The following is a 72,089-nucleotide window of genomic DNA, read 5'->3' as shown; positions in this document are numbered from 1 at the left end:
AAAGCTATCACTCCAACCATGAAGAAGGACCCTCTTGAGGAGCCTTTTAAAACCATCACTTTACCCTACATTGCGGGGATCACAAAAAATATATCCAAAATCTTGAATAAACACAAGATCCAGGTCCGATTCAACACATTACATAAAATCCGTGGTCTGGTTCCGTCTGTAAAAGATGTGATTCCGGACATACAGTACCCTGGCGTCTACAAACTAAGTTGCCTCTGTGGTAGTAGTTACATTGGAGAAACCAAACGACATGTCTCGGACCACATTCGTGAACACAAAGCAGACCTGAAAAACGGTAGGACCAACACCTCGGCTGTGGCAGATCACTGTTATAATTCAGTAGGTTCACATGACATTGACTTTTCCAAGACAGAGGTTCTTTGCAAGCCATCTGGCTACCATGAGAGATTTGTTCATGAGGCTATCCACATATACATACACAGAGACAATTTCAACCGAGAAGATGGATGCTGGCTTTGCAATCATTGGAAGGATTTGATAAACCATTTCGGGTCTTAATTGATTGACCGCATCCATTATTTTTCGTCTCCCCCTCCTCTTTTCCGAACATAGATGGACTCGTCCATCTGAACAAACTGTCAAATCGCTATCAGTGGTGCTAACGTTAAAAAACCGCCACTTTTTTCAAATGTTTTTGTTGTGGTTTTCACACCTGATGTTGATTGCTTGTGTTGCAGTCGAAACGTCGTGATATTTTTTTTGGTTTTATATTTTTATTATTTTATTGTTTCCCTTCTACGTGACTTTACCGAAAGAACCAAGAATAAGGATCGCATGTATAACCTACAGATATCTGGGAAAAGTGCTGTAAGCGAGCACTCCTCAGTAGTTAGCACTACACTGCTATTAAGTTAATGAAGCATTACACACAACATCTGACCACATTGGTCTCTCAAATACTGATGTTTACGCATTGCATCTGGCACCGACTCAACACTGAGGTGACCTACGGGAGGCCCAGAACAGTTCATCATACTATTTTGCTACTGGTGTTTCTCCATGCCTGGGGATTTAACCCAGGTCACCAGCATCGTAGCGCAGTGTGCAAAGCAAAAAAAACGACTCCCACACAAATATCTGTCAAAACCATGCATTAAATATATAGTTTAGACGAGTGCTGTTAGCGAGCACATATGAAGGCTGAAACGGCACACGAGGGGGTGATGTAGCCAGAACCATGCCCCGTAACCTTTGTTTCCTCATTGTTGATGTTAACACACCACATCAGGTATACTTATTTACGGTTGAGTCGACCTAGGAGAGGCCTGGGACTGGTTTAGATATTTGCCACGGATGTTAGCCATAGCCAGGAATTCAACTTAGTTCATTGGGTTCATAGTGCAGGATGGTAATCACTACACCGCCACTCCACCCCACGCACCCAGACCTACACACAAAGATCCCCCGTGTAGCCTTAACAGACTGTTGGGCCGAGTGCTGGTAGCGAGTAGCACCTATGAAGGCCGGCACGGCACATGAGGGGGTGGGTGGCCAGCACCACGTCCGGTCGCCTTTGTCTCCCCAGAGATGATGAGTCGACCTAGGGGATGCCCAGGACCGGTTCAGATAATCGCTATCACTTGTGTTGGTGGTGGCCGTGAGTGGGACTCGAACTCGGTTTGTAGCGCAGCGCACTAACCACTGTGCCACTGCTCCCCTCAGACCTGTACAAAGACACCTACACCCAGAGCTAGCACGCCAACGTTGGTTATTGCAACAACAAAATAGCCCCAAGGCAATCTCCAATCCATAGGAAATCGAGATTAAATTGGTTATGGTTCTCTTCAAAGTGTCTGCGATACGTTGCTCTTAATTACCCTTATGCCCAATAATGATTCTCTATACTCTCTGATCGACCTTTTGACCCGTATATTCATAAAATATATTTATAATAAATTACAACACGTTCATTCTGTTGGCTTTCGAGCACTATCAAGCAGTTGCAATGTTGACATATGTCATTGCCATTACGTGAGTAAAAGCAATGAACTCTTTAGGCAAAAGAGACTTTATCGCTCTACGTTGGTGTGCTATGGAAAATGTTCCGACACGTCTCCGCAATATGTTACAGACAGAGCGTCGTACAGCTATATCATAATGCGCCCATAAACCACCGCACATTTCATTGAACATGAATGTCACGTGTTGACAAAGGGCAGGTTGAAAAATATCATTTTTACACAGGCCAAAGTTTGCATTAATGCCTAGCACATTACACTCCATGACACGGTTCAAAACATGCACGCTGTCGTTGAAGCTGCATCAATATTTCTTGGAAACTGTTACATTTTCTCAGCATGGCTGGGTTTTTTTTATTGTACTTATGAAATGAGAAGGAAAAAAAACCCAACTCAGTGCCCATGTTGAAGTGTCTAAAGGGGCTTAAGGAGTTGCTCAGTGCATTAGGCACTTGCCTACACGTGGCCGTGACCCGTTGGGATCAGGCTTGATTCATGCCACGTGAGTGGCGGTATTGACTCTCAGCCTTATGCCTAGTGGTGGAGTTTTCTAGGAGGGGGGGGGGGTGTCTGGGCATTCTACCGTCTCTTCTCGTCAGAGTGTCACCATCGTCATACTTTTCATCATCAGCACAATCATCGCCAGCCACGGTCTATCCAATGCAGGATAAAAGCCTTCCCATGCCATGTCATCATAGTGCTTATTCTGAATATTAAGGGGAACGATAGGATGATAATTATAATGGTGGAGGTGTTTAAAACTTGACCACATCGGTTCAATTCCGACAAAGTTACTACAATCGTCAACATTTATTAACGTGCAGACAAGCAAGTTGAACGACCATCAACTCAACTAGCTTCCGAATCAGTCGCACAGCCATCGAGTGTGCAGGCGGTGCAACTGCAACGGGGCCCACAGACCGAAGGGGCCCAGGTACCGGCTACTAAGAGAGAGAGAAGAGGGGACGGGGTGTAATTGGACAGAGGGTCCCATTTCATTCCTTGCACGAGGGCTCCATGCCAACCACACTACTACACATGCCACTGGTGTTCACAGCCGAGCCTTCAGAGGACCATTCCTGCGCCGAGCTGCGCGAGCGTATAAATACGAATTCTGCAGCGTGTTTTCAAGATTTCGTTCACAGCTCTGCGTGGTCCAAAGTGTCCAGGCGTTTCGCGACCGTTTATACAAATTGCCGCTTATGCTAAGGGTTAAACTGCGGCGTCCAAGATGCCCCCAGTTTTGGGTCCAGGATGCGCATTGTTGTGAAAGCAACCGACCCCCCCCCCCCCAACCTGGATTAGGTGGCCTCTCTCTCTCTCCATCTCTCTCTCTCTCCCTCCATCTCTCTCTCGATCTCCCTCTCCGTAGTGCGCTTCGCTTTGGTGCATACACTGGACAGGGCCTGCAGGCCAATGACGGCTTTATTTCTTAATCTTTTTGAAAGAAAAAAAAGTGTGTGATCCCTGCTGAGGATGGGGCCCGAACTGATCGCGATCACGGGCAGCGGGGGAACGCAGTGGCGGCGGGTGCGGCGTTGGGAGGGGTGGTGGGTGGGTGGTGGGTGGGTGGGTGGGTGGTGGGTGGGTGGGTGGGGGGCACCGGGACCTGTTGCCAAAACAGCGATGCCTTTTGAGAGCCTGCCCCACCACCTCACGTGCGTTCCAGAGAGCCTCACATCCGCCTCGGGTTTCTGTTTGGCGACAATTAGCCTCCCTAACGGGGCTAATGACCGTCTTGGCAGCAGCTGCACTTACCCCCGTAATACAAACGCCGTTCCATTGCTTGAGTGTTATCAGCGAAAGAGCAAGTGTCTAAACCCTCGACAATGTCACATTGGATGATGGGGATTGGGTTTTTTTTCTTTTCTTCTTTTTTTGCGATCGACAAATAGGGGAGGGTTATTTTATTTAGAGGATCATAAAATGTGACAAAATTCACTCGATCTCGATGGATCTCAGGAACCAAGTAGAATTGAGTCCCGGATCATGCTTGGATGGGCGGCCGTTCGGGTGTGCCAGGTGTTGTAGGCGTGTGGGTGGAAGGTGCGACCAGGAAATGGCAGTGATGAGTGACACCCTCTAGTATCAGTGGTGGATTTTCTCCGTGTTGTATAGTTTTCTTCTGATAATCAAGCCAAACACTCACGAATGGCTTCTGCTAAGCATTGCAATGCAGGTCCCTTGTTTAAAAAAAAACAAGTTATTCATCTTAAGAATATAAAAATCATTGGCATTATGATATTTTTAATATATGTTAATATTTTATACACGCGGTGGTACATTGCACTATTGACCCAGCTGCCCGAGTTTCGGATTTTTTCCTTATATATTCTCGAGGAATCCAAAAAGCTATAAAGCTATTTTTCAAAAGATGTCCAGTCGGGTCGAGTCAGAACACTATAACAACAAACAATGCTAAAAAACACGAACTGAGTGAAAATTATAGCCGTTGGTTTTCACACCTGATGATGACTGTTTGTGTTACAGTCGAAGCGTCGTGAGAATTTTATTGTTTTATATATTTTATTATTTTATTGTTTCCCTTCAACGTGACTTTACCGAAAGAACCAAGAATATAAACAAATAACTTTAAGCAATAAAGAAAAAAAACCTAAACTCTAAGCATCTTAGCAGGTAAAGCCCACTGAGCGAGATTGCTGGCCCGTGATCCTCGGCCCGTTGTTCCACCCTTCACCAACCCGCACTCAGCAGCATGATGAAGGTTCCTCAACACCCTTGAGCGTCGTGCCACAGGGTGGCCTTTAAACAATTGTTACAAATTGGCACGTTGTGTTCACGTGACGAACCTTACTAATTGGCTGTGTCAGGTGGAGGTGGGTTTACGGCACATTTGTGCCATCTAAACCCCCACCCCCCACCCCCTCCAAAAAATATTATAATTTATAATATTGGAAGCGAAAATCTACTTGATAAATAAAACAAACCTAACTGCGGAGTGCACAGTAATCCTTTATACATATAAAAGATACAGAACCTTTGAGTGTGCATTGGCAAGACCCGGTAATTACGGGCAATTACCCCCCCCCCATCACCGCCCCCCGAGAAGAAACAATCGGTGTGCTATCAGGTAGAGAACCCCACACCCACCCAAACATTATTTGATTGGCTGATCTTCAGGGGCCGGCAGAACAAATGAAAGAGCCCTACTCACCTGGTCCCCATTGATGTAAGATTAAGCAGTCGCAGGCGCGCGCACACTCTTGTGCGCGTGCGTCGTCGCTAACAGTTTCATTGCGACACTTAAGCCTCTCTTAATGCACGTAGGGCCTGCGAGAATCATTCATTGTAGGGAAACATTTATATTTTTTTGTTATTATTTTATAAAGACAAAAATTCCCCAAGCACCCCCCCCCCCACCCTTGCTATTTTAATCTAGAAAGGCTATTGGGGGCAAATTATGTTTGCGTGCACCTATTAAAGGTATATTGAAGCACATTGACTGTTAAGAAAAGTTTAGTTGTTTTTTGGCAGGCCACGTCGCCAGAAGGGATGATGGCCAGTGGTCGAGACGCGTGGTGGAATGGCAGCCAATGAATCGAACGTGTCCGAAAGAGGTTGTCCACCGCAGAGATGGAGTGATGAAATCAGCTGGTGCAAGGTTCCGGGTTGGATTCTCATTATGCAGCTCAATTGCTAACGGGATCATCAACGGGATATTTCTTCTAAAAGCCTCGCTCAGAATGGCAGCTCAAGGAGAGAACATGCCCAAGAGGACATCCACACTGCATCGATGGCAGGATGACGTCAACTCATGTACACGAACTAGATGGATTGTTTAATTGCAAGACAACGAAATATGGTGATGGTTTGGGGGAAGGGGGGGGGGCTCATCCAGCAGTGGATGGACCATGGCTGATGATATGATGTTGATTGACACCAGCCTGGCACAAAGATGGGTGGTGAGATCAGCCCGATCACCATTCGTTTCCAGCCACTTTCGTCTCCCGATTGCTGATGTTGACTCTGCACCGGGTAATTATTTTAGGCCGAATCTACTTAAGAGAGGCTAAAGTCTATCCAGGAATTGAACTTTGTTTAAAGGGATCGCCGCACCCATAGTCCATTAAGACTCACTCGCTAACGCACGCACGCACGGTACGAACTCACATTTACAAACATTAATTTCCAATATATTCATAATTGTAAAATAAACAGCCACGTTATTGTAATAAAAAAAATCATGTAATTAAACATCGGTGAGGTTGAATAAATGAAGAGAGAGGGGGGGTGGAGGGGGAATGGGACAATTTAAACGGCGAGCATCGAGGTAATTGCTTTCGCAATGGTGTTTTGCAGCTGATTAACAATGAATACAAACGGAGTGTATTTATTAATTATGTTTAATGTCGCTCTCCCCACCTCCTCCTCGTTTTCCACACGAGAGGATGCACCTGGGGGCCCCCTCTGTGCCACCGCGGACGCCGCCGTCGCGGCGCTTGCCACGACGCACCACTGGACGGGTCGTCACTGCCGACGGGAACGCTCGCAAGCAGCGCAGCTCTCACTCCGCCCAACGCTCCACGGGTTGCTTTGGAAACCCCCTGCTAAGTGCTCCTCTCTTCCAAAGAGGAATATATATATGTGTGTGTGTGTGTGCGCATATATATTATTCTTCAGATTATAAGACGTTCTAGGAAGTAAGAGGCACTCCAAAACGTGTGCTCGGTGTCAATTAATTTACCCACATACCTTGTCAGATTATTCGCTGTGAAAGCCCCTCCAAGTACTCCGTCTCTTTTCCAAATGGGAATACCGTATATAAATATTACATATACCGTATTCTCCAGATTATACGATTTTCCAGAAGGTAAGAGTCACACAAAGCCTTGTTCCCAGTATCAATAAAGTTATGCAGATCTGGTCACACACAACCTCCCGACTTTTGCTTCCAGGGTGGAAAGTGCATCTACTATTTCTTGAGGACATGGTATATATAACAGTGAATCCTATATGCCAGTGGGGGCAGGGCTATACTCTTGGGCATTAGATGTATAACTCACCCCCGTAATTGTCATGACACTGCCGGTCATATAAACTAACTGACTGCTAGTCAGACAAACATCGTCTGATATAACAGTTCACAGATGTCCTCTTGCTACTCTTTTTTTTGTAATTTAATTTCAATCGATTTGTGTTCTCGGAGTATTATTACCACCACGAGATGAAGCAGTGCACCACCCAGTGTCAGAGAACGCCCCATGCAAGGTGACAGCGCAAGTGATCACGTGGCCACACATGGGGCGGTGCAGAGACATTCATCGCATGGCAGTCAGACGACCGTGGAATCGTTTACATTTCTCAGAGCTTGATCGTCGTCTAATTGAATTAATGTGAACACATTTATTGTGATCTTTTTCTTGGGCACAAACATTGGTGACTAGGCTGGAACCATCAAGTGCACTCGGCTTGAGATCTTGCTTTCATGACGGGGTGGCTGAAACTCAGATTTAAACCCAGAATCTCAGTGGTGCTGGCTCAGTGCTCCTTACCTCCTTCGAGTCACCCATCCACTCATGGCCACCGGATGTCGGGTGCTGCAATTTGATTTGTTGACATATTTAAGGATTAGGCTGCTGACAATTTTTTGGCCATACATCGTCGGGGCCGATGACCATATATTTCGTTTTCAGGGACCTTTGTTCAACAAAAAATAAAGGATGATGATCCTGATGATGGTCAGTGGTCGACAATAGCAACAGAGAGGCAGCCAAAAGAGGAAAACGCGTCCTTGCGTTGTCACCGCAGATATGAAATCAGCGCGGTTTCAGGCGGTAGGAAGATCTTTATATACAGGGACCGTGAGGGATTGGTAAGGCCTTCATCCAGCAGTGACTTAATCGTGGTTGCTGATGATGAGAGTGATGACATATACAACAACTTTGAACACGAAAACAGTTTTTCGCTTTTGCTGATTAGACAGAGCGTGGAAATGCATTGTTTTCATGAAGAGAGACGGAGCTCGGTTTTTTATTTACATTTTGCTCCGATGCCAGGTGTAGTTAATTGAAGAGTAGTTTTGCATTTAATCCAATTAAATACACACACACACATACGGGCATGCGTATCTGCTGTAATTAACGTTGACTGCGACTACACAAGCACTAACAAAGCCCGATCGACCCAAAAAAAACATTTTTAAAATGTAATTGCACATCTAATCACGACTTGTTCATCAGTATTCCACAATTCCAAAACAACGCGTGTGCAGGTGCGAGGTGGATTATTAAAGCGTAGGATCATGAGAGATAGATATGGATTTGGGAGGTATTAATCCAGCAGTGGATTGATAATTGAGAATGAGGATTATTCAATTATATTTGGTATAGAAGAGGCGATACTCCAGTTTGTAAGTCAAGTATCAAGTTTAATTTTTTAGGTATAGCCCTGTGAGCCATGCTGCTCTTGAGTCGGGTGCAACCGCAACAAACAAAATATGAACAGAGAAACATCTTAAAGCGGCGACGCGCAACAGAAACATCCTGGATAAACCAGCAAATCTTTAAAAAAAGTCGAAGCATCCTCGAATCAAATGCAATTTTTAGTATACATTTAACGATACATCCATTCGTCAATCCAGAGTTCGAAATATACACATCGAGTAGTGTGTGTGAATCGCTAATTACAGATTCATACATTTATACTAATATCATTATTATTTTTTGCATTCGAGATAAAAAATAAAAGCAATACAAACGAGACCAAAAAAAAATACGAAAAAAAAGGATTCTTGAATCAGGAGAAATAAATTCACTTTTCGAGGTAAATCATCACATACCACCATAATTTCAATATGATTTATTTAACAAATTTAATCAAAGTTCATAAAGCTTACAGCAATTGGCAAATATGTAAATCGTGGGTAAGATGAACTTTGGGTTGGTTCATCATTTCAGTATTTTAAATGTTAAATTTGATTGTTATTTATTTCTCGAAACATTTTTATTCTGTAAATACAAGTTTTAATTCTGCATTAGGCATTCTTCCCCAAAGCAGGCAACCGTTAACTGCGCCTCTGTGTACTGACACTCACTGCTGAATCGGAAGTCGCACGGAGGCGGTGGCGTTTCGATGCCCTATGATTTATTTGTTTCTGCGCTGCTTAAGCGTGCCATATAAACTTTAGTGGCCCACGCAGACTGTTTTGCTTGGCCTGCCAGCCCCCTTGTCTGCAATGTCCGCCTGATACGATCTCTACCCCCCCCTCCTCCTCCTCCTCACTCACTCCTCCCCCCCAGCAGGTCTTACCCATTCCCTGCTGAGTCATGGGCGTCTGCTGGCTGGCCGGCCATGGAAAAGAGAATAGAAGCCTCATTTGTTAGCGAAGACTTTCTGTCAAACAGAGCCCTCCCTTTCTGTCAGCACCACGGACAGACAAGCAGCGGCGGCGGCGGCGGTGGCAGCACACGTATGGCAGACAGGGCTGATGGTGAGCCCTGAGATAGCGCTGTGACCCAGCGGGTGGAGGAGGACAAGGAGGCGGAGGAGTGGTGGCGGCTGGGTATGGGAGTGTGAGGAAGGGAAGGGAAGTGATATGGCAGCAGAGAAATAAATAATTAAAATCGCCACTCAAAATTGAAGTGAATCGTTTATTTGTTGCTCTTTTGTGTTTGTTTGTGACACCGGCCCGTGTGTAAAAATGTAAAGATCTGGCCCCTGTAAACAGACGCACAGAGCTTAACTTCCGCACAGCCGCGATTGATTCGCAAAGGTCCTCTTACGATTTTGCTGTTCAGCTGCTCGGAGCACTAAAAGTAATCAATGAGATTTTTTTTCTTCTTAAAGAGAAAGGCAAAAAAATTTGAATAGATTCATTACAGTTCTTTTTTGTACGATTTCAATAATGCACAAGCAAGACGGTGAAAAAAATGAAATAGCCCTTTAAGCCAAATGGAATTCATAGGCAAGTCAGCTCCTAAACAGGTGAAAAACGGCAGGTGTGATCCAATATTTACACATGCCTCGGCACCAGTATAACTCAATTTTAGTACAGAATTGCTCCATTACCATGAGGCAGCTCATAAGCTAAGGTTTTCTGCAGTGCCTTTGGTGCATAACAGGATACGATACCTTACTGAACACGGTTTGTGTATCTTACCTTGTTCGTTGTTTTAAAGAATAAATAAAAGCATTTCAACCAAAATAAATTCCAGCGATTCCAGTCGTAAAATTGCATGCCCGCCATTCTCAATCCAACAGTTTATGAAGGCCTCCCCATACCATGTCGGTCATGGGGTTCTTTTGACCATACTTCACCACGCAGGTCAGTGCAGGTTGGTGCAGGTTGGGAGGCACCCAGGACTGTTGTACCACTGATGTCAAAGCCATGGAATTAAACTCAGGTTTCTGGGTTCATAGCGCAGTGTGCGAACGACTGCGCCACTGCTCGTCCTATACCAAATCATGTAACAATTCACTACCCCTTCAGGCACTTCGTGAATTGTCATGATTCAGGATCACGAATCAATTCATGAACAATATTTCGTTTGTTTTTGTTGTATGTTAGCTATTATCCCATTTATATGAAATTAATTGCTTACATTTTCCCATCGTGTGTAACATCAGCATAACATTTGCACAGTAATTTGAACAAGTCATACGGAATCTATTCTCACATGAAAATTATTTGATGCAGGACACGACGCTAGAAGGGATGACAGCTGATGGTCAAGAATAATGAGGGAGCTTCAGCCAAGAGATGGAATGCGTCCGAAAGGATATCTGCCGTGGAGGGGGAGCATCCAACAGTGGATCGATCATGGCTAACGATGATGAATCGATACCTCTTTATATTCCCAATGTACAGCATATTGCTTTTAACTGCACACAGAAAGCTCAAATGTATGCTCCCAAAGGCAGAAAGGAAACCTTTACGGCATGACAATAAGTGCATATAAATATGTGATATTAGCATTCACAAATCTGGAAACACCATTCCTTGCAGTCCACAGAGAAGCTTTATGGATTCCTTTTTCTTGATCAGCTGAATGAAGAAAGCCAAGTCAGTGAACCAGCAGTCTGAAGCCAGTATCTGCCCCAAGGATCTCTGCAGCATTATCATATCAAACTGTCTGGCGTCTCTTATGAGGCCTGTCTGACAGATCTGTAATTACTGCCAAATAATGGGCTGATAACAAACAGCGGGACAAGCAGCGGTCAAAAAGGGCTCATTATTAACCGTTTCCACACAACGGCCTGCCTGAATGCGGCAAGCAGTGGCATTGTTTGACTTAGACAAAGGCACCTATTTATTCTCCCTCATTGGGCCAAATAAAGCATTTCTGTGTCTTCTGAAAAATAAGCCACTCTCATACCAGCATCAACTGATTATTGATGCAAGATGTAAATTAATGTGCCGCAGGAATGTATGCGTCGTACAACGCGTGCTGCGGGTTCCATATCTGAGCGCGTAATTTGTCACCCGAGGTGGAATGTTACATCGCAGAACTGTGGGCAGGGCTTAATTTCTCACTTCATATTTTCCGGAATGTAGTTAGGCTGGCTTGGAGGTGGGATTATCAGTGTTAAGGCACTGCCATCGGCGTACAAGGTATACTAATCCATGGTCATCCTATATGATTGTACCCTGCATTCCGATGTTCCTATGGGGGTAGCACAAGTGTCATGAGGACAACATGGATGTGGCGCGCCAACATAATTCCCGGAACAGCATCCCCGACTGTTTTGGCTGAAATGGACCGCTGACTGCGAGGGGCGGCGACTGCGTGAGGAGGAGGAGAAGGCCTACACCCAAGAGGCCGTTGGTCACAGCTGATTACAACGATATGATCATGATGAAATGGTCAGTCACATGCATTTTTTCCATTTGCAAGTATGTATGCTGAATTTCTTTCGCACCGTACACCGACAACCGTGCTAATCGAAGGTGCGGGGGGAAAGACAACACATTATTGGCTGTTATGTAAGTTCATTATACCTTCTACCGCTCTTCATTGAGATTGTTGAAATGAAGGAGGTTGTGTGGCGGACAAATTTCTCTTTACGCCCGAATGCATTCGGACCCGATGGCGGTCGTGAAGCGACGCGTGGCTCTGGGACAAACCGCAGCTGCTCGCGAGAGTGCAGGTAACACGGACATGGGAATTTTTGTTTTTATGTGTACGAAGAAATTAATCTCAGTTCCATATGGAATACCCATTGAGATGAATTACTGTACTTTACTCTGTTTAAGAAGGTATCTACGAGAACATCCACACCTCCCACCCTCCTTCCAAACTTCGGCATTGAAGGAAAAGCAAATGACGAGCCCCCCTCCCCCCGCCCTCAATATCTTAAACAGGCCCCCAGAGCCTCTCAATGTGCGCCCCCATGGAATCTCTCCCCCACCTCCAGTGCGTACAACAGTGCGTGTGTTTTGTGTCTGGGCCGGATATATGTCTAGAATTTGTGGGTTTACATTTAAATAATTTGAAAACCTTTATTTTTTTAAATAATAATTTTATCTGCTGTGCATCCTGTGATAAATGTACCATTTCGCGTTGATCATTTTATCATAAATGACGGGCTGAATTGTGCCTCGCATAAATGTGCAAGCACGATTTTTTTTTTACCTGGAAAAGATAATGACATTTAACTCCCAAACTCACGGGCCATGGGAGCCAGGCAACCATGGTATAAAAGGCGAGCCTACCTTTCAATTTCAGAATCTATTCTAAACCTTCCTTTGACAGTCTGACTGCCTATCTGCTGTTTAAAATTGATGTGTACCATTTACCATCTGAAACAGGTGTATAGACCCCCCCCTCTCGGTTTTACAAACCTCACATAATGACATAACAAGGACAATTTGTATAGTTTATTGTGATTACAGGCCGGCTGGCTTGAAATTATTACATTAAGTGAGCCCAGTTACAACAATGGCCCTATGAATGTGCCCCCAAAGTGTGGAGGAGTTTCTTCAATATCCTGAATATTATTCAGTCATTTAGTTAAATGTTGTTTCTAATTTTCTGGTAATGCTCAGTAATTATACATAATGGGGCAATCTTTCTCCTTTTGAAGGCAGTTTGGCGTAATATGCCGTGGCGGTTTTTGGGCTGTAATTGCTGCTGTTTTGCGCGAGAGCTCAGGCGTGATTCATGGAAGATGGCAAATTGCTATATTTTTTGTCCTTTTTGCTGCCAAGCTAAATTATATTATCATCTGCAGGCCCCTTTAATGCCTGATGATAGCTATTGTGAGGATGGAAGCTGCGCAGTCATATTCATTGGGTGGGGCAATTTAAAATTTTGGTTCTTAGGAAACACAAAAATGGTCTACTTACACAAATTAGTTATTTCTTTTGGAGTTCATCAGATTACTTCTTATAATATATATTTTTTTCTCTGTGGGTTGCAATCTTCTATGTATCATAGTTGCCAAAGGTGCTGTAAAATAAATAATCTTGTTTTTTATTTAGACTTCCAAAGATTGAGCGGAACAAAGACGCAAAAAATATATTTGTCAAACTTAAATTGGTAGCAAAATTCAAGCTCATAAAAATGGAATGAAAAGTCCAACAGATGTAAAACACTTCGGGAGAGAACAAGACAATATCGTCAAGATATAAGAACTGTGCACAGGCGTTTCGGAATAGAATGTAATCCTTGTACCATCTTTGACACATTATATATTTTTTTTGATGGGCAATAATAAGAAGAAATAGTGTAAACCAGCATCCGTGAATTTTATTTCCAGCTGCGATAGTCACATGCAAACAGGAAGGCAGCGAGACATGGCTATCGCAAGGCAGGCAGACTCGTGTAACACTAACAGTTCATGTGGAGAGGAGGAGGAGGAGTGGTGTGGGTGGAGGAGGTGGGCGGTGGAATGGGGTAGTGGGGGGGTGAGAGGACGTTAATTAGCTGACGCCCGACAGTGCAGAGAAGCAATGGATTTTTTTTGTACATAACCCTCCTGGGCTTCCAGGCAGTGGCGTAATTTCCAGCAGCCGATGATCTCAAACGTGCGGACCCTCTCCCATTCCACGGTGCGTCCTCTAAAAGCACCGATAGTTTTTCACCGTTACCCGAGTGTTGTCTGCTGGCGAGACAGTCTGTCTCGTGCCAGGAGGTAAACTGGGGATCGGGGAACCTGACGAAGCTTCTCAGCGGCCGGTGATAGATGGACATCCAGACCACAAAATGGTTTTGTGTTTATGGTGAATGCGCTGCCTGACCTTCAAAGCAATCTATTTGGTTTTACAGAATCATTGGGGGCCCTTGAGGACTGGCAGATCCGGGATGTTTGTTCATCAATAAATGGTCTGGAAGAGTGAAAGCTCGAGGTGGAATTGCTCCTTTTCAATTTGCCCGATGTTAGACCAGACTCTTATTGATTGGTGGCGGCGCGGCAGGTGCCAGCCACTCCGCAGACGATTGAGAAAGCGGAGATAGTGCAGTTCCGCCAACAAGAAAGTTGTTTTTTGTTTAATGAAGTATTGACACACGACACCCTTTACAAATGCACCTCGTCATGTCCTTTTAATTAAAGGACAAACATAAGATGAAACTGTGCTGCATCATGGGCGAACAATTAGCGTGGTGAGACAAATGGAGAATAAATGCGCAGGTTCTGAGCTCTTCCTGCATTTACGCATTTGGGTAGAAAAAAATGCCATTTTTTTTGTCAGTCTGAAATAAAGGATATGTATATTTGTAAATGCACTATATAATTACCTCTGATTTGTAATAATAAAATATCCAGTGCTTAGGATTCGAATATTTAATACGACCAATAAATAGCATAGGGACAATTCTAAATACGGAAAGAATAACAGCGTGGGCATTGCATTATTCCATGTTAGCACGAAAACCCCAAAGTAAATACATTTTCTTTTGATCAACTACAAAAAAATCTACAAATGTTTACATAAAAACTAAAATTGGATATTTTTCAAAGCCAAACAGTTTTTATTAGACTATCTTTCACCGAAAACTGTAACAGTCGAGTGTCGAAATTACTATTTTTTTCACGACCGGTTTGGTAAAATCTACACCCCCCCCCCCCCTACGATCCTCCTTTCCCAAAGCTGGAGCGAGTGCAATTATCATCATAATGTCGTATATCTGCTACCTCGCAGCATCGCCGATAACTCAGTTTGCTCTTTATGTTTGGACAAAAACCCATCCGACGCCATTATTAACCGAGCGCACACACCACAGACCGCAGCTCCGCTTTAATTAGCTGGCGCCGATCAATAGACAACACCGAGGCAGAACCTGCGCAACATTCATCCACAGTTCTCTGACACTCTCCAGGAACACGGGCCAGCCATGTTCAGGCCTAAGGCTGAGGAGGCAAACACGGGGATAAAGGCCACGCATGTCAAGGGTCTTATGTCAACTTTCTCTCCCATGGAATAAATGGCGTGGCATCGAGGAGGGGGTACTTTATAAAAAGCGCATTTGGAGCCATTAAGTCAGTGTCAGGTTTCCGGGCTGAGCTTCTTTTACCCCTAATGTGTTGCCGGGTTGTTGGCCTATGGCCAACGCTGGCCACGGCTGACCTTAGCGCTGGCTGCCTGCATGCCCCGCTGGCCAGGCAAGGGGCGGTCAGGCGAGTCCTGCAGTGTGGCTGCCTAGGGCTGGCGACTTGGGTAATATGAACTGCCCACCCGCCCAATGATTTCAAAATGACCTCTGACCTTGGAGATCACAGGGCCCTTGATACGGCTCAAGCCACCTCTGCTGGGTCCCTGCTGTCACTCCAAGCATCTGTTGGCTCACGGTTTGACAAGCGCGGTAAAGAACGCCGCTGTTGTTGAACAAACATAAAAAAAAACATTGTATTGGCGAACACTAAAAAATATATACATGCACATGCGTACGTATGTGTACGAAACTTGTGTCAATCCGCTGTTGCGGGATGAGGTCCTCCCCCATGCCATGCAGTCAGTGAGGGTGATTTGATTTTACTTCACTGCACTGGTCTGTGAGGGTGAGTGAAGTCAAGGAGCGTAAAATGTGGGAAATAGAAGTACACCACGTAGCCACACAGCCGACAACAACTGACAAGCGTGGTGGTTGCCCATCCAAGCACTGCAGGCTCAAACATGCTTAGCTTCTGAGATCTGATGAGATTGGGCAAATTCTGGTTGATTCAGTTACAGCGCAAATATATATACAGCACCCGTAAAAAATTTTGGTGCTCATTCAAACTCCTGGTACGATGTGGAATGAAGCGATATATTTTTGATATGATAGCCGTTGTATTTTTGGAAGGAAACATACATTGACCATAATAAATGCACTCGGAAGGGACGTAATTAAAACATCTATGCCCAACAGTCTTTGATTTTGTCGTTAAACACTGATGTTTTTGTCATTGGGGACAGAAGTTTTACATTGCAAGTTGTTTGCCAACATAAACTAGCGCGATTTTTTTTTTATATTTATATATATTTCGGTCCAGAATGAAAAATCGAGCATGTTGCTTCATTTTTAATTGCAGTATCAATTTTTGTAAATCAATTCACTTACGAGGCGGCGGCAGATCTATGGCTTTCAGAGGTTTTGGAAGGGTCTGACACAAGAATTGCCAGACACTTGAGTTGCTGTTGATTTTCGATCCTGTCGTTGGAAGAGGGCAACTTATTAGGTCCCAAAAGTGAAGGTAGTGTAATTGAAACCATGAAGGCTCTAAGAGTGTGCCCCAAGATGTTCGCTTGTGTATTTAATGGTGTAATTAAACATAATGCATTTGCCTGATACTGCAAAATCCATACGTATCGATCGCTATTAAAACCCTGGCTATTGAGAAATAGATTCCCCCCACAGCTTGCCAGTTCTCCCGAGTTCAAGGTGAACGCCGGGTGGGTTATTGCAGCCATCAGCAGATTTGGTCGCGAGTGTTTTAGGGCAAATCTGCCCCGTGAAGGGCATCACAATTCGCAGATGATGCTACTTCAGAAGCTCCACCAAGTCGCTTACACCCACTCAGGGCTCAGTTTCAGCCCTGTCTGTTATAGCCGGTAGAGTTCTAAAGTATAACCAACCCGGCACACCGCGTCCAGTATACCTCTCACGTAGGCTGTGGCTATGGATCAAGTGCCACCTCCCTCCCGCTATACCAACGGCCCCGGCAAATGTTCAGTGAGAAATTAACCCCTGAAAATACTCGACGGCAGATGCTATAGAACTCTGTTCTTTTCTATTTCGATTCATCACCGTTCATAAATACCATGACAACATACAACCTTCACATTATTTGTGGCTTTGTTTCAGATCGAAATTCCACAGCTGATAATATGCACTGATTGAAAACTTTCCTATTTAAGAATGGTCTGTTGTTGTTGTTTTTTGTCATCGAACATTTCCCAAAAAGCACTCAATTTGGCCCTCACTCACCTCGTTAATCCTCTATTGTGTGTTCCAGTTGCATGCAATTCAACAATTATTTTCTTTTCAGAGAACTTGTTATTGTGAATAACCTTGGCGAGAGTATATCTCCTCGCACCGACTCCACTTCCGATTTGTATTTTGTTACTTTTTTACTCGCAATCTAAGAGAAACTCTTTCACCTCGATAAATGCTTTTGATTTGTTTTAATATATATGTATTTTATGACAGCATTGGTTTGGGGAAAGTCTGTACCAATTTCTGGTGAATAAAATGCTGCTTGACTCAAGCCGGGTGTACAGTTATTTTTCATTCAGTTGTTATTTTCATAATGTGATCGATAGTACGCGTGTGAAAATATGGACGTATGTAGTCATTGGTAGAAACACCTTTTTGAAATCCAACTTACCCACGTGTTTATTTGGCCTCCACATTCTTCATTATTATTTGGTTTACTCATATTCGCGAACAGATTATTTATTAAATCTTGACTTAAAACTTTCGTGACTGCAGGAATACATTTTCTATGGGTCGTTCGGTAAAGCCACGTAGATAGAAAAAAGAATAAAAAATATCACGACGTTTCGATCGCAACACAAGCAATCGTCTTCAGGTGAGACATCGCAAGACTCTCTCACCTGAAGACGATTGCTTGTGTTGCGATCGAAACATCGTGATATTTTTATTATTTTTCTTCTATCTACGTGGCTTTACTGAAAGACCCATAGAATGTAGATTATATATTTATGACCAGATGTAATGTATGCTGGGAATTACACTGGAAGATGGTGAGAGGAACACAGGTGATGTGTGCCTTGGGCAAGACACATCACTGGAATGCATGATGTCTGATGGACAAGACTGGTTGTGGAATGGCAGCCCAAAGTGAGAACACATCCATGAACATGGGGCTCCACAGTGACGAGATGTTAACTACCTTGCCTGGTAGGCAGGAGGTCGTGAGTTCGAACCCGACCCTTGGAGTTTGCATGTTCTCCCCGTGGTCACGGGGATGTTTTCTCCACATTTAGAGACATGTTTAGAGTATTTTACTTTTAGTTTAGACCTCCATGGAGATGGAGCGATGATATTAGTCCATGTGCATGACTAAGATGAATTTTGACATGGCAAGACGACGAGGGCTGGCAACGACCTGAGAATATCTCCATCCAGCAGCGGATTGAAAATGCCTGTTAATGAGAAATTATACAAACTGCACTTTAAATTTCGATTTAAAGCTTTCGTGACTGCAAGGATTCATCTTCTTTGGTTCTTTTGGTAAAGTCATGTAGAATGAGAATAAAATAATAAATTGATAAAATAAAATAACACAATAATATTCTCACGACGTTTCGGCCACAACACAAGCGGCCTTCATCAGGTGAAGGGACGAGACTGTCTGATGAAGGCCGCTTGTGTTGTGGCCGAAACGTCGTGAGAATATTATTGTGTTATTTTATTTTATCAATTTATTATTTTATTCTCATTCTACGTGACTTTACCGAAAGAACCAAAGAAGACAAACTGCACTTTATTAATTGTTTCGAAACTTTTGGAAGATTAAAAAATAAAACAAGATTGTAATATAATGATCTGGGAAGAATTTTACGATTTGTTGTTGCTTAAAAAGCAGGATACATTGCCCGCAAAATGAATGCACCAGCAAAATGGGACATAAATGCATTATTTAATGCCCACGCTGGCCTGTCTCGGGAAGGTAATGGTGTTAGAGAGTAGAAGGGAGGAATGGTGTAATTAACAAATTAACACACAGAGTCTAACAGTGTTATCCTCCAATTTAGCAAACGGGGTATTATTTTCCCATTAGGTAGTACGGGAACATTAGCCAGCTGTTGTGGATGCACCCAATATCAACCCTCACTGGCCCCCCTCCCCCATTAGATGCCCTTCCCACCCCTTTACCCCAATCTCCCGTACCCTGAAGCAGACCTCTCCTCCCTCCATCTCCGCCCCAACCATTCAGTGAATAGGAACCTGTCAACGCTTTTAATAAGTGGTTATATTCACCGTTACCAAGAAAACAGTCGCAAAATCAGCAGGAGCAGTAGCAGCCTTCGAGAGCGGCTGAATATATCCTATCATTATGAACGCACATTATGGTGGTTGGCTTTTGGGTCGCTTTTTTTACTTGTCTACTTCAGCAGAGCCTGTACTGAACATTATATAAAGACACACACCGATGCTGCTGCTTTTTGTTGTACATGGGTACACATACTCTTTGGTTCTTTCGGTAAAGTCACGTAGGTAGAAAAAAATAATAGATCACGACGTTTCGATCGCAACACAAGCGGCCATCATCAGGTGTGAAACAAACACAGCAGGAGGACCGCAACACAAGCGGCCGTCATCAGGTGTGAAACAAACACAGCAGGAGGACTGTTGACGTATGTGACTTTGCCGAAAGAACCAAAGAGTATGGATTCCTGCAGTCACGAAAGCTTCAAATCAATAATGGGTACACATTATAAGGCATTTCCTTATAGAGAACGTTAACTGTACATTATCACTTCTGTGCCTGACATCATTGCAATCATTGAAGATTTGGTCCAACAAGGACTGAATGCTAATGTACCAGCCCTGGAGAGACAGTGCCTCACCAACACTTACTTCACCTGGAATGGAACATTCTACAAAGAAGTTGAAGGTACCCCAATGGGCTCTCGCTTATCTCCAGTTGTAGCCTCTCTACGTCCGTCCTTGTGGAAGAGGTACGTATATGACACGTTCGTCATCTGGCCACATGGCCGACCAGCCCTGAACCAATTCCTCAACCACATCAATTCCATACACCCAGCCATCAAATTCACCATGGAGGTGGAAATCGATGGCAAGCTACCATTCTTGGATGTTTTAATCGAAAAGAGACCAGATGGCTCCATGGGACACTGTCTACAGGAAAGCCACCCATACGAATGCCTACCTAAAACTTGACTCCCACCACCATCCATCCAAGAAGAATTCCCTCATCAAAACCCTACACCATAGAACTCTATGTATTTCTGACCATCATCACCTAGCCAGTGAACTAGAACACGTACACAAAGCTCTTAAGATATTCAGACTACACAATCCGTAAAGCTATCACCCCAACTATTGGGAAATAACCATCTGAGAACCCAATCAAAACCATCACCTTGCCATACATAGCAAGGGTCACCAATAAGATTTACAAAATCATGAGCAAACACAAGATCCACGTTCGATTTAACACAGTACATAAAATTCGTGATCTGATCCCATCTGTGAAGGATGTGATCCCTGAAATGCAATACCCCGGCGTCTACATTCTAAGCCGTGTCTGCGGCAGTAGTTACATTGGGGAAACTAAGCAAAATGTCTCGGACCGTGTTCGTGAACATCAGGCAGATCTGAAACACAGTAGGACCAATACCTCAGCCGTGGCTGATCATTGTTTTAATGCGATGGGCTCACACGAAATTGATTTCTCTAAGACGAAGGTACTTTACAAACCCACTGGCTATCAACAAAGATTCGGTCATAAAGCTATCCATATATACAGACACAGACACAATTTCAACCAAGAAGATGCGTACAAACTTAGCAATCATTGGAACGACGTTATCAACCAGTTTAAGTCATAACTGGCTGTGATGTTCCCATCCTACCACCTTCCAATGTTAGTTGTTATTTTTGGCTCTCCGATTTTACATTAACAGGTTAAATTTCTCACACTAACTTAGCCACCTTCGCTCGTGTCCTCGAGGTGGTGGCAGCTCACCGATCTTACATTAACATGCTAACCTCTCACATTAACATAGCCACCTCAGCGCGCTCGCCATGGAGGCCACTCACCGATCTCACATCAACATGCTAACCTCTCACATTAACATAGCCACCTCAGCACGCTCGCCGTGGAAGCCGCTCACCGATCTTACATTAACATGCTAATCTCTCACATTAACATAGCCACCTCAGCACGCTCGCCGTGGAAGCCGCTCACCGATCTTACATTAACATTCTAATCTCTCACATTAACATAGCCACCTCAGCACGCTCACCGTGGAGGCTGCTCACCGATCCTACATTAGCATGCTAATTTTTACCTGGCAGCTCGTTAATTGGTTGAAAACCCACCATCGTCGTGGTCGCTGCCCACCACTCACATTAACATTAGCTGCCCCGCCCATGCTGCTGACATTTGGGCTACGCCCATTTTAAACCTTTATAAACAGTTTGCCTTTAGAAGCTAACCCCTTTTCCTGATGACCGCTTGTGTTACGATCGAAACGTCGTAGTTTTTTGTTATTTTCTTTTAATTTACGTGACTTTACTGAAAGACCGAATTCGCGAGCACAAATCAGATTTGAAACACGGCAAAACGAATTCTTCTGCCGTAACTGATCATTGTTACAACGCTGTGGGTGATCACGATATAATTTTCTCCGATACCAAGGTTCTTTGCAAACCCACGGGTTTTTATCAGAGATTTGTTCACGAGGCAATCCAGATCTACAAACACAGACACAATTTCAACCGAGAAGATGGTTTCAAATTAAGCAACCATTGGAAAGATGTTCTAAATTGAACCAAACGTTAAAGGAATTTTTAATGGTACAGTATATTCATTCAATTAGTGGCATCCCAAACTCTCACGGTGGTGCTATTGCATTTTTGATGATATTTGCAAGCTTGCACAGCTTTACATTTTTATGCTAACTCCTTTGTCAAGGCGTTTTTTCTGTTTACCCACTCACAGCTTAAAGGAGGTGACCTGCGCTGGACTTGTTTAATGGTACAGTATGTTCATTCAATTAGTGGCATCGCAAACTCTCACGGTGGTGCTAATGTATCTTTGATTCTATTTGCGAGCTTGCACAGCTATACAACTATCACATTCTTTTTGCGAGCTTGCACAGCTTTACATTTTTATGCTAATTCCTTTGTCAAGGCGTCTTTTCTGTTTACCCACTCACAGCTTAAAGGAGGCGACCTGCGCTTGACTTTTTCACTCCAACGCTGTCCTCCGGACAGGTTGGTCCCTTCACCTGATGAAGGCCACTTGTGTTGTGGTCGAAACGTCGTGATTTTTGTTATTTAATTTTTTTAGCTACGTGACTTTACCCAATAGAACCATAGAGTATGGATCCTTGCAGTCACGAAAGCTTTATATCTAGAATTTAACGAAAGACCCAAAGAATATTATCACTTCTGTCATGGATCACAATCGTCATCAACAGCTATGTTCCATGCACTGCTGAATGAAGGCCTCTTCGCGCCGTCGCCATCCTTCACAGTTATGTGATGCCGATCTCGGCTCTCCATTTCCGTAGTAGTCGTCCTCTCCAGCGCATTCTGTCATTTGGCTGTCATTCCATCACCAGTTTCGTCCATCTGCTATCAAAGAGGCGCCACGGTAGCGAGATGTTAACTACCTCGCCTGGTATGGAGGAGGTGGTGGGTTTCATCCTGACCCTGACGCCTGCTGTATATTTGGAGCTTGCATGTTCTTCCCATAGTCGCGTGGATTTTTCTCTGGGTCTTCCGGTTTTTCCTCTGCATTTATAAACATGCGTTTAGAGTATTTGGCTGCTATACATTTCAACATAAGCCACTTCATTGAGCTATCATTTGTGGCCAGGTCGCTTCTGAAAAAAAGTTATACAGATCAGTGGACCTCAGCTGGTAAAATAAATCAAAAATTGCTTAGTTTAGTTTATCATTTCTTCGAGCAACGTGTTCAGTCACATGTCACCACTTGTATTTGCTCTTCAATCCACGTGCTCCTCTTTCTGTTTATCAGTACCTATGTGCAATTCCCAGCATGCATCTCTCCAAGCTTCTTGTACATGCTCTTCAACTTTTTGTTCCACATTGTCAGAGTTTGGTGTTTGTAAATCCATATATTGGTATATGTAATTTCATTAACAAAATTAAATGTTCAAAAACCACTCTATCTTGCTGTTGCTTCTCACCTCTGTTTCATGATCTTGATCCCAGTCCACCTTCATTAACTTCCCAAGATATACATAATCCATCGTGTTTTAAGTTGCGTCCATCCGACAATGACTTTCCTTTGTTCAGCCAACTTGTCGCATGTGATGTTTGTTTTGCTGACATTTATCTTTAGCACCACTTTGCAGTTTTTCTTTGTCATCTTTCTTCAATGATTTTGCACAGTTTTTTGGTCATTGTAATAACGATTGAAAGCATATCTCCATACCTGACTACTCCTTCTCACATCCATTCCTTTATACTGCGAAGGAACAATGGTTACCTCTTTGGGGGTGTGATATCAAGAACATCCATCTCACCTGAAAAACGATGTGTTTCCTTGAGTATATGAATCCTAAGATAGTTTCATGAGATATGTTTATAATGCATCAAGGTACCATTTTGATCTCTCTACGGATGACAATTTGTGACTTGCCAATCATCAACTCTCTTTTTGCTGCTCTTGTACTCTCATTGCTTGTCATGACATCTTAAATCATTTATATTTTTGTCTTCTCTAATTCCTTTCCTCATTCTTTTCCGAGTGGGGTTTGTGCAGTTCATATTTCATTAGACATTTCCCTTCTTTTAGATATCCCTCGTTTTCTTCAACATGCATTTTGTCCTCTCAGATAGGTCAAGTTATTTTTTTTAATTTGAACCACCACTCTTAGTGTACTGTCCATTACAATGTAAGTCATCTCTATTTCAAGTAATGAGACCCATTCCATTATTTTCAATCTCTGTGGTTTTTAATCGGTCGTTTAATACTTATTTAAATTCACCGATCTCCCGGACTAGATTGTTGATGTTAACCAACATGTTCTTGCCTGTAATTTACTTTATTCTCTCTCTGGCGATGTTGAGGAGCAATGCGCATCACGCTGGCCTGCGACGATTGCTTTCTTTGTTGAATTCTCTACGGACAGAGGCTTCGCTGACAATCTGGTATTCGTCATTGGGGCTGAGAATGAAGTCAATTTAATTTCTAATTTCTCCATTAGAGCTTCTTCTCCATGTCCATTGTCAAGATTCCTTTTTTACAAAAGGTGATCATTATCTTCATGTCCCTGCCAGTTGTGATCTCCAGTGGACGCTCTCTTCTCACTCCTCACGATACCAAATTTGACCAATCAACCTCTTGCCTCTGCACCTTTTATCTGTCGATTATCGTCTTGTGCATTTTACCCCCCCCCACTCCCTATTTCGAAATTGGTTAAGTTATTCATACACTTGGTCTGCATCTACATCTTGGTGGCTTCTTGTTGGAGCACTTATTTGAATTATCTTTAACTAGTAGTGATTCGAGAGCTTGAGTGTTAATGGACAATTCTATGTGAAGTACTCTTGACGATCTTACAATTACGTGCTTAATTCGCAGAGAGACGAATAATTTCTCACTCCTCCATAATAACTACCATCGCCTCTCTTTCCATTCTCCTTCACTCTTCACCTCGCTGAGTCCAACTGCGCGCCAGTTGAGTTCTGACAATTCTGTCTCGAATGTGACGAGGTTAGATTCTCCACCTCCGATTAGCGTGGTTTGGCTACGTGCGGTGTGAAAGAAGATCAACGTACGTATCATGGCCGTTGTTGTACGTACAAAAACCAAACCCAGACGGCGTCCTCTTCATATATTTTGATTATTAAGCGCCCTCTGCTTCGTCACATACCCAACCGACGCCACGGCTGGCTGAATCAGAGATGCAAAGGGCTGGGGGCCATAGTGAATGTGAGACAGACACGACCACACTTCACCACAGTGATCAGGGCAGTTTTGGAAAGACACCTGCCAGACAATGAAAAGCACTCTGATCACGCAAGGCAGCTCCAAATCACAGTTACTGACGGCAATGGATCTGTGCGCCAAAAAAACCATTATTGTACTGGATTATGGTTAAATGCCTATGCTCCCCCACCTTCACCAAATCCGCAAAAACCAGTATGGTGAAGTATGGTCAAATAACACCCCATGGCCCGCACAGTAGGGGGTAGTCCTCATGCAGTGGGTTGTCAAAAGGCTGTAAATGTACACATGTGGATTGTATTCGAGCGGGTTGTGCTGATTGCAGTACATGTGTGTAAAGGTGCGGGAGGTTGTTTATCCATAATAGTTTTTTGTTGGGTTACATCGCGTAAATATAAATGTGTCGTTAAACCCGCCATCACCCGAGACAGCCAATTAGTAAGGTTTGTCACGTAAACAGAATATGCCAATTCGTTACTGGTACAGCACACCAGTGTGTCGGAGAGCAAATCCACAACATTTATAATCTGAGTACAGCGTTTCACCAGTAATAACAACTAGCTTCATCAGCCAGATTTGTGGAGAAATCCTCCTGTTCCGTTCCTTAAATAGAGGGATAGATGTGGTGACCTCACTTATGGATGACATTGAGTGTGAAAGCCTACGTGTTTAACTGAGGTTGTTTATGTTCACGGCAAATGTATTTGCTTCAAGAACGATGTGCACACCTGAGCAACAACAATTGCCCAACAGTGATTTCATGGTTACACATGGCGCATTTCAACAGTAGGTATTCTTTGCCCGCACATTCGTCTGTGTGAAGGTGTAATCAAATAACAAAATAAATCATCAATTGCCCGGCCCATTTTTTTTCTGCTGCTGGATGTTAGCCATGGCCAGGAATGGAACGCAGGTTGCCAGACTTATAGCTCAGTCTGATGAGCACGGCGCAACCACGCTACCCCATTCGATAGCGAACACAGTTACAATTAGTGCAATCTTAGAAACAAAAACCATGCAAAGACATAGTTAGTTTTATAGGTTTACTTTTGACTAACTACATCAATCTAACTTTGATTGCACAGCATGTAGAGTCATCAACAGCTATGGTCAATCCACTGCTGGATGAAGACCTGCCCAAGCCACCGCCGTCGTCACCTCTAACGGTCCGGCGATGTAACAAAGCCAACGTGCACCCGGCACGTGAGCTAGAATGTATCACTCCATCTCCGAGGTGGACACGATCTTGAACGCTTTCCGTTTCATGTACAATGTTGACCCAAGAAACATTTTGGACTTAGATTTCAAAGGTAAATATGCACTTTCTCAAATTGCGCATGTATCCAATACAAAATATGTACAGTGGCAGAACATGCAGAGATTAATCCCTGAACACTACGATAAATGTTGCCATTCCAGAAATGCAAGTGCCTAAATTGTCCAGTGTCTCTTTGTGGGTTTCCCCCCCTGCTTTCTATCAATCCCGCTACCCATCACGACATCCCGGGATCAATAGCAAGATGAATGTCTTTGTTAAAATATGAACCAGTGCCCTAACAAGGTTTTGTGGAGATTACATCTCCAAAAAATTAATTGACTCTGGATCATGCACACATAATCTCAATGCTTCCTGCAGATTTCCTTTTTTTCTTTTGCACTCAGCGCATGTCAAGGTTATTGCTGCATGAATGTGGTCAAACTGGGGCCACCTACCCTGACCCAAATTGTGCTATAAAATATTAACTCGCCAGTTTTGTATGCCAAGGACATGCACAATAACTAAGCGATTGCACACACACACACACGAAACCCCACACTGACGGTATCCTCTAGAAATATATTATGGAAGCATTGTGGTTTTAACAGCTTCACAATTTCCTTGCACGAATGTGAGATATTCTGACAAGTGTTTTTGTCCCCCGCCTACCCTCACGCCCCCTGACTTGAAAACATAAATGAATAGTCTGGAGTTAGCAATTTCTACCTGTGCTGCTCACGAAGCCCTCGTTTTTCAGATTGCACCTGGCTGCTGCAATCGTCATAAGGAGCGCGCAAACTGCGAGTCGGGAGGGCAAGAGCTGTCTTGGAGTGAGAAGCCTGTCTATCGTATGCCTCTATAAAGCCATGCTGTTCACATAATAGCAACAATTATGGAATAATCATAAGCTGTGGGGAATATCGTCTGTTGTACCGTGCGCTTATTTTATATAGCCGTGAAGTCCATAAAGGTGTGTTCATATACTCCCATGAAAACATTTCAATACCCAACGCTGTCAGGTTGTGGTCATACTTCACCTGTGTGACTTGATGAAGGCAGGGAGCATGATACACTACAACACTGGGCTTTTGTGCATTGACCTCTGCTGCCAACAAGACCCAGCAGCAGCAGCAGCCTATAGCACCTGTTTTATGCATTGCGGTCACCCATCTAAGCACTATCCACCCTACTTTGGTTTCCGAGATGTGATGAGGTCAGGGGCACTCTTGGTGGAATTAAGTGGCATTCAGCCTCAATCCTTCCGCTGCGTTGACAATTACAGGATCGTGAAAAAATGCCATCGGATTGGCGAGGACTTCATCCAGCAGTAGTCTGACCATGGCTGATGGCGATGGTAACTACATCGGCAATGGCCAATGCTCGCGACACATACATGGTTGAGAGTATCTTCACGCAACTGAGCGAGCCGCAGATTTATACCTAAATCAGTCCAAGTAAATGCCAGGGCCCTACAGTGCAATTATAACCAAGGTACAGGGTTACTATTTTCTGCTCACAAAAAATACAATACCTACCTACAATTTCAAAATGTTCCCAACCATCCTTATAATTCATACTTAAAACATAAAGAACAATTACTTGCAAGATTTCCACGTGCTTGATCGTGGTCTCCAAGGAAAGCACCGACATTCTCCACCCATACGAAGACAACACGAGTTCTGACTAAAGCAGTCATTGGATTCTATTAGTCGCTGCCTTAAATTGAAAAATTGGCAGCAACATTGAGCTCAAAATCTGCTATTTTTGCGCATACGAGGACGACGATGATAAAAAAAGGAAATATGCTTAAAAGTATTAATTGGCCTACTTGAAGAGTTATTTAAATATTTTATTATTATTAAATAAGTAAAAATGCAGCAAATTCACAAGAGCAAATGCAAGTATACCACTTAATAAGAAAATATGCATCGGAACACCATTCAGCTATTGATCAGGCCTTGCATACCAAGTGCTGCATAAAGGAAGATCCGAGTAACATTCGCAATAAGGCCGGACAATAGTCCGCACAACTAATGTCATTTAGCAGGAAACAGGAGAGAAAAAAAAACGTAAACACGTTACACTAACCACCGCGGCCATTATGCAAGCACGTAAGTTGGAGGAGCATCTTCCCCCTCATTGTGCGCGTATCAAAGAAAGAGCTGATGAGGATCTGCTAAGTGCTAAGACGCGTATCCCATTTGCTGAACAAAGCTCACGGGTCTCGTGAAAAAAAGGTACCGCGCGCTCGCGACTCCGGCACATTGGGGGCTCGCACGAGGTGTGCTCTCTACATCTTGTGCGCACAGCTCGTGATTGAGGGAGGCAGAAATGGACGGACGGAACATTTAACTGGCTCGATGTGCATTAGTGTCCTTCTCGCGGCAACCCTCTTTCAGTGGCTTCCTGTTCTCAATAGCGGTGGAGTGGCTAGCTGAGAGAGCGCACAAGCTGTTGTTAACGGCAGATTGGTGGAGTTATTTACTCCAGAGCAGGACATCAAAATTGAACCCGAAAATGAACTTTTGGAGGCATTGGCGGCAGTTTTTCAATGGGTTTACAGCACTTTAATGGACTTATCCAAGGCAATTAAGGGCTAGCACAGTGCGTACATGAACAAAACAAATACAAAAAATCATGCAATTTCTATTTGTAATATTGAATCATCGTTTGCTGTCACAGACAAAAAAATATGTTAGTGCTCTCTCTCTCTGTCGGTCATTAAAAACATGTTCTTATTCTCCGTTAGCGCGTGTTCCATCATGACACCATCTATCATGACTCGGGCTAATACAATTCCTCACAAAACAACAAAACACATTCATCACGCTCGTCTGCCCCCCTCCACACATTGTACATTATCTCCAAGGGGCCGCTGATTCAAAGCCGCGGCCGCTCGCGAGATAGATGACCTGAACCCAACAACTACCAGGGGTTATAGAGAAATACCGTCGGCAATGGCGCCGGCGGCCCCTTCTCTTAGAGGGAACAAATTTAGCGGCCGCTCTAAAGATGAGTTACTGGGAAGCCGTCGCGTCGGCAGCAAGGTTGTGAAATTGAAGAATAGCGGTTTGGAACAGATGGCGACAGGCTGTGATTGCATGGTGAAGCGAGCACAGATCCACGGCAACGACCCACACAGCCACACTCGGATGCACTTCCATTGTTTGCTTGAGGCCTTCATCACCACAAATTACTGTGAGGCCTCCGACATGTCTTTTGCGAACGTTGGAGGGGGACGGAAAGAAGAAAAAAAACTGCGCGCGAGTTTCGGTTTCGAAGCGGAGGTGAAGAAACTAAAATGCAGTGTGGACATTTTAGTATGTTATGCTTTTAAATCACCGTTGCTGAGCACGGGCCCAAGAGGCCCGATAGTCCCAAAATGCCACGCGGCTCGCAACAAACAGCACGGTTAAAGGTGCAATAAATGATGTGGTGATGCTGCGTTGACAGTGATACGCATGCACAAATGACAACTAAACATTCATCAATAGTATGTGGCCTGAAATTACCCAAAAAATATATCATTGTCGACGTTCCGGACAATGGCCCTTCTTCATGTGCTATGAAGAAGAGCCATTGCCCAAAACGTCGCTCATTACAAATATATATTTCTGACGAATGTGCTGAGTTCTTTTTTTTCTGAAGGGTGTATTAGTCAAGAGTTAGCACGTTTCTTGAATTGAGCAAGAATATGTGCACACTTTAAAGATAGCAGCTGTTTTTTGTTTCATGGTGTGCTTCAAAAACAAATGGAATTTTAAAATCAGCAGAGACAATTTTTTTAATAAAAGATTTTAAGCCGATTCGTTTTAACATTTTACTCTTGAGTGGTGATACGTTACAGATGACAACAGTAATGATGATTGGATGATTTTCTTGCTACCAGTAAAGACGTAATTAACTTTAAAGATCGCCTTGACTTTCAGTGGCTAAAGAGACATGGATATAATAAGGTCAGCCAGCGCAAAGGGCTACGCAGAGGTCATTCTGAAATACCGTGGTGAGTGTTGGGTCAGCTCATTAACCAGGACCCATTATTGGCTACGCTGAGCTTGGATGAGAATGCAATTCCATTTGTAACGGCAAAGATCATCGTAAAATTCAACTGTCAACATTCATAAATCCACAATTCTCTAAACTACCGTACACATACGGCCTGATTGGTACCACAAGTCAGCAGCAATGCTGCATGCTTGAGGTTTGATTTGGAGGGGGAAAAAAACTGTTGGTGCCTTAAGATAATAGATTGTGCAAAGGAGTAAGGCACAACCCCATGCAGAAAATCAGTGACAACGTCTAAGAGATTGCTGAAATTGAACCCACTGAACTTTACGAAACCGCAGTAGTTTCACGAGTGGTTTTCTAGTTCATTGAACACGGGATCCAGCTCCGCAGAAGTAATATTTGTTCGAATGAATGGGCTGGAAAAAAAAAACAACAACAATAACAACCATATGACTCCATCTATCTGAAGAGGCGATGCACAATTGGTATTCTTCATTTGCAATGAAGCCAATTCGTGTTTTTCCTTTGAAAACTATGATATAGCGCCACCAATCAGCCATGATCAATCCACTGCTGGATGAAGACTTCTCCAAGCCACCAGCATCTCTCGTAATCCTGCGATTATATAGTCCAACTAGCTCCTGCACGCTCCATCTCCGAGACAGACGTTCTTTCGGATGTGTTACACTTCTTGGCTGCCACTCCGTCACTATTCTTGAACCTTGACTATTCATTCTTGCAAAGTGTCCTGCCGAAGCCCACTTACTTCTTAGAAAAATAAATGTCTTTGCCCTGCTTGTGTTCTCTAATCCATGGGTTTCGTTTTCTATATCTCAATGTAACTCGAAGCATGCAAGCCTACATGTTTCAAAAAATTACTATGCATTTAACGATTTCAAGTTCAAGGCATTAAATGAAATACATGGCAATGTTGTATAAATATAAGTATGCAAATCTTTTACAGAGGAATTATAGTTCTTATTGATTCACAAATCTAATATTATAAGTCACATGGCAATTCAAATCAAGTTGATAGAGATAATTGAACCATACATACCTTAAGTCGGAAGACCACAGAATATTTACAAGAACAGATAATTCATGACGAAAAATTAAAAAGCATGCATTTACTTCAACTTTTAATAGAATATATGAGCTTGTAATATAAATACACGTGAAGGATTAACAATGTAAAAATTTATATTTCAAAATCAATCACGAGTGCGCATTTAAACATTCGGGGCTGTTGGCTACGTTGATTATTTTTCAAAATGAAACCACTTATTGTGAGATGATATGAAATATTTATCACCAATTTATATTCCTATCTTAAGAGGTTGAGGTTTTTTATATACATTAGCCAAACAGCCCTCAAGCCAGTCTGATTAAATCTCCATCCTGTATTCCAGTCAAATGTCCTTGTGTGGTAAGTAAAAGACAAACATATTAATGTTGTGATGTTGCACCCTTTCATGTCCACTGACCTGGGGCTGATGAGATTTATGTTTCGATTAGTTAAAACACAAATCCCGTTAATTGATCAGCCGAGATGGCGGCACATCGCGGCGGTTAATGCGCCGCGGTTATGATTTTTTTTTTTTTACGCCGAATCAATCTCATATGCTCAGGATGATCCTGTCAATGTCATTGGCGGGGATTTTGGCGTCTGCATCCTCCCCGCACACGCGGAAGACGATGTGGGCGTTGTAGGGAATGACGGCGGTGCCCGTGCTCGGCTGCCATCCCCAGCTCCTGCCGCCTCGCTCAAACATCCTCACGGTCACCTTCCACGCGGCGCAGACAAACCGCACACACACACACACACGCGCACGAACACACGCACGAACACACGCACGCACACGCACGAACACACGCACGAACACACGCACGCACACGCAAACACGTGAACAAGCGCACGCACGCGAATGCGCACGCCGGCACGACGTGAATGTGAATGCGCGTACGCACGAATGTGGACATGCACGCGCGGGCAACAAAATGTACACGCACGGGCGCGCACACACATACACACACAGGGACACGCGCATGCACAAAGGTACACATGAACACACGTGTACGCACACACGAACGCACGAACACAAAGAACATATGAACACAAGCCAACACAAACAGAATTGCTTAAAACCACACATGGATGCACATGTGCACACTCACCAACACGTAAGCGTGAATGACTAAATGAACACCGAAACCGTTTGCGTACACACACGCGCACGTACACGCACGCGCACAATTCGAGGACCATCATCAGCCAGGCTCAGGCAAGATTACACAACACTTTTACCTCCCTCCCAAGGATTCTACGAGGTTCACGGGACCATATTATATTTTACGCACTCGGTGGAACTGGTAAATTGGAATTTTTATGCTATGCAATTTCCTGCTGCTTGTATTGGAGTTTTGCAAAACTGGCATGTATGGCAATACATTCTGGCCCTTTTTGTGCGCATGTATGTGTGCGAGGCTGTATTTGTGGTGAAATGATACCATTAATGAAAGCACTGCAACATTACATATTTCATACGGCTTGATAGCTATATAATGTAGTTTTCAGTAAGCAGCCATCCCAATTTATGTGGCTGAAAGATGTGAAAGCATTAAAAACGCAGTCCATTTTAAAAGATGCGGTTGGTTAGTTTACGGTTAGTTAACCTTGCCGCGGGGTAAGTTACCATAAGTTACGGGATAATAAATTGTTTTATTGGGCTAAATTTGAATTTATTTCTCCCTTATTCCCCCAGTTAACCTTGCAAAAACGTATTACGACACGACGGTCCGGTACGCATTCATCCGTTCCTCCACCTGTGCCGTTTGCCAATTTGCGCATCACTCAATTCTGCAAGCACAATAACCCAAGAGCTGCTTAACCAACCAGTGACGATTTAACATCACGGCCTGTGAAGTGCTTCATACCCGATCACACTTTGGACTACATTCAAAGCGCACACCAAAAAAAATTTAAAACCAGCACCCATTTACACTAACTTGAATAATTAGAGGGGTCTGCAGAGCACATTAGAGCCTCCAGAAAGAAGAAAAAATCAGGCGAGCAAAAATATTTCTACGACAAATAAAGAGCGGTGAGATGGGTTGTTTTTTTTAAAGGCAAGGCGACATTTTTGTCAAGGTTCATGTGGATTATAAAATACACCACACTGATATATTCTACACCTGCAATTTGGAATTGTCTACCTTGTTTTATTTCACTTCAATGCTGCCTTTAACGGATACTTGACTGTCTCAAACAATGTATGATCGTCTCAGGTGCCTCTCCAACAATGCTCCATTCATATACTTTACTTATTCACTGCTATTCTCCTCTCGTCATGTGGAAATAAGAAAATATACAAGGGTAGATCGAGCTCAGATATCCAGTCAAGGACATCATCGGATGCGGAAATTGACTTGTGTCACCATCCTGCCAGGAACCGGGTATCAGGGGCGACTATTCACGATGCTTTCCATTGTGCAAAGTTCACCAGATCTGTGATGGGGATCTTCCTGTAATAATCGCCTCTTGGGCATCAGATGTGATCCACATCGCCCGTGGGGAGTTTCCACGTGGTTTATGATCACCCACTGCCATTGATATAGCGCGAAGCAAGGATGTTTTGGCTGGAGGACTGCAATACCACTTTGCTATGGATTCCTTCAAGGCCCTATCCTTGGGTTATCTTCTTTTCTATATTGACTCTATCCTTGGTAAAGCCACATCCAATACGTTTAAAAGTGACTGCAGTCGCATTTCTGGTTTACATTGTTTACTGTCGTGAAGAAAAAAGACTCACCCTGGGAAAAAAGACACAGCAAAAAAAATTCAGATTGCAAGCCATTATTTCACACATGCATAAACACAAAAAAAGGCAATTTTACACATTGTTGCATTACCATTGCATTGATTTGGATGTACTCATATGCTGAATGAAATGCAATTTTATTTCAAATTTCAAAAAAATATATCTTATATACGCAAAAAATATATCGCACTCTTGCGCACAATGAAGAATTAGTTAAATAAAGAAAGGACAAGTGAATACTCGGCGTGCCGAGCATGACTACTATCACACCAACACAAAGTGTCATCGCATTGAATTGAAATCCAAATGGTCCTCATGGCGAGCGCATGGTTCCTGGTGGAAAAACATCTGCTGCTAAACATGCTTGACCGTCTACAATGCGAGGGATTAATTGTAGGTAATCAAAACTCGAGTCAAATGCACACCACCACCCACATAATCCTAATTACTGCACATAAGGCAAATTAAATACATCAGTTCACCACTTTAGGGAATTTCACTTTTAATAACCGTTGAGTGTAATGAGTTCATTACAGCACATGTTGTTAATGTGAGATCAAGTCTGAACTCTGATCCTTCCACATTTCCCTTCCCCAAACCATTAATGCAATTATTTCTTAGAGCTCTCTATATCCTGCACTGTTTTCCATGGGCCACACTGCCCGAAAACGCGCCTGTCTCTCGGGCAAGCAAATCTCTCCCACGCTTTGCGATCCCTTTAGGTTCAGAGACAGCAGCAAGATGCTAATAGAAGCCCTGGGCAAAAGCACATCAGCCCTGAATTATTGAGCTACTAAACCGTAACCAATTTCAAGCCACAGGCAAAGGAGACAGACCCATAAAGTACTGAACATTATTAGAATGACAAGCCCCGTGACGATGTTGGTTTAAATAAATTAGAGTGAATTAATGTTGAATGTTCTCGGTAAACTGAGGGTGCCAGGGGCTAAATATGTGTTACTGTGACAACTGCGAAGCAGAAAGAATCCGTTTCAAATGCAGTGCAGCCCAAGCAAGCCAGATCGCATCCAATCATACAATGTTTTCCAACTCTGATTTCACATGGTTGCTTTAAAAAAAAAGGCTACTTTATTTTTCAGGTTCAGAACCATAATTGGAATCAAACTGTACAGAAATGTCCTGCTGCCCCATGCCGGTGGTGGCAGGCAATTAGAAACATTCGTGCAAAGTTGCAGATGAGAGAATAGTGCAAGACTGTATTTTACACGTGGATTAGAGCGTTTTTCGTGTTTTCCTATCCCATACCCATTTTGACTGTTAGAAAATAAGTACGGTGTATTGTACGGTGCAAACAGTGCAACGATACCGTCATGCATTATTCAGCATTTTTATTCTACTGTACCTAATTGTAATGCAACAACTGGTATTTTTTTTTTACCCAGTTGGTAACCAACATATTTATTATTTAGGTTCTAAAGATTAATTTAGATGACCTGATACCACACCGCTTGAGATGACTGGATTTCCAGACTGTAAATTTGATGGTTCTAACCTTTCCCGTAGGCCACAATAAAAGGCACCACAGAAGATGTCACCGCATTCATCAGCTGGTGAGGTCGCACCCTGTCCCTTTTATCTACCAAAATGAGCGTACGTGAGACAGAGCGCTTCCGCGCTTTGTTCACTGTCTCTATTAAATCTAACAATAACTTCATTAAGGATTTTCTGTTATTCAATTGCTGCAGCTGCCATCTATTTTCAAAGAGGAATTAATGGTGTTGTATATATATTTTTTTATTATCTTAAAAGCCCCCCGGAATACATTACCATACTATTTACCAGTCCCCTATTTTTGTCATTTGAGGGGGAGCTCAATTTAACCGTATCCCTCCGCTTTTATGTTGGTCACCTGTGAACCTCGCCTCAGCTTTACCGCAATTCAGTTTGCCAGAAGTCACCCTCTGCGGTAAATCACAGGCCAATCATTTTTCTGTGCAGAAACTGACTTTAAACACACAATTCTCTCCATTCACATCAAAGGCAAAACAATACGACGGTTTAAATTGGAAGAAGAAGAAGAAATAATATCACCTGCCCCCCCTTCCTCCACCCCTTCCAACCAACCATCCCCCGTATATTTAATTTGTATTGATTAACGCACTGGCATGACAAATGTACAATTGCGTTATTGTGCATGTGCATGACGACACAGATGTTAAGCTTCGTGTGTGCTAAATAAATTCCCCAGGTGAGGAATGTGATCAAGCACATTTTCACAATCAACCCTTTAAGTAGAGAAATTGTGCGTGACCGTGATTTTGTAGACAGGCTTTTACTTGCAACAGGCATCGAGGGTGACGATGTGAATGCACAAACGAGGTAAATGACCTGCCGAATAACGGGTGCAATGATCTTCCCCGTAACACATCTGCGTCTCACAGCAGAACGCGTTCAGTTCAGCAAAAAAAAAACGACCTATGAAGGTTTTGTTCACATCAGTTTAACTAACCGTACCGCGCAGATAATTAATGCACCTCCCACCTTGCATACGGATACAGTTTACATCACTTTGTCTGTACTCCGACAGATTAAGGCTTCCCTACTCCCTATAAGTCATTGGTCAGTGCAAGATGGTAAAGAGTGTGGGGGGGGGGGGGGGGGGGGCGCACGCCCAGGTTTGATTCGAATATCACTCACCACCGACGTTAACCATGGCCGGGAATCAAACTCAGTTCACGGGGCCCATAGCGCAGTGTGCAAACCACTGCGTCACCACTCCACCCAACATATAAGCATACACCCCAATAATTCGGGGTTTTTTTTCCTTCCAGGGGCATGTATTTTACCAAGCATTCAAGCCTGCAATGTGACACTACAATAAATAGGTCATTTAGAAAACTACAGTTTTGTCACGGGTGAGACACCACCTTGTAAACATCTCATGCCTAAAAATATCCTCTTAGATAAATGATTAGAGTGCTGAGACCGATGCCTCAAAGAGACCCGATGAAGGAGGTCCCCTGCAGCCGTCTCTAAGTGACACATTTGCATATAAATGATGTTTACCAGAGACCCAAGTGGAGCAATAGCATGAAATGCAAACTTCAAGAACTTCTCAATAGGGCAACTATCATTAATTCACCAGCTGAAAAGGTCAGTCGTGGCAGGTTACAATTTATCACTCATCGTTCCATTTAACGTTCAAGTTGTCTCCCAAGGGCTCATTATAGTGAGATGTGGTACTATCAATATGTGATGAAATGCTGATAGTTGAGTGACCAACAAGCACAATGGGCAGCACGTTATTAGGTAAACTCACATCAGGTAACGTATCTGATTGCCCCAATAGATCACTGTATCCAAGCACAACAAACCACCTTTGAGCAACGCCATTGCACGGCTCACTTTCTACACAGAGCGCGCGAGTTTGATCGGGGCATTTGTTATGGACAAGCGCTTTTCTTATTTATTGTACCCGGGAAAAGAAATAAATTAAGAGCTGAATTTGATGAGGACGCGAAAAAAATTGCCCGTTGTTGTCTAACTTGTCTAAAGAAAAGAAGAAAAAAAACAGTGTATAATCCCCGAGCATCACCTGCTATGGCGTGCGGATCTGAAACATGACCACCGACGAAGCGGATTGGACAAAAAACGTTTACAAGTTGGTCGAGAAGCACGGAGAGACGCACGCTTTGGGATTACACCGAGAGACCGAAATAGGAACACAGAGATTCGGGAACATAGGCAGGTTGGTGGCAAAAAAAAAAACTTGACCGTGGATTAAAGAAAAATGGGCTTGTTAGATAGGGAAGATGGCCATTGGGCGAAAATAACACCTGAACAGCAGCCAAAGGAACGAACATGCCACAGAGGATAACCACTGTGGAAATGGAACAACAAAAACGCCTCTATCACATCTACAAATGAGCTATACAGCTCAGTGAGCCTTACCTGGCGACATAAAAATAGGTAATAGGTTAATAGGATCGCGAGAGACGGTGGTAGCTTGGCGAGGCCTTCCTTCATCCAGCAGCAGATTAATTATGACTAATAATGATGAAGATGACGCTCAGTAACAATCAGCGAGAATTCCGTGTGTGTGTGTGTGTGCGCTAACAGTGTAGTGGGTACCGCCATACCATACAATTGTGTTTTTTTTTATTGTCCTGTGACGAGTATTGTTCTCATGTGTGGAGCAGTGGCGTTGTTGTTAGCTCACCCCAGTATGAACTCAGCAAGCTGAGTAGGATCCCCAGCCACAGCTAACATCAGTGGCGAGTTATAACCAAACAGTCCCTGGGCCTCCACGCCTTCGCAAATCCGCACTGACCAGCGTGGTGAAGTATGGCCAGTACAACCTTCACAACTGATGCAGCTTCCACGCAGCAGTGGATTTAGAGAGGGTTACAAGTTACGAATGCTTTGTTTTATTATTTTGAAGAACTGATGCATTACCAGCATCGTTATGTTTAACTTTGATCGGATTCATTTGTTGCCTGAACCCGCACTTAGCAGGGGTCGGATAACGGTAGAAATAATAACAATAGCTGAAGATGAAAAAAAAGCACCCCAGACCTCACTATAGATTACTGTATTAGACTGTTCCCAGTGGTGAAGTGTTGAGAACTGCAGCATTAGCGGCTGTTAGATGGGCGGGAAATGTGATGGGTAGAGGGCAGGTAGACAGTGGCGACAGACTGTCTCCTATTGACAGCTTGATGCTGTGCTCAAAGAATATGAGTTCCATTAAAACAGGAAGAGGGGAGACTTTCCTTCTTCATGGCTGGTCCTGCTGTCAACTCCAGTTTCATCCACCGCTCCTGATCTGCCATGTGCGGCAATGAACCCGTGTCAGTACAAGTGATTTTTTGTGCGTGTTTTTTTTATATATTAGGTTTTACCAGCTTAATAATGCAGTTAACAAAGCACTTTTGTCTTCCTCTACAAACATATTCCCACCCACTAATGGAATTTAATATTTATGCATTAATGACTTATTCATGGTGCAGCACTGTCTTTCATTTACTTAAGTCGCACTTCTCGTGCAGATATTTCCAAAACTAATTTACTGAAAATGCCACCCAAGGATACCAACTGACAGCAAGCGCCGCTCTAATGACTTGGACTTGCTGTGCGCGGAGATATGGAATGAGGGGGAGAAAATAATTACTTTAAATCCCTCCGTCCGTCGAAAGCACATGTGTAATAGGTAAAAGTGCACGTGGGAAGTGTATATATCACTGTCGCAACATAAAAAAATCATGCTGCAGTTACCCTTTTCTTCACAGTCCTTTGCTAATCGACTGCTGGATGAAGACGTCCCCACGCGGTGATCGATAGGGGATCATCGGGGTTGTTTAACCATATTTCACCACACTGGTCAGTGCGATTTCGGTGAAATGGAGAGGACAATATCAATTCAGATATGTCTTGCCACTGATGTTAGCAATGGCCGGGAATCGAACTCAGATGTCTGGGTTCATAGCACAGTGGACTAACCATCGCGCCACCACTCACTATCCCCCCTCCTACCCCCGTCCAAGCCAACCCTCCGTTACATTTACTTAACCACAAATGCACTAATTCTCAGACTTATTTACACCTTTAAAAGTTACAATGTCAAATCAATTACAGACACTGCATTAAGGTAGCTTTTGCAATGCATTTGAAATAAAAAATAAAATAAAAATGCACCTGCATGATGGGCTCTAACCTTTTTCTGTAACAAATTACAAGATAATGGATTTTTTTTTTGTGCCAAGGAGGTGAGACATTTCTTTCTTCCCGTATAATTCATTTTCCATGAACAGTTTCAACTATGCATAATTCTCTCTACTTTTTAAGTGCTGCCTCTCTAAATACTGCAATGTTTTATTAATCAGAATCCATAGAAGAGCAACAGGATAGCCAGTGCCTCTACATGCATGTACATTATTAGGGATTTGCAAAATCCCATTTCTTGTAATGGGCTGGGTTGCCTAATTTGGAAGGGCAGCCCAGGGAGACAATGGCCCCGTGCCTCTGTGATCAATAGGTCATTGCAAACACTTCTTAAGTAATCCCTTACAGGCACGGGCGGTGTATAAACCTGATCTTTCAGTAATGATTTTCTTCGAGGCAATTGAGTAACCACTTTCTGGAACAGCTCTGCCGAACTATCTAAGCCTCATCGAAACATCTTTCTCCCGCTTAAACTCCAACACGATCATCAAATGGGTAGATTATTTTTTTTTCTGCAACACCGCATCCGCCGTGTTGGGGTTTTGTTGTTGTGCATGACACAACGGCACGGCAGAATCGGCAGCGAGCAACCTCGGACTCTCCGCTAAGTGAACGATCGTGCACTTAATTACTTCTCCATTAGCCCTGCGACTTGGGAGACCTGTGTCAGCTATCCGCTGCGTGCCTCGGAGGTAAACTACCTGTTAGTGATCTAAAAACATCTAAAAGGAAACAGCTCTCGGTGAGGCCGGGGTAGGCCAAACACCTCGGGGCACTTTAAAAAACAAAAAAAGGCTGAAGACAAAAAAAAGCGGCTTTTTTTTTTTACAGGCGCACTGATGCTTGTCTATTTGCACAAGCTGTGATGGGCAGATTCTAAACGATTAACAGAATTTGCTAAACATTTGTACTACCGGTAGGTCAATAAATTTCCCAAATAATTAAATAACCAAGTCGCTAGAGCATTTCTAAGGGCTGCGCAGTGTTCACCGGGCTGGATCCGGCGGTGCGGTGGTCTGGCGCACTGCGTTATGAGGTTGGCGACACAGGTTGGATGCCTACCTGGGAAAATGGAAACCTTTGAAATGTAATCGGTGTTGATTTGAAGATTTCGTGGCTGCAGGAATCCACACTCTTTGTTTCTTTCGGTTAAAGTCACGGAGGTAGAAAAAAAATTAATAGATCACGACGTTTCGATCGCAACACAAGCAGCCGTCATCAGGTGTGAAACAAACACAGCGGTTCTCCTGCTGTGTTCGTTTCACACCTGATGACGGCCGTCGTGATCTATTATTTTTTTCTACCTCCGTGACTTTACCGAAAGAACTAAAGAGTATGGGGTAGGTGAACAAGAAAAAAAGAATCCGCAGCATTTAAGAAAGAAAAAAAACCCAGCCAAATTGATATTTTGACTATGTTGCACCTCAACAATGTTATACCAGTTAATCATTTGTTGCCAGGGGAATGGCTATTATGCCGGCTTGTTCATTATCGCATGCAGATACGCAACATAATGCGGTGAACTGTGCAAAATTATAATGCTTTAAAAACACACACACACAAGCTTGCTCTTTTCTTCCCGTCGCATCGGTAATTACCGGCAGAAAAAGCTTCCTTTCACACCTTCTGTGCTGTTCTTTACAGCGGTTTCTAATGGACAGATCGGAATAGAAAGCGCTGCGCATATAAAAGGAATTGGTGAGTATTGCACCGATAATTACAGCTGAAGATGAATAGAGTTGCACGTAACGCATGCAGCGGTGGCGCGGCGGTTCGTGCGATGCGCTGTAAACTCGGGCGCCCGAGTTCGACTCCTGGTCACGGCTGACATCAGTGACAGATGATGTCTGAGCTGGTCCAGTAGCACTACACAACTGCACCCTTTACCAACCAGCGCTGACTAGCATGGTGAAGTATGGTAAACAACCCCAATAATCGACACACCGTTTAGAAGCCTTCATCCAGAAGTGGATTAAGAAAGCGCTGTAAACCAACCACATTTAATCAATGGAGATATTTTGGTGCTCGGTAACTTTTCCAGCAATTCCCTGAATCTGAGTATCATGTTAGTGAAATATGTTTTGCCTCTAAAAAAAATACTTTTTTAAGCAGCATCGTCAAGTTAAAATTGCAATATAAACGACATGGTGACTTTAAATATTGCCTTTAAAAAGCGTGTTGCTTATTTTCCTCGAACTATATTCCTCTAACTATTCCAACCGTGTTTTCTGTTTCGTGTCAGGAGATAACAACATTTCCATCCGGCAGTCTACAGCTAGCAATGAACCATGTTGAAGAAGAGCCGACCGTGGATATCATCAGTACCATTCTGCACTGATCAGTGTGGTAAAGTGTGGTAAAGTATGGTCAAATAATCTCCATGCTCAAAACGACGTCGGGAGAGGTCTTCATCCAGAAGTGGATTAATGAAAAACCTCTTTGATATTAAAAGCATATCATTAACTAGAGGGTATTCCCAGATCAAAACACAAACCCAGATACTAGTTTGCCTACATTATGCGTGGCGATTGCCATTGTGTACATATTTGGAGTGAGTGTAGTGATTGGCAGGATTGGAAGGGACCTCGAGGTCACCATCAGCCATGACCATGGTCAACCCACTGCTGGTTGAAGGCCTCCATTCACCACAAAGCAAATCAGCAATGGTCTGGTAAGGTTGGCCCTTGAGTTAGACCACCTCACACTCAGCACAACTCAATTAATTTCAACATCTGATTGAAATTGAGATTTACGGTTGGGCCAAGTGTGCAATTGCCAAACTCCAGACCGGTGAATATGGAAAATAAGAATGTGACTTGTGACCCAGTCAAACTCTAATATGACATCATGATATAAATAAGATTTTGCTCTACTTAGCACGTTTGGACTTATTTTGCATTCGAGAATGCAACTGACAATACACGTTAGCTCTTAATTCATCACTCTGCTTCTAATGCGGAATGCATCTGTTATGACGAATGTGGTATCACCACGCCTATGTCAGTCGCTGTGAGCAATGAGGTAAAAGATTGGTCGAAACACAAGCATCCTGGCCAATTGTGCCCTTGAGCATATCATAATTGTTCAAGTTGGCAACGTACATGAACACTAAGTCTTCCCTAAAGGCTCTTGCTTCGCGCTCCAGCAAACAAGGCCTTCGGTCATAACTCTCAGCCGGCCTTTGCTCGATGCGTACTTGCTGCATCTCTGCTGCTGCTGCTTGCATCGTCTGGAAGTCCCTTCTTGTGGCTGTCTGCACTTCTAAGAGAACCATCCGCCGGTTCTCACCAAGGCTCAAGACTCTCCTCTCCTGCCTGTGACTATCTGTGTATGTAAGTCGAACTTCTTTCACATGGTACATAGCCATCCGTGCTAATCGGAGGTTCGGGGGAAGGACAACAAACAAAAAAACAAAAAGCAGTTCTACAGAAATGAGTTTTCAATGTTGATTGCAAAGTGCATAGCTCCAGTGTGATTCCTAATATCGGAAGGAAGAGTGTTCCAGGCAGCCACAGAAGCGCATCTGAAGGCGAGCGATGCAGTGACCGTCTTTATTTGATGGCCAGGAAAAAGCCGCTTTCATGGAATGCCGCCCTTTAAACTTTTACCGCACCAGCATATCAGCTGACTGTTTGGCCTGTAGACATCTACCCATTATTCCCTACTCCGAAGAGGCCCCTTCAGTGCGTGAACGTATATTTATTATGCTCACAAAGCAGAGTTAATATGTTAAATCACAGATTCAGACTTAAAAACGGAAAGAGGAATATGTGGATTAATTACAAATATCGGGAATTGGTGGCATTGTGGTGAGTGCGCTACACTCTGAACCCGGTGACCTGAGTGTAATTCTCAGCCAGGGCGAACATCAGTGGCGAGTGATATCCGACCAAATTGTGGCCCTACCCCTGCCCACCCCCCCCCCGACCCATCACCAACCCATAGCGACCAGCGTGGTGAAGTATAGTCAAACAACCCCCGTGGCCGACACAGCAAGGGGAGGCCTTCATCTGGCAGTGGGTTGACATATGGCAGGACATTATAGTCATCATGAGTTACCAATAAATAGTACTGTAGTTAATAAATATAATGGGGAAACATGGTATTACATACGTTGTATGGTAATGTTTCGACATGAGTTTACCATAAGATTGATACATGTGGAATGAAATCTAAAGCACTGAACAAAAGCCTCTCTACGCATCAAAACAACATTACGTATCCAAGCTTAAGACAAATCAAACCTAACAAGCTCTGTCACGGCTAATTAAAATTCTTCTTAAAACACTGGGGACTTGAAAAATAACACACAGTGTTGTCGCCTTGCCTCCGCTGACATCCTGATGAAATATTTAATGGCATGATTGATGTGTACATTTACCAGTTTTGGACAAAGCTAAGAAACATTTAATTATTGTCAGATTAGAGTAATCGTTTTGTTGTTCAGTGGTTCTTCAAAGCAAAAAAAAATGGTCTGCACCTGGCGAATGTGTATAGACGAAATGGTCTTTGGCATATAAAATGACCCCCTCAAGTGGAAATGAACCAATCATTACTTACTTCTGGTGATAAAAAGTGCTGTAGAATTTAATTGCCAGTCAAATAGCAGGCCCGTGCGAGTGGAGCCGGCAAGCGCTAATTAATCTGTACCGGGAATGAAAAGGCATTGGTTCTAAAAGACCTGGGACTAAAGAAACACACAAAATTGCCAAAAATCTGTTCTAAGCACAAGTGCCACTCTCCGCTTTCACATGGGAACCAAGTGCTATCTAGCCAGCTGGCCATGCAATCTGTCTGGGCATCACAGCTGTAGCAAAGAGGAGCTAATACATTTTTTTCTTGCAATGTGCAGCAGGGGGGGGGGGGGCGGAACCACCCACAATGGCTTACCAATGTAACTATTGTGTTAGCTTTTAAAGAGCGCCGATACATTCAATAACAATTTACATGCGTGCATTTGAATCGTTAAGATTACACAGAAAAAAAGGCACAATAGGTTTGGAATTAATAAACTGTTAAGATTTTCGTTTAAAGTATTAACAATCGAACATCAAATTCGCGGATATTTTACCTGCATGGTGGGTGCAATCCCGTGGGCGTAATGTATTTTACTTATTTATTACGTAAAAAAGAAAGCAACCGTGCACTTTTGAACCAGAGTGCAGAGATGTAGACTTCGGAACGTGCACATGTAAACATGAATTAAAATTTACATACGCTAAAACAAGGAAATTAATTATATACCTCTCCATCTGACAAGGCAATTACACAGGCTCATAATGAGCCGCTGCTGCTCCCTACTGCCTGCAGACGATATCGCTTAAAGGCCTGCAGGTAATAATAATCGTTTTGTGATTTGTCACGGATGATGAGACTAAACAATTTGCAATTAGAGGACCAGGTTTGTATGATAACATAGCAAGGACGGTTTAAAGACATCTCTGCACGTGCAGTTAATTTCATAATTAGGGGGTTTGCACGCTGCAGTTGAAGATGATCGTTTATGATTGACTTGGTTGGAAAGCGAATAGCTTCATCCAACGTGCGTCGATCTTTACCCAGGCCGAATTGCTGTACGACGGCACAGTAACGTTTTATATACGGCGTGCAAACAACTTCACCGTCCGTCATCTTCGTCTGCGAAATAATTCCAAAAGGCTATATATATACAGTCGCCAAGTAATTACGGTTACCAACATAACAAGAGATATGGCCGTTTCCATGGCTTCTCAAAAGCTCAAAGGGCTCTCACCTGGTGAAGGAAAGAACAATGTCTTGCATTGACAATCACTGGGGATGAGACGGAAGGGGACGAGAGGGGGACGAGAAGGAGGACGAGAAGGAGGACGGGAAGGGGGATGAGAGGGGATGAGAGGGGGGAGATGGGACGAGAGGGGGACGAGAAGTGGGATGAGTGGAGATGAGAAGGAGGACGGGAAGGGGGATTAGAAGGGATGAGAAGGGGGAGATGGGACGAGAGGGGGACGGGAAGGGGGATGAGAGGGGATGAGAAGGGGATGTGAGGGGATGAGAAGGGGACGAGAAGGGGACGAGACGGGGACAAGAAAGGGACGCGATTGAGGACCGACGGGGTCCACATAGCACAGAGAACAAGACTCAAACCTACAGCGTTGCCTGGGTGCCGAGTGTTTCCGTCGTTACCTGCGGGGTGTAGCCGAGAATGGCCCACACGTAGCCCATGGTGGCATTCCTCTGGTGGGAGAACTCAAGCAGCTCCGTCTCCTTGCGGTCCAGGGCCACGCTGGGGCAGCCGTTGTAATCCCCGAGCAGACGCATGCCTCCCTGAAGCTCCACTACGTCCCACGTGCCTATGCCACGCAGCGCGCTCTGACACTCCTTCAGCTGTTGGTACGAAAGGTGCCCTAAAAGAAACCATTGGGGCAAAAAAAAAAATACTCCTAAATGTTTAATTCATCTGAAAAATTTGCCGGTGATCTGGCCTACATATTTAATTTCAGATGATCTGGAAATGTTTTTTTTTTTTCGAATTGATCCGAAGGAGTGAGGTTACAAGAAATGATTTACAAATTGTAAATGTTGTGGGTTTACACTCCAACACACCGGTGTGCCTAAATAGTAACTAATTGGAATATTTTATTTCCGTGACAACCCTTACTAATGGACCATATCAAGTGGTGGTGGGTTAACGACACATGTACGCAATTTAACCCAGAAAAAACCCCTTAAGGATGTTATGTCACTTCCACTATGTTATGACCGCACATTTGTTCATGTGAAATATCCAGAACCCCAGAAAATCTAAAACAGTCCTTAAACATGGAAAAATCTGAAAATGTTAATCAAAAACTCATCTGTGATATACATACACAGGTCTATAGTTTGTATGTCACGTAAAATTACTTTCTAAAGCATATGTACATGTACAGCTCGTTTTTTTGTGAACCCACTTCTGGATGAGGGCCCCCCCCCCCCATTGTGGGCTGTGTTAAATATTTTGACCATACTACATCACGCACTGGTTGGTAAAGGAGGGGTGAGTGCTCGTGCCCACAACATCTACTACACCCGTCTTTTGTGCATGGCGGTCACCCACCTAAGCACTACCCAGGCTCAACCCCTGCTTGGTCTCCGAGATCTGATGAGATCAAAAGTATCGCGTTTAATTTGGCTGTCGCCGAACGCAAGGAAACCCGTTATTTAATCAGTTTCTAGAGGTTAGCGAGTTGAGGGCCTGAAACCAGTCAACAATGACTAAACATAAACAAATTAAATTTAATTTGGAGAAATTCTGCTCCGAGGCTTAAAAATGTCAGTTTGCTTGACACGTGATATACACTCTTTGCAAGGCATATAATGGTGTGTCCCTAGTGTGGATAAGGAGGCCTTTTGAAGTGAAAACAGGAAGTAGTTCCAATCTGTCATTTTCCGGGGCTATTCACCGACACAGTGTGATGCACTGTCATCTGCGGAGTTCTGAAATGGAATATTTTCTCTACTCATGACTTGATGGCAAGACCACCATTGTAATAGGATTGGTGAAATAAAATATAAAAGAAAAAATATTTGGCAAGGTTTGCACATTGATTGCCCTCCATATATATTTGCACATTGAGGACAGTGTTATATTTTTTATTTAAAGCTTTCGTAACTGCAGGGATTCATATTCTTGGTTCTTTCAGTAAAGTCACGTAGAAGGGAAACAACAAAATAATAAAAATATAAAACAATAAAATTCTCACCACGTTTCGACTGCAACACAAGCAATCATCATCAGGTGTGTATTATTTTGTTGTTTTTATTGTTTCCCTTCTACGTGACTTACCGAAAGAACCAAGAATATGACAGTGTTATTGATTATTATTTTGGAACATGCGCAAGCAAATGTTCTATTTTTCAGATGACGTGTACAAAATTTGGAATCACATTTACAAACGGTTCTCAGGAAGCCCTGAAATCGCCTGCTCACGCCAACGCTGGCGAAAGGGCCTCGCCCTAAAGGCATCTCTCAGACAGCCCTTCCACAGATGGTAATTAGCCTACTCTTTCACACTGGCTAGACCGCCTTGGATGAGGCCGGGGTTCCCACACTTTGCCCCACCACACGTGACCTACCGATTGGCTAACTGCGGTGTACCCATTGACACTGTCAGGTGGACGTAAGTAGGGGGGAGGGGGGTACTTAAGGAACGTGCTCCGTCGTTTCAACTGCCGCGTCAGAAGATTAAATCAGAGCGGCGACCTCTGGACTGCAGTGTGATATCATTACACCATGGCAGCATGGTCTATAACAACATAAACCTTTAACATGCCTTGATCTGTAGAAATCTCACCCGTTATCCAGTACGGTGTTATCGCATCAGTTAAACTTGTAAGGTATGAGTCCTGAAAACAGAGCATGACGCTGTCCACATCTTCCGGCCCAACAACGTCCTCCTCGTGCTTCTGTAACTCAGCTTCTAATTGGCATTTGGGATTAATGAAGATAACCTTATGATGCATCTGCTTCTTCTTGATGCCCACACCTTTCTCGACAAGGAAATTCCAAAGATTTTCTATCTTTTTCTGAAAAACAACAAAAAAAAACAAAGAATGACCGTACTATTACATAACGCAAATAATTATTTTGTGTTACATATGATATCATTTTGTGTCGAACTGGCACACTTATCTTAAAGAGTGCATCCTTGCCTATAACAACACCAGCATTTATTCAAGAAATCCTGACTGCTGATGAGACAAAACTCGTTCAGCGTTTGCTTTCATTGAACCAAGGCTGCTGAAACTATGCACTCCCAGAAGGCCTTGTGGTTGACGGGAAGCATAAAACATACATTCATTAATTTTACGTGGAGAGACAGATGTATGGAGATATGTCTTCCTTTTTGTTTTTCTTTCTTTTTTTTTACAAAACGAAGGCCCGTCACAGCACATCACAGGACTCGTTACAACCCGACCGTAGTTGTTTGCGTGGGATACTCCCAATGCAGCTCTACCATCTGACATAGAGTAGGTGTTTACAGTTGGGCCGCGTAGCTCTCCAATGTGTTTCCGTCATGTACCGTGTGTTGTTCGGGATGGTGTCGGATGTTCCATTCCACGTGCTGAGAGCTACAAAGTGACCATGTGTTTTCCAAATATAGCCTTACTCTTCAACACTCAACAGCACGTGGTAGGTGGGGTTAGATAAGATTTGACTGCCGTACTTTTTAGCGTGACCATTAAACCACCATATTCATCATCAGCGATGATCAGTCCGCTGCTGGATGAAGACCTCTCTAATCTAATGTTATACTTATAGAGCGCCTTCACTCAAGACGCTTGACGTAGTTTGATAAACGATGACAGAATAGAATGATTTAGATGGCAGGGTCGTGCAAGGATTTATGAATGAGAGCCCACGATAGGGGGTACTTGGTGATCACAAAAGGGTCGGGGAGGGATGGGAAGGAGAGGAGGGGCGATGGGAGGGAAAAGGAAGAGAAGGGGCATGAGACAAGGGGTACGCTTTAAGCCGTTGCCATCTTCCATAGTCCTGTCATTTCAAAATCAAAGTCACCCCTGCATGCGAGTAGTTGAAATTGTCACTCCATCTCCACGGCGAATGCGAGCATTTTCTCTCTTGGCTGCCATTATGTTGTTATTCTGGACCATCGGCAATCATCCCTTCTAGCGACGTGTCCCGCCATGGTCCACTTTCATTTCTTATCAGTCAAAATGAGATCTGTCTCGAACTTACCCATGTTCTCGAGAACATGTGTTCCTCTTTCTGTCGCCATGAGCAATTCCAATAATCCATCCCTCCATGCCAATAGGACATTACGTGTGCACATAGACGAAGCACAAAGCTAATGCTATATTTTTTTCACGGAAAGTACAGCAGATGGGCTGCAACTATGGGTGACTTAAACCATTACCGACAAAGAAACGGTGCTGTATAAAGTCTACTCGTAGGTAACTGTTTTTGATTCAATGTAATATTGGGGGAGGCAGTGATGCAGTGGTTAGCTCTGAACCCGGCATCCCGAGTTAAATTTCCTGCCACGACAGACACTAATGGCGAACGATATCTGAATCAGTCCAGGACTCCACTTTTACCAACCAGCACTGATCAGCATGATGAAATACAGTCAAACAACCCCCATGTCTAACACAGTGTGGAGAGCCCTTCATCCCCCATCAGACAGATACAAGGCTGAATATTACAATTATTACTTTAATGATTATAAACCAACAGTATTACTTTAATGGTACATTTTTAAAACACAACTTCATTGTTTTACTGCAGACGAATGCAAATTCAGATGCCCTTTTAAACCACTGCAAAGACCCAATCATACGTGGCTGATTACCATTCAGAATTATTGTCCATTACATTTAAGGATATGAAGAAAATCGAAGCAACCATTAACCATGTAACATGCCGTGGCGTTTCTATTTTAAATGTATATATTTTTTCCCAACAATACAACTTGAATGGAGTATCTGAAACATTAACAAATATGCCTGTTGTAGACGGGGTATGAACTCTGAATCGTCCCGGTATAATTGTAGTCATGCAGTGCACAAATAAAGGCCCTTGGCACAAAGCACCATAGGCATTATATTATTATTTCTGCCACCGCACTCTCAAGTTGAACAGAGGTAATTCACAGCGCATCTTCATTTTCTGTTTAAACGTAATTGAAAAACGGAAAGGTCCTTGTATCCCATTGTACGTGTAGTGGGCCGCCGAAGAAAAGCTGGGACATTTTCCACCCTTTGTTCACACTATTACAAATACGTCCCTTTATAACCATGTTTTTCGGTCTGTAATCAGAGCCTTCATCTCTCTACCCTGCAAGCCACAGCTGTCTTTCTCCACTTAATATCAAGTTTGGAGACAGAAGAGAGATCCCTCTGTCCTTGCTTGCCGTAATTGGAGTACGCCGATAAGAAATAAACTACAGGATGCACGGTAAATGCACACTTTGAGTGAATGATGCCTTCAGCATTAATATGCTATCTTCATGCTCCCTTAAAATTATTTCCAAGATCTATTTCACATTCCTAAACTTAATGGATCCATAACTGTACAAACTATGTGCATCTTTCAGTTATTGTAAAATATGAGGGGGTTATTAAAAAATATGAAGTCCACGGTCATTATCGTGCTTAAAAGGCTCTTATTTATCGGGTGTAACCAAATCTCCAGAAATGCGAAAATTTCGAAATGACCCCTAATCAGGGAAATATTTGATGTCAGATTGTCTTTCGACAGTCACCAAAATGTTTGACTTTATCTCCAAGGCACTGAATGCAGGTCCTCATCGGTCTAATTTCACTTAAATCAAACTCTCATCATCCTGATAAGATCTCAATTGGTATCACTGCAACGAAGAAAAGCACTTCCTACGAACGCAGAAATCCTATTTTTATCCATGAAGGAAATAAAGTAATGCGTAATTACGGGACCCAGAAAATAGGAAACAATAACGAAAGGTATCCACTAAGTGCAAACCCCTGGATTATAATTATTTTTTTGCAATTTAAAGAAGGCAATATTTGGTGATTGTGTTGTGCCAATATGGACAAATAGATGCTATGAGCCGGGCTGTGGAGTTGACAGCAGCGGAGGGCAGAAGGAGTGGAGTGCGACTGAAGGTGAGATGTAAGGACGTGGTGGAGCGAGGTATGAGCACAGTGGCTGTGACAGGAAAAGAGGCGCAGTGCAGAAGCACATGGAGAAAGAAAATCCTAGTCACTAACCCCATGCGGCAATGGGACGTTTGGCTTAGAATAGCTGAAAGTTATGCCTATATGTCCACTGTATTATGCGGTGGTTAAAATTCTTCGAGCCAGTAATAATCACAATCCGTGAGGCTAAGCTGAAACTAATGATTATGAAAAGGTTGGAACTGACAAAAAACATTTCTGTAACCTTATACGTACGGCGTATGTTTTTTCATGCAAACAATCATCATTGGCCGGTTAAATATATTTACACCGACGTACGAGGGTTACAAGCACAAGTGAAATGTTTACCTTAATGTCGAGCAGGGGGTCTGGGTGCTGGACACTTCTTGAGAATTCCCCAGCCACCTCCCCCTTGTGCTTAACAAGCCAGTGCTTGCCATCTCGGCTCACCTCTCCCACCCAATTCTTCACGTCGATACAAAAGATTCCCTTCCCTGGCAAGAGACGGCAGGGCCGTTGATTACGCGACGATGCCAAAAGCCACATACGGCAGCGAGCACTGGCTTGATTATCAAGGAGAGAAAAGTGTGCACACACACACATCCGCGATCAGACAAACCCTGCAAACTACTATTGCGATGTGGGAAAAGACGCAGAGAAGATATGACATACCGGGAAATAAATAAATAAATATGCACTGCATTGATCAATAACACCATGACCTTAAAAGGAACAATGCGTAACAGGTGATGTTTTGGGCAATGTTATGTGCTACGAAGGGCCATTGCCCAATACGTGGCCTATAATAATTTTTTCCTTTTAAGGCAGTGCTATCAACGAATATGATGAGTTTCCTTGTCAATTGCACCTCCGATTAGCACGGGTGGCTACGTACGGTGCGAAGAAAGTTCAACATACATACACACACACCTACGTGACTGTGCTTGTGCACCGCTGCCAAAGGAGCATCACCAATTGATTTGTCCTGCATAGATTTCTGCGGTTCTATTGTATAGCTCTCAATTCAGTTGTTGGAGAAGCTCGCATCACGTGGAGCGAAACGTTGGACATTAGCACCGAGCAATCCGAGGTGCAACCAAATGAAGGCAATGTGGAGAAGCATGGTCACCATTGCCCTCGGACTGACCTGTGAGGACAACCAAACTGATTTCTTGCTTTACTTTTTGAAACCGGTCAGGGATTCGCAGACCACAGAAAATGCTGTCGTTTGTCATCTTGCAAACATTCCTAGTTGGGAGGAAAAGAAACGCCAGGCGTGGTGAGATGCTCACAATTACGGCATCGGGGCCACCGAAGCCTTGCACATGAATCTGTATTAAAAACAAAAACGAGTAGCTGGTCTAAGCCTGGTCACGAATGACTGCACACACAAAAAACACACACACACTCGTGTTGAATTCGGCTAAACTCCGGTTCTGATATTTCAAATATCGGTTTGTTACGTGGCAAACATTACTCTCATGTGCAGAGTGGGTAGGAGAATACTGCCCTCTATTGTGCTGATCAGAGGTCACTTGAAGGCAAGGCCATAGCCATGGAGTCAACATTGGGGGGAGACCAAATCTTGCAGGGTGTCTGGGGGTCTCAACCCAGAAAAATATCTAAATTTGAAAACTAATTTCCTGCCAAAAATATTTTAAAAATTCACTAACATATGGGATGGACTTTTTATTTATTTTTTACAATAATGTCTAATAGTGTATTGTATTACATTGCTCTGTCTTTTCTTTTTTTTACCTTTTCTTGTTTAATTGTATGTAATCGCAGAGATTAGGGATTAATAAAGTACAACCATAACCACAATCATATAAACAGAAATCTCGGCATTGATTTATATGAAGGCCAGATATTGTGGCCAAGGTTTAGCAGATTGTTGTTTTTATTTACATAGCATGGCAATTTTTTATAGCAATATATGGGGGGGGGGACATATTGAGCATATTTGAATATCCCCCCCCCCCCATATATATTATAATTACGGCCTTGCTTGTAGGAATCTCAGAGCGAGCTCTGTTGATATCCACTTCCGTGGGCCGTCGTCTAACGCCAAGGGGCTGCGCTGTTCTGCGGGAGACCTCAATTGATGCCTCGTCTCAAGGCATGACACCGATGGCACAATTGGGATAAAGTTAGGGGGGGGTGGGGAAATTACCAAAAAAAATCTAACATAAGAGAAAAAAAGTAGCTGGCGAGATTTTTTTCTTACCGAAGATTTGTGGCCAGTTGTTGCAGGGCTTTCCGTTCCTGTTGCACATCTTCACTCTCCTTGTGACAAACAGGTGTGCTCGCCAGCTGCGCCTGCAGCAAGCGGTTGTTAATCTTCAACATGACTGCTGCAGAACTGGAAATCACACAAAGTCACAATGCAAGGAGCACAATAGAGTACAGTGTGGATAATGACATTGGGGAGTGGTGGCTCGGCGGTTAGCGCACTGCACTGGCGAACCGGGGTGCGTAGCCAATATGCATTTGTAGGTGTCCAGACACTCCCTACTATGTTTAAATATCTTTATTTATTTCATATAAAAGAAACAGCCACAAATGTTGCACCCCTGGTCGGCACAAAGACAAATATCCCTCCTTAAAGACGATTGGGGCAAGTGCTGTAAGCGAGCACCTATGAAGGCCAGCATGACACACGAGGGGGTGGGTGACCTGCACCGTGCCTGACCGCCTTTGTCTCCCCAGTGGTGATGTTTACACACCGCACCTGGTACTGATTTGAGGTTGAGTCGACCTTGGGGGGAGGCTCAGAATCGATTCAGATATTTGCCACGGCTATTGAACTCGGCTCGTTGGGTTAATAATGGGTGCCCTTGTGGCGAGATGTTATCTCCCTCGCCTGGTATGCAGGAGGTCATGGGTTTCAATCCAGACCCTGACGATGCCTGTGTATTTGGAGTTTGCATGTTCTCTCTTTCTCCCCGTGGTCGCATGGATTTTTCTCCGGGTTCCTCACAGGGTTTTCCCTCCACATTTAGACACGTGCGTTTATATTATTTGGCTGATATAAACACATTTCCACATGATAAGCCAGTCAGTTGAGCTTTTGTTTGTGGCCTAATAGCTCAGTTGGCCTTACCTGGTAAAATAAGAAAATAGTTAAAAGTATGAATACTCGAAGAGGCATCAGCAGATACCACATGCAATGTTGACACTTCTACATGAAGAATTCGGCCAAAAGTCAGCTCCATTTTAACCACGTGCACATTCTTAGAGCAGCAAGTCAGAAAGCCAAGTCACACGCAAACAGTAACACAAACCTCTAACGCTGGGAACACAGGCCACAAACAACCTAAATATAGACAGAGGTTGTGGCATACTGCTTGGGTTATTGCGGGCTATCATATATGCACATCAATTACAAATGCCATGGGATGTTGAGTCTCGTGCCTATTCTAAAATAAGGATTCATGGAAAAGGATTTGTTTTCCCGGCAGTGGGCACAGTATTAATTCCATGTTTGTTTACCATGCATCAGCACACACCATTTTACCCTCATAAATGATAATATTGCGGGTCGTTATCAAACCACTGCTGGATGAAGGCCTCACCATGCTATACGACAGTCATGGGGTATTCTTTAAACATACTTCACCACGTTGGTCAATGTGGGTTGGTGAAGACGGGCGTCCAGGACTGGTTCAGATATCACTCGCCACGAATATTAGCCAAGGCCGGGATTCAAAATTAGGTTGCTTGGCTCATTGCGTAGCACACTAGCCACTGTAGTGCCACTGCATCGCCACACATTATCAGCAAATGTAACATGATTAACATGTCTGTGATTTCAGCAGTTTACAGTGCACGAACATGTGTTTATTACATTTATTCAATAGTGCGCATATGTTTAAATACAGAATTAAATTGAATCACAGAAAAAGAAACACTTGGATCAGAGAATACAGTATATTCATAAAGCCTACGTATTAAATACAGTATATGGTGGTTAAATGCATAATTCAAACGGGTTAAGAAAAGTAAGTTTGTTCGGGCAGGACACATCAGCCAAGGAATGGAATATATCTTGAGAGGATTTTCACTGAAGAGATTAACGGATGAAATCAGCTCATGTGCAGGTGGTACAGCATGTGACTTGTTACATTGCAGGACTATGTATGTGTGTTGAATTTCTTTCGCACTGTACGCAGCCAACCGTGCTAATCAGAGATGGCTTGTGGAGACCTTCAACCAGCAGTGAATTGATCATGGCTGAAGATGATGTATTAAAATGCCCCTCGCTTAGAACTTACTCAACGGGTAACAAAAGATACGATTGTAATTTAGTTGGCATCATTTACCATTTATTTACCCACTCATTAACTACCCCAACATACGTAACTTCAAACTCTTAATGGCTTTATAGACGGTACATCTTTGAGTCAATTCATCTCAAATTTACTGCATAGTGTAGTGGGATTTCCAAGAACACAGCGTATGCAAGGCACACGTGTGTGATGGTAATTTTGGGTCACTGCAAAAGGCAATTAAAGCTATAATTAATGTATACAATAGAGTAATCATGCATATACCCTTTCCAGCCCCTGTTAAGTAATCCAGTCGAAGGCACCTACAATTTATGGGCACAATAACATGCACTGTGTAAGGAGTAAGGAGGTTTCTCTATGTTCAAGTTGAAAGTTATAACTGGAAAGAAAACAAAAACCCCACAATATATGGAACAGAAACAACATCTCAATCACCAGACCAGCACCTTGGTGATACTTGGTATTTAGGTCTGCATTATTGTAATGATGATGCTGATTGCTGGTTATTGAGACTGTTAGAGAAGGCAAAGACTTGGGGAGGCCTTCATCCAGCAGTGGGTTGATCATGGCTTATGATGGTGTGATGATGATGATGAAAAAACTGAACGAGGGGTGGTATTATTTTAATATAGGGCACAATGAAGGGTGTACAAATGGAGCATATGCATTAAAGTGATCTTTTTTTGTACATAGATCAATGTCCTAATGGGACAATGAGTGTAAGCACTGGTGGCAGAACAGGTGGAACTTGGGATGAATGGAAGAGTGCACGTTAATATGAATAAAGAGATGCAAATCAAATAGAGGCACAAAACCACGTGAAAGACAATGGCACTCCAAGGAGCAATTCAATAACAAGACACTTTTAAATCTGGATTGAAAAGTATTTTTTAAACTGCTTTTTGTGTTTAGTTTGTTGTCCTCCGATTAGCGCGGTTGGTTACGTACGGTGCGAAAGAAGTTCAACATGCATACAGCAGAACTATGTCAATATTCATACCAACATGTATCAACCATGATCAATCTACTCCTGGACGAAGGCCTAACCAAAATGACTGCCATGCTTCACGGTCCCACAATGCATCACCCACCCACCACCTGCACGCAAGCCAAACCCAATGCTCCATCTCTACGGTGGATGCACCGAAGGCACTTTCGTTTCATTGGCTGCCACCTAGTCATTATCTTTGCCCACCGGCTATCAACCCTTCGAGAGAATTAACCAGAGGCATGTAATGGCCCTTTATTTTCCCAGAAAAGCCTCATAGAGTCTCAAGACTCTTTTTCAGTATGGTGCTGCTACTTTGGGATGTCTGGCCAATTCCATTATTGACTTGTTTGGTTTAATGTTGGAATAAACAAGAGAAAACCCACCACACATATGATGGGGGGAGGGTTAACACGAAAAGCTCTGCAAAGATATACGCAATGACCCACTGCTGTATTGCCATCTCCTGGCCACCTTGCAGCCCTGGCCTGCAACCCTGGTGCACCAGGCAGTCTCTCATCCAAGTACTCACCTGGCTAAACAAGGTAGTCTCTCATCCAAGTACTAACCAGGCTCAACCCTGTTTAGCTTCTGGAATCTGCTGAAGTTGGGCACGTTCAAGATGATTTTGGCACCGTCAGTGGACATGCAATACAAAACGGGGTCACGTGGTGTTTGTAAAAAAAAGCGTGAGTACTATTACTTAATGGCTACTTTCCAGGTATGTCGGCTTCAGTGCTGATATAGATCTCAGCTCAGCATATTTCAGCCTGGTCAGTAATTTGATGGAAGATGGCAATGCTGTATCAGCACTGAAACTGATCTTTCTGGTCACGATATTTTCCAAGAAAGGCAATCAAATCGAAAGACTTAAAAGTAAATTACGTTAGCAACTAATACTAAATTAATAAAAAAATGAACGGCGCTCTGTCAATCCACTGCTGGAAGAGGGCCTCCCCACTACTCTGTGGTTTATTTGACCATACTTCAAGCTGGTAAGTGCGGGTTGGTGTGCAATTGGGAGCATAGGTGCACATCATTTTTATTGCATCGCCCTCTACTGCCCACCACGTAGAATCGCAGCCTACAACACCTGTTTATGAGTGGTTGCATGTCACTAATAAAATCACTATCCAGGCGTCAACTTGCTTAGCTTCCGAGATCTGACAGGATCGGGCGCATTGTTGGTAATTTTGTCATAGGCAGCAATAAGAAAACAAAAGAACAAGAAAAATATATATATATTCTTAGTTTTTTCGGTAAAGTCACGTTGAAGAGAAACAACAAAATAACAAAATATATATAAAACAATAAAAAATTCTCACGACGTTTCGACCATAACTCGAAACGTCGTGAGAATTTTTTATTGTTTTATATATATTTTGTTATTTTGTTGTTTCTCTTCAACGTGACTTTACCGAAAAACTAAGAATATGAATTACTGCAGTCACGAAAGCTTTAAATCAAAACAAGAAAAATCTTCAGAAAATAAATCAAATAGGCAGAAAAATACAACGGTAGCAGACGTAATATAAAGATGCATTATGAAATAGCCCTACCTCTGACATGAGTAGCCCTAATCTGCACTGACTGCTTCAGTCAGATGTTTGTCAGGCTCAGCCGACAGTATTTTCCACAACACAAATACGCCCACTAACCAAAACAAGCTACCATCAAACAACGTAAAAGCAGACAGCCCATATAATATTTCGTGTATCCTTACACGGCACCACATACCCTCTGGAGCAGCGGTTTCCAAACGTTCTTTCTTAAAGTGTTTCAACTCGCAGACTATACTCGCTATTTGAAATCGTACATTTCCTTCATGAGGGATGTAATTATTTGTCTTTTCCGCAGACTCACTGGCGTAGATTCGCGGACTACCAGCGGTTGCGTGAACTACCAGCGGTTGCGTTTACAAGCAATTGCAGGGCTGCACCTTTGTACTCACGCAACCCCCCATTAAAGCCACACAGTGAGATTATATAAACATGATACAGAAGCCGGATTCACCAACCCGCATTGACCAGCGTGGTGAAGTATGACCGAACCGAACCATCCCCTCCCATCCCACGACAAGTACGGCATGGTGGGGAAGCAGCCACCACCCCCCTCATCATCCAGCAGTGGATTGACAGAGGTCTGAGCAGGTACAACAACGGTGTGCGCAACTCACACTGCCAACAACAACAACAGCAGCAGCAGCAGCACGTGTTGTCAACCAATAATAACTCCTTACACCCAGAGCACGTGGAGCCGCTCAATTAAGCCGAGGAGCGAGCAGCTGATAACCGTGTTAATTGTATCACTTTTGTCCTCGTTTACTGCCATGAACACAAAGATTTCCAACACACCACCACCACCCCCCACCCTCCCGAAAGACAACCGCGGACCGCCGGGCCAGGCGCTGTTAGCGAGCACCTATGACTTCACGCAGCAGCAACAGCAACACCAACAGCCCGTGTCTGTGCGCACTGGGGTTGTCGTCTGGAACCACGGCCGTCTATCGGGTTCGCCTTCGTCGCCTCTCCCCAGTGGCGATGCTGTACGTGCGCACGCTGTGACCCGTGCACCTCCGAGACACCTCACACACGCGCGCAGATAAGAAGAGTACGGGCGGTTCCGACTGAACGTTACCTTCCCACCGCTCCGCGGCAGCTTGAGCTCGGGAGGGACAGAGCGCAGACTGAGTGGCGGGCCGTCCGATGTGCTCCGGCCAGCCGGTAAACAGAGTTGACGTAGCCCGAGCGATGAGGATACGTGACGAAGCCAGGAGCGGCGCGCCAACGTCATTTATACAGAAATAAGCACTGCGGCTAACGAGTGCGCTTGCTGCTTATCGAGGACGCGTCGCGCAGCAAAGTTAAGCAACGAGTATGGATGGCTGGGCAGGAAAACACATCGGTCCCTTCAGAGATGTCAACTGTTGTGTGTGTGTGTGTAGCCCAGTGGTCGAGACTAACGACGGAGTGACAGCCGAAGGAGGGAGCACAGTCGGGGCGATTAAATGAGTTTCGTGTGCAGGTGATGCACCGGGTTGTTACATCCGCGGGACAGTGAGAGTTGGCGACGCGGTTTGGGTAGGGCTTCATCCAGCAGTGGATAAGGTCATCGCGGCGAATAATCATGATGATGATGATGACGAGAACGCATGCAAGGATTCGCCCAGCCAAGATTCGATCAATTGTCACGAATCGGTGTTGCGATTCCACGTACAAACATCGATAAAGTCACGTAGAATGGAAATAAAATAATACAAATAAAACATAATAAAATAATATATGTTTTTTAATTATTTTATTTCTATTCTACGTGGTGACTTAACCGAAAGAACCAAGAAGATGAATCCCTGCAGTCACGAAAGCTTTAAATCGAAACATCGATGAGTTTATGTATCGGTTGCATTCGCCTCCTTGCATTGGGCTATCCAGCGTTGTTTTAAGTTGTCGTTAATACCATTTGAATAAAGGTAAATCAATGATAAATGCGCAGCCCTGCTATTACTTTCGACCCTGACGCTTGTATATTTGGAGTTTGCATGTTCTCCCCGTGGTCGCGTGCACTTTTCCACGGGTCCTCCGGTTTTTTTCCCCACCACATTTAGAAACACGCGTTTAGAGTATTTGGCTGCTTTAAATTTTCCACGCGAAAAGCCAACTTCGTTGAGCAATCATTTGTGGCCAGGTCGCTTCTGACCTGGCCACAAAAGAGCTGTGTAGCTCAGTTGGCCTTACCTGGTAAAATAAAAAAAAATAGTAGTAGTCGCAGTACTTACACGACTGTTGTCAGAAGGGCCACCACTAGAGAGGCATCTCTCGGGAGCCCGCTTCTTGAGGGTGTTTGGTTTACTTTTCCATGCCGGTCAGACGTCTTCGCAGAAGTGGGGAGTGCTCACACTTTGCTGCAGCACAGGCGACCTGCCGACTGAGTGTGGCAATCCAATTTCTATTCGTGGTTTTATAGAGGCGGGGTGGAGTATTTGAGACACTTGCTGTAATCGTTAAACTGCCGCGCCGAGAAATCGCATTGAACCGGCGATCTCTGAATTGAAAGTCCAGCGCGCTATCCATTGACACCGATCAGGAAATTATTATCACGTGAAATGTATTTCTGTATGTATAGTTGCATTCAACTTCTGTATTGACAGCAAGCAGAGCAGGTTATAGGATGGATACACCGTGTTTTAAAATAGTATTTTGAAGTTAGTATTATTGTTTAACATGTGTTGTGTTTCATAACACTTTTGAGACGGCACTCGGATACTTGAAGTCATCGGCAGTAAAACGCCTCGGGATGTTTTTTTTTAATCAACACTTTCCAGGAAGAAAAAAAAAGCTGTAATGCATTAGCTCTGTCCGTCTGTAACGTGGGGGCAGGATAACTCGCGTAAAGGTTATCCAATGTGAACGAAACTCTAGTATGAAGTAGTGCTGCTGTTAGGAACGTACCCGATTGAAAACCGGACAAATTGATCAAAAGGTGACTGGAGCAAGGTGGTGGGGGTCTGAAAAATGAGCTGCAAGCAGGGGGCAAAACACGAAATGTCACCCCCTGCCCCCCCCCCCCCCCACCGCCTGTATCAGCGACTGGTCTCATCCGGCCCGTGAGCAGTTGCACCGCCTGCACACTCGATAGTTACATCACCCAGTTAAGTGCCGAGACCATTGGTTGTTCTTTCTCGTTGATGATCTCCCAAATATGTCCTGATCTACCTAAGACGTTTATGATATGAATGCACATTTTCATGAACTTGCTCATTATAACGTTTTTTTTCGCTCGAAGCCTAACCCTAGAAGATAACTGGCAGAGCACTAACGAGAAGAATAACATCAGCCTCGAAGCTAACAACATCACTTTTATATTGTTCTAGGTATATTTCGACAGTCGTATATCAATATGGGATTTTTTTTTGTTTCCACTCAAGCATCGTGTGATTGAAGCTCAACGCTATGAAACATTCCATTAACCTCACAGTCGCCTCTCCCTCCCTTAATTCCCTATCCATACACATTCTACAGTAAACAAGGAGCTCGCTGTGCCATATCGAGCTCCAATGCAGGCCCATATTAAAAACTAAATAACTAGTTGGTAAAAAATAATGCATATGCAGTATTACGTAACGATTTCCAACATGTGCTTGGAAGTATTTAATTTGTATGGAAGTCGGTGGGTAGTTGTCAGGGTAAATGTGTTTGTATACTGTCCTATTTGCTATGGTTTGTCTCCAAGTTCTGTGCAGCCCTTTGATTAATTTGGCCATTGTTATAGTCCCTAATCGCAACACAACTTAATGTATGTATGTTGAACTTCTTAATACTGAAGTTTCCGTCATATTGGAAGCACCTCCCCCCTCACCCCAGAAGGATGGACAGAGCGAATTCATTAACACTTTTAATCTTAGTTCGAAGGAATTAACAAGGATTTATCCTTAAGGTAGTGACTATAACTTAATTCTGAATTATGATTTAGCACCAACACATGCTGCATGAACTGCTCTGAGGGGCAGGGATATGCAGCACATAGGCCACCAATCACAACTTAATGCTCAGAACAACATGGCATCGTGGCCAAAGCTGTTGATGTCACCACACTTTGCCAGCGGTTTCTATCTTCTGCCAGATCTTGCAGCTGCTACACAGTAGATACCTCCAATCTCCAAAATCTTCCTGAAGAGTATCTCACCAATGAAATCTGTAAATGAGGAGAAAACCCATCATAACAGGAACATCAGTGCAGTATCACACCATTCTGGTGTTAGGTCTTCTCCTTGGTTGTCAGAATTCGTGGTGAAGATTCCTACACCCTGCCCTCAATATGTGAAGGAATATTACATGCAGGTGAAATAACTTTTTACAATTACACTCGTTGACTTTGCCTGACAGAGGCCACAACAATTGGCCTCCTGATAGATTGCTTCTGGCCACGTGTGTGCAGATGTGGGATTGTGGCGGATAAAAAAAAAACACATCGCACTTTGACATGTTTTAAACCTATTTGATAATCCAACGTAATCTCTCAGAGAAGCTCCTCGGCCATAGGCGTTCATAGCTAATGTGTGATAACATCATACGATGGATTATGGCGTAGATCTCAGGGCAACAGCCACATCTCCCTCTGGCCTTGTCCCATAATGCCAGTGGAAAACCCACTTGATTAGCTAACAGTCTCTTAGCTGCGAATGTTGAACATTTTGTCTCAACCTCTTTTGAGGGAGACTTTCATAGCAGAGTACGTCTACGTAAATCTCACTGGGAACTGAGATGTGTGAAAATGTTGGATTTGTGAACATCTGTAGAAAATTACAGTTCTACCTTGCACACTTACTGCAAGTGGTCGTCGTTTGGTTAGGGCGGATATGTGACGGTCGGATTTGTGACATTCTACTGCATATAGTTTTCCAAGCCTTTTGAAACTGAGATTTGTCTTTATGTTGGCCGGGCTGCACCGTAATGGTGATGATACTTAAGAGGAAAACGCATATATTGCATGAAATGGGTTCACATCTCCCCTGCAGTCACAAGAGACACTACCATTATTTACATTTGCCATGATCTTTTTATATTAATAAAAATGCATTAACCTTTATAAAACCACGACTGTATGAAGGCCTCCCCATGCTCTGTTAGACAGGAGGGTTGTTTGGCCATGCTTCACCACGTTGGTCAGTACAGCTTGGTCCCTTTACAGCTAGAAAATTAAAGGCCACTCTCAGGTATGGGGGCACCAGCAGCTACCGGTTTTGCTGATAAGACAGGACCTGTGCTGTATTTCATTTTGCACTTTCCAGCACACTGATATAAGGGTCTCACTTCCATCGATTGGAGGGGGCCTCGGCATTGTAGAAAAAAAAATCCCTCCAGTGACCCCACTGCAAATCACATTCCATTATCCCACTGCTGATCACTGCCCAATGGAATTTGCAGTCACGTCAAACAACGGGACACCTCTAGAACTCCCAGCATGGCACATAAATGAAATGATGTAATGCATCGACATTGTAAGTGAATCATACGTGTTCTTTTATTAGGAGTCACTAGGACTTACAAGCAATGGTTTGGTGAGGGTTGAGAGCTGGGGATTTCCAGAAAGGCTTTTTCTCTGTTTAGCCAGACGCCAGCGTTCTATTATTATTTGTCTCATCAGAATCATTGCTATTGTCACAGAAAAGTGTCAACAGCTGAAAACCAACACACAAGGTAACCAAATCGGCATCGGCAGAATTATAACGTGAGGGTGGAGTGGTTGTGCAGAAATTAGCGCACTCCACTGTGAACCCAATAAACCTGAGCTCGATATCCATCCATGGCTAACCATCAGTGGTAAGTGATATCTGAGCCGGCCGAGCCCTGCCTCCTTCACCAACCTGCTCTGATCAGCATGGTGAAGTATGGTAAAAAACAAAACCTCGTTAACTGACAAGGTGTGGACAGCCCTTTAGCCAGCAGTGGATTGATGAGGGCTGTATTATAATTATTATTATTATTATAGCCATGAACCACATCCAATGACAGATGCTGTCTAGTTATGCTTGCATGGATCTATCCAACTCCATGTGGGCCCAGAGTGGCTGCATCTCGGACAGGAATGAGAAGGAAAACCCCTAGCGATCTGTGTACACAAGAAGCGCAGGACTTAAAGATTTATGCCGCAGTAATGTGTATTTACTTATTCAGGAAAGGAGAATTGCAAGTGCCTTAGCGCTGCCAATCTTCCCCTTAGCTACCACGCCTTGGGTTCCCACCCAAGCTAAACATCATTCATCATGAGTCCTTAGGCCACCTGAGGCCAACACCAAGTTACAATCAACTTTGCTAATTGCTACTTAAAGAGAACTCTTCACTGAGAACAGTCCTAAAGCTACACACTCCAGTTTGTCTCGTAATCATTCACATGATTCATTCAAAACACATACACATGTAATTGAATTGTTTTTAAGCTATCCCTGTTTAGAGTAACAACTCTTAATTAAGCAAAAGCTTGAGGATACTTTTTAAAAAGGACACTAATAGCTACCAGAACAAGATCAGTGTTTAGTCAGTGGTTTGTTACTATAAAGGGTACAAAAACACTATCCGCTGATTACTAAATAATCATTGAATTATAAATTGCTCAGTAATTTTCTTTTTATACGCAACATTATGGCGTTACACTGTATTGGGCATGCTTCTAATTATTGTAGGGCATCTAGAGATGCAGTTACAATTAAATGCTGAATGAATCCAAATTATATTATGTTTATTTATTTTGTATTACATTCAGCGTATATGTATAAACATGCGCGGTGTTCAGAATGTACAAATCTGACTTTATAAACGCCGTGAACTTAGCGTTTGGGGAGAAGTGCCGGCGTAAGGCTGCACGTGTACAGTTTACAGGGTGTTATTAACCTCAGCAATTTCAAAACTGTCTTTCATTCACCGTAGCAGCTACCGTGTATTTATTTCACTTTTACAGCCTATTCATGCGTAATCATGAGCAGAAAAAAACCTGTATACAAATATCATTACAAAAACCATCAAATCTGAAGTTGTTTTATTATCAGATTTGAGAGAAAATGGTTTACAGGCATTAACCTCTGTGCATTTGTCTTTCAAATAGCATGCCTACTCCTCCATGCATGCAAGAGGCCCTACCCAATGAGGATTATGAGTGAATAATGGCAGGTCAGTAAGAACTGACCCATTATATTAAAATGCATTGGCTCTTTAAAGATAACAAATGGTTTGCGCCCCCCCCCCCCCCCCCCCCGTTCTTATGTGGAGCAGGACTTTCCGTATTCGCCGGTTGCGGAGTCACCATATGGTGCCAACAAATCGCAGCTGCCCGTGTGATTGATCTACTTGTTTCAAGCAATTAAAAGCGTGTACACCTGCGTGCTCACTGTCTTAGCCATTACCCTAGGCATGAGCCCATAATGAAAAGGGGGAAATGAGTAGGATATTAATAAAAAGGGGGGCGGGGGGTGTATTAATTAATCAGGACGGCCCTATAAATACTGCCGCGGCATGCCTCTTGAATTTTTTACAACTTCCTTACATACGCATGCAAAAATATTCATGCGGTGCAACAAAATCCTTCTTTGGCTCGTGCCACAAATACTTCAGCTGTGTCTTAATGCGTTCCTTTTGTTTCGTTTTTGTTGTTAACTTCATTTTTCAGACGTGCACTGCTTCATGCAGATAAAGCAATGCTACACATCCTTTTGTTGGTGCGTTCACTGACAGAACTAAGTCATTCCCGGTAATTAAATTCAATTCGAAGTCATTTTTAAATGCCACATATTTGTCACTTTAACAAAAGAGGGCACACATTCTCGGTTTAGTAATTGCTGGCAGGAGATATAGAACATCGTCTGCAGTGTGCAAATTTATTCATAAACAAAGTTTAATTTTGCATGTCAGTACTTGAAATTTGGTACTGTATTGTGCATGCTTTCTTGCAAAAAAATGATGCCAGTCAGACTCATTTATGAGGGTGCCTGTTCTGATTTAAAACCTTTATTTTTTATTCGTCGGTGTGATTTATATATTGTGTTCCTGGTGTAAACAGCCAGGTTTTAAAAATTTAACAGAAGTGGCTTGTTAATTTGATGGGGACCTTTTGCATGCAGTAATTGACTTAACAAATTAGACCATACATGAGTTCTCTCCATAATTAAAAGTGTGAATTAAATGCAGTAATTCTTGCTAATAGGTTTTAATCAGTGGAATTTTTGAATTGAAATAGAAGTGGATAACATTCCAAAAAAATCAAAAGCGAATTACTGTAAGTAATGATTTTCTCCCCACGACTTTTTCCAATGAAGTTAATTATAGCAGAGCTTTGATTAAAGATGTTTTGCATTAAAATGTAGTTAAGACCCTTGGGTTAATGGAGTAGCAGTAAATACCGTATGCAAATGTGACCCATTCAATTGATTGAGGATTATGCTAATCTCTAAACAAGGGTTTGGTATGTTAACCTACAATACCAACTAAAGGAATATTTGCCACTGCTTTATACCAGCTTTTAGTAAACTTCATGTTTTTTATCTTATAAAATAATTCCATGGATGTGTACAAAAGGCAGAGGGAATCTAACTGGAGGGTATTTACCATAACAGTATCTCATCATTATCAGCATCACCCATGATCAGTCCACTGCTGGATGAAGGCCGTAGCCATTTCTTACAATCCTGCGTCGTCATAATTCACACAAGATGATGTAATTGCTCCATCCCTCCAGGGCATGTCCACTCAGATACAGTGAGGGAAAAAAGTATTTGATCCCCTGCTGATTTTGTACGTTTGCCCACTGATAAAGAAATGATCATTCTATAATTTTAATGGTAGGCTCATTTAAACAGTGAGAGACAGAATAACAACAACAAAATCCAGAGAAACGCACGTCAAAATGTTATAAATTGATTTGCATTTAAATGAGGGAAATAAGTATTTGACCCCTTCTCAATCAGAAAGATTTCTGGCTCCCAGGTGTCTTTTATACAGGTAACGAGCTGATAAAAGGAGCACACTCTTAAAGGGAGTGCTCCTAATCTCAGCTTGTTACCTGTATAAAAGACACCTGTCCACAGAAGCAATCAATCAATCAGATTCCAAACTCTCCACCATGACCAAGACCAAAGAGCTCTCCAAGGATGTCAGGGACAAGATTGTAGACCTACACAAAGCTGGAATGGGCTACAAGACCATTGCCAAGTAGCTTGGTGAGAAGGTGACAACAGTTGGTGTGATTATTCGCAAATGGAAGAAACACAAATTAACTGTCAATCTCCCTCGGCCTGGGGCTCCAGGCAAGTTCTCACCTCGTGGAGTTGCAATGATCATGAGAACGGTGAGGAATCAGCCCAGAACTACACGGGAGGATCTTGTCAATGATCTCAGGGCAGCTGGGACCATAGTCACCAAGAAAACAATTGGTAACACACTACGCAGTGAAGGACTGAAATCCTGCAGCGCCCACAAGGTCCCCCTGCTCAAGAAAGCACATATACATGCCCGTCTGAAGTTTGCCAATGAACATCTGAATGATTCAGAGGACAACTGGGTGAAAGTGTTGTGGTCAGATGAGACCAAAATGGAGCTCTTTGGCATCAACTCAACTCGCCGTGTTTGGAGGAGGAGGAATGCTGCCTATGACCCCAAGAACACCATCCTCACCGTCGAACATGGAGGTGAAAACATTATGCTTTGGGGGTGTTTTTCTGCTAAAGGGACAGGAGAACTTCACCACATCAAAGGGATGATGGACGGGGCCATGTACCGTTAATCGTGGGTGAGAACCTCCTTCCCTCAGCCAGGGCATTAAAAATGGGTCGTGGATGAGTATTCCAGCATGACAATGACCCAAAACACACGGCCAAGGCAACAAAGGAGTGGCTCAAGAAGAAGCACATTAAGGTCCTGGAGTGGCCTAGCCAGTCTCTAGACCTTAATCCCATAGAAAATCTGTGGAGGGAGCTGAAGGATCGAGTTGCCAAACGTCAGCCTCGAAACCTTAATGACTTGGAGAAGATCTGCAAAGAGGAGTGGGACAAAATCCCTCCAGAGATGTGTGCAAACCTGGTGGCCAACTACAAGAAACGTCTGACCTCTGTGATTGCCAACAAGGGTTTTGCCACCAAGTACTAAGTCATGTTTTGCAGAGGGGTCAAATACTTATTTCCCTCATTAAAATGCAAATCAATTTATAAAAATTTTGACATGCGTTTTTCTGGATTTTTTGTTGTTGTTATTCTGTTTCTCACTGTTCAAATTAACCTACCATTAAAATTATAGACTGATCATTTCTTTTTCAGTGGGCAAACGTACAAAATCAGCAGGGGATCAAATACTTTTTTCCCTCACTGTACGTTCCCTTCATTGGCTGCTACAGTATTTACAAATTGTCCTTGGTCTTGCTTGTCCTGGTTTTATTTGTATAACATATACAGATCATTTTAGTTTTTTATTATTGTCTTTTTTTCTTCTTCTTCAATTGTATCCTGATTGTGCTGTAACTGCTATTGGTGTCATGTCGTGAGACAGATAATCTATTCGGAATGTTTGTAGAGCAGTGCAACCTTATGTATCAGTTTAAGCAGATTTCACATTAGTACGTTTGAGATCCCTTCAAGTGATCTCTTATCCACACTCGGGGTTCTGCAATTTCCCACTGATGCAGAGAATTATCTTTTTATATATATGACAGTCAAACTGATCATATGATTTCTCAGAGCTCGAATTATCCAAATTAAGTGGATAACCAAATGTAAGCAATACTTGCCCTCACTTAAAAAACACATATGGGCAAATTGATTCAGCCCACCTTAGGAATGAGGTGAAACCCAGCCATCTGCGAAATATGGCCGTGTTGCTGCAAATGGAGCAATGTATTTGTCGAGGTGTGCATGTGCACTTTTATTGGGGAGATGCCCATATCATATGGACTGTTGATAAAAGTGCACTTGGAAAGGACGCATCACTAGAAGGGATTATGTAGTCGATGGTTGAGACTAACAAAGGAGTGGCAGCCAATGGAGCTTGCTCAAGAGGAAATCCGCCTTGGGGATGGATCAATGAAATCAGCTCGTGCGCAGGTACTCGATAGATTGTTACATTACAGGACAGTGAAATGGTGGTGAAGGCTTTGGGAGGCCTTTATCCAGCAGAGGATTGATCCTGACTATGATGATAATGAAGGTATACATGAATGTGTACCTAATTAAAGTATGGTTTCTTCTGTTTGAAATGCTTGGAATGGAGATATGCAGGATGAAATTCCATTTCTGCGTTCAATTGAAGCACACATTTCTAAACCAGGGAATACACTGGTAAGATACAGCAGTTTAAAATGGATACTGTCAAGTGACAACCTAAAGAGCAATGATGTTCCCGAGTAAGGCGGTTCGAGCGGCAAGCTTAACACCCACTTTGGTTAACACGGCCATTTGAAAAGGGCTGTCGCGATGAACAACACACAACGGTAACAACACACTCACACCCACCACAGTGAATGCACAGAGAGAGATTTGATAACTGTGAAATCTGCACGTCCTGTCCCCGCTGTGTTCGTTTTTTATTCATCCAACTGCAAACGCATAAAATAACACGTGAATTAAATTATAATAACAGAGGGTTTTTGCTGTTTTACTATCACGAAGAGGAAAGAACGGTCTCCATGTTTCGGTCGATTGGCCTTCTTCAGGCTTTTCTGAAAAGAAGCCCAATGAAGGTAGAATCTGTTGTCGTCTTTATCATTCGAATGTTCGTTTTTCAATACATGAAAAGGTTGAGCCTCAGACCAAATCACCTGAAATGTGCCCAATTACATCGGATCTCCCAAGCCAAGCAGATTTGAGCCTGGATAGTCCTTAGATGGGTGACCATCATGAACAGGTGGCCATCGTACTTATTGGGCCACGTGTGTTGGGCAGCAGAGGGCAGTGCACCAAAATCCATTCTTGTACATTACTTCTATGCTTCCACGTTATTTTGTCTCCCATGTCTCCATGCCATCACTAACCTGCACTGATCAGCAAGGGGAAGTACAGTATAGTCAAATAACGCTCATGATCCTCACAGGCACGGAGAGGCCCTCATCCAGCAGTATATCGACAAAAACGCTGACCAATACATGTACAAGTAAGTCATAATTGTGCAATGGATAATCCACTGCTTCACAAAATACGACGCAGTTTTTTTTTTGTTTAGGGTTATGTATATGCTGACTGTCAGGTCATTTGTCTGCGTGTGTGGAATGTGTCGTGGGAAAACTAACCCTGGGCCTCTTAGGCATCAGGTGTTTAAACAATAAAGAGAAACAAAGTACCCTGAGATCTTTGAAAATGGGTCATATCCTTAAAACTTTTCGTCGAGATTCCCCCCTCCACCCACCCCCAAAAAATGAAATAAAAACAGCTAACGATACTTTTCTTGCTGCGCAGCTGCCTCTGAATTTCCATAAAAGAATGTTTCATTTTATTTGAAATTATGTCTGCTTTTCAGCGCGTAGAAATAGTGCTGTTATTTATGTGCCTGGGCTGGCCTCGGGGTAAATATCATCACACTAACAGTTTTCATGGCACTGCATTTTTGTAATAAATAACAGTTTTAAGATGTATGACTCTCCTTAGGGCGACATGGGAGACAATATGAAATAGCTATAATATATCAGCAAAGATGAAGGCGACCATACATCACTGGGTGTTATTAAGAACGAGGCAGAGATCATTTGCCTTTTACTTTTGGTTCCCTGATTATATTCTTTGCTCGCGCAAATACAATACTTCTCTCTTGGTATTGCCAGCTTTGGTGATATTTTATAGGAGCATGTGTTGCGATAAGCCAATAAAATGTAGAAACTTAGTCGATGCCATGTTATAAATACGGTATCGCAACTGGTATAATTAAAGGACGCAGATTACATTTTGAGTTTAGGTTATTGTACCGACGTATGCACGTAACGAGAGTTCACGTACCACTTTAAATATGGCGTGTACTAAATAATACACTGTTTTATTCCCTGCACTCTTTCTGAAATCAAATATAATACTGGGTGGAATTTCGAAGATGCAGACGTCTTAAATGGATAGAATTACATGCAAATGCAACGGGCATTCACATTTCAAATGTTAAATATCTAAACAAGGCATACCGGTTCTTCACACAAATAAAAACATTACTGTTCATTGAATGTAGCATTTACAGCCTTGGGTTTTTTTGTGTGTGTCCATGTCCCCCTTCTCTCAATCCCCGTGTCCCTTAATCCCAGTGGAAATAACACGGCGATGCACAGTGCACATTACCCATGCAGAGGTACGCGCGTGGACTGCATTCATCTTTAACCAACACCTTCTCTCGATTGAGCCTTGGAAGGATAGTCCCATTTTCATACCGCTCATTCCCAAATCAGTGACACAAGAGTGGCCATTCATTTGGCCATGAGTTGTAGGCACTGGCGATGTTTGGCGGCAACACCGCTACAAGTTTGGAGCGTGTGCGATGAAATAGTCCCTCTGCTTCCGTACCGCAGTACCTCGTACCAAATCAAGCCTGATATTAGCCCCTGTAGCAGAAAATTTACGGCGCACAAATTCGCTGTACTTAAGCTTTTATGATTTGGGATGAAGCCCCACATACTGGTGTAGGGGCACTCATAAATTACACTTAAAAGAATATATTGCCTGAGACAACTATTATTCAGGGTGCGTATATGTTGAATGCAGCAAAGTGTAAATTCAATCACCGTGATGTATTTCCCTTCTAGAGTGTGATAATAATTTCTCGAAATAGGCCCATGATACCTCATAATGTCGGGCTGGGGAATGGACTCGGCCCATGATGA

General features: G+C 43.3%; 1 protein-coding gene across 5 annotated transcripts; it reads right to left on the bottom strand.

Annotated features, from left to right (window-relative positions):
• Positions 1-28,864: 28,864 nt before the first annotated feature.
• On the bottom strand, positions 28,865-60,691 carry LOC116940582 (uncharacterized). Of its 5 annotated transcripts, none has more exons than XM_032950572.2 (8): positions 60,541-60,691; positions 57,298-57,366; positions 53,716-53,850; positions 52,636-52,736; positions 51,837-51,982; positions 48,146-48,377; positions 45,996-46,216; positions 28,865-32,117 (listed from the first exon to the last, which is right to left on the bottom strand). In XM_032950572.2, exons 3-8 carry the CDS (start codon positions 53,835-53,837, stop codon positions 31,950-31,952), a joined length of 990 nt encoding a protein of 329 aa, XP_032806463.2. In that variant the 5' UTR covers positions 53,838-53,850; positions 57,298-57,366; positions 60,541-60,691; the 3' UTR covers positions 28,865-31,949. The 5 variants fall into 5 exon arrangements, with proteins under 5 accessions (XP_032806463.2, XP_032806461.2, XP_032806462.2 ...); XM_032950570.2 differs by lacking the exon at positions 60,541-60,691 and adding an exon at positions 59,403-59,829; XM_032950571.2 differs by lacking the exon at positions 60,541-60,691 and adding an exon at positions 59,403-59,829 and having other exon boundaries at positions 57,298-57,363.
• Between the last annotated feature and the right edge of the window lie 11,398 nt (positions 60,692-72,089).

Source organism: Petromyzon marinus, chromosome 9 (assembly GCF_048934315.1).
Source record: "Petromyzon marinus isolate PM22_M1 ecotype Great Lakes invasive population chromosome 9, UKy_Petmar_22M1.pri1.0, whole genome shotgun sequence".
NCBI classification, from domain to species: Eukaryota; Metazoa; Chordata; class Hyperoartia; order Petromyzontiformes; family Petromyzontidae; genus Petromyzon; species Petromyzon marinus.
Note: the sequence above shows the minus strand (reverse complement) of the source record. Positions and strands in the feature narration are given on the sequence as shown.

Excerpts from the sequence above, each read along its gene's own strand:
- LOC116940582 (XM_032950572.2), bottom strand. The coding sequence starts at position 53,837 with ATGTTGAAGATTAACAACCGCTTGCTGCAGGCGCAGCTGGCGAGCACA. Across the intron at positions 51,983-52,635 it reads CAGTTTGGTTGTCCTCACAG|GGAAGGGAATCTTTTGTATC; the intron begins GTCAGTCCGAGG and ends GTCTCTTGCCAG. Across the intron at positions 48,378-51,836 it reads ACCCCCTGCTCGACATTAAG|AAAAAGATAGAAAATCTTTG; the intron begins GTAAACATTTCA and ends GTTGTTTTTCAG.